Below are 72089 nucleotides of genomic sequence, written 5' to 3'. Positions count from 1 at the left end.
CTATCAGGTTTTCGTCCGTGTCCTGATTCCCTATATAAGCTTCACCCACTCGGCCATCTTCCCTTTCGCTCCCTGCTCGCTCTCAACTGAGGGGCTCCAATAAAGTGTGATCTGAGAAGAATCCTGGTGTGGCGATCGTTCTTCCTCGCTGGTCGAGGCGTGCACGCTGCAAACATCCTGGGGAATACAGAATAGTTGTATACACAGAGAAAAAAAACTAAGCCCTACTTTTTCTGTGCAAGAAAACCAAAGTGATACAGACTTAAAACTTCAGTTAAAAAAATCTAAAACCTTTAGAAGGGGGAACAAAATACACACAGAAAGAGATACAGAGACAAAATGTGGAGCAGAGTCTGAGGGAAAGACCATTCAGAGACTACCCCCCACTTAGTGATCCATCCCATATACAGTCACAAAACCCAGACACTATTATTGATGCCCATAAACACTTGCTGACTGGAGCCAGATATAGCTTTCACCTGGGAGGCTCTACTGGTGCAAGACAAATACAGAAGGGAACACTCTTAGCCAGCCATTGAACTGAGCACAGGGTACCCAGTGGAGGATTTAGAGAAGGGGCCCAAGGAGTGGAAGGGATTTGCAGAGCCATAAGAGGAAAAATGATATGAACCACCCAGTACTCCCAGAGCTCTCAGGGAGAAAATCATCAAGCAGATAGTACACATAATGTTACCCATGGCTCCAGACGCATAGGTAGCAGAGGATGGCCTTGTTGGACATCAAAGGGAGGAGAGGTCGCTGGTCCTGGAAAGGCTTGATAGAGCAGTAAAGGGGAATACCAGGGCATGAAAGAGTGAAGGGGTTGATTGGGGAACAGGGGGAGGGGATATGGCTTATGGGATTTTTTTGGTGGGGGGAATAGGAAAGGGGAGATCATATGAAATATAAGTAAAGAATATATCTAATAAAAATATTTCTAAAAATGGGCAAAATATTTCAAAACATTGATATGGGGAAAGGTCTTTGGATAAGACCTGAAAAATCACAGGTGAAGTTAATCAAATTAGGCAAACTACCCACCACCAACCCCACCTGACCTCTAAACTCCCTGGGGCCTCCAGTCTCTTGAGGGTTAGGTGCATCATCTCAGAATAAACACAGACCTGGAAGTCCTCTGTTGTATGTGACTTGGGGGCCTCATATCAGCTGGTGTATGCTGCTTGTTTGGTGGTCCAGTGTTTGAGAGATCTCAGGGGAAGAGATTAATTGAGACTTCTGATCCTCCTACAGGGGTGCCCTTCTCCTCAGCTTCTTTCAGCCTTCCCTAATTTAACAACTGGGGTCAGCTGCTTCTGTCCATTGGTTGGATGAAAATATCTGCATCTGATGCTTTCAGCTGCTTGTTGGGTCTTCTAGAGTGCTGTCATGCTAGGTCACTTTTTGTGAGTGCTCCATAGACTCAGTAATAGTGTCAGGCCTTGGGACCTCCCCTTGAGGTGGATCCCACTTTAGGCCTGTCACTGGACCTTCTATTACTCAGGCTCCTCTCCATTTCCATCCTTGTACTTCTTTCAGATAAGAACAATTATGGGTCAGAGTTATGACTGTGGGATGCCCCTCTCTCCCTCATTTTAGGCCCTGTCTTCCTGTTGGAGATGGGCTCTATGAATTCCCTCTCCATACTGTCAGAAATTTCATCTAAGGTCCTCAACTTTTAATTCTGGGAGTCTCTCACCTCCCAGGTCTCTGGTAAATTCCAGAGGGTCCCCCTCAACCTTCTACCTCCTGAAGTTGCAAGTTTCAATTTTTTCTGTTGACCTTCCGGTCTTCAGTTCTTTTCACTCACCCAGTAACAAATCAGGTTCCCCTGTCCTCTTCCCTCCCCACCCCTGTGCAATTTCCATCTCAGGTTTCTCTTTCCTCCCCAGTTATGATTGCTTTGTTCACCCTCCTAATGGGGACTGAGATGTACTTACTTGAACAGTTCAGCTTGTTGATCATTTTGAGTTCGGAGGACTAAATCTTGGGTACACTGTACATTTGGGGGGCAGAGCTAACATCCACTTAGTGAGTACTTATGCATGTCCTTTTAGATCTGAGTTACCTCACTCAGGATGATATTTTCTTATTCCATCCATTTGCCAGCAAAGCTCAGGGTGTCCTAGTTTTTTATACCTGAGTAGTATTCTATTGTGTAAATGAACCACATTTTCTGTATAAATACTTCTGTTGTGGGACATCTGGATTGTTTTCAGCTTCTGGCTATCACAAATAAGTCCACTATGAACATAGTAGAACATGTGGTCCTTTGACAAGGTGGAGCATCTTTTGTGTATATTCCCAAGAGTGGTATAGCTGGGTCTTCAGGTAGATCTATTTCCAATTTTGTAAGGAACGTCCAGATTGATTTCCAGAGTAGTTGTACCAGATTGTAATACCACCATCAATGGATGAAGATGCCTACTCTCCCCATATGTATTCAATAGAGTACTCGAAGTGCTAGCTAGAATAATAAGACAACAAAAATAGATCAAGGGGATACAAATAGGCAAAAAAGACATAAAAGTATCACTATTTGCAGATGATATGCTATTATACATAAGCAACCCCCAAAATTCTACCAGAGAACTTCTCAAGCTGAAAAACAATTTCAACAAAGTAGCTGGATATAAAATTAACTCAAAAAACCCAGCAGCCTTCCTTTATACAAATGGTAAACAGGCTGTTAAAGAAATTAGGGAAACAATTCCCTTCACAATAACCAATAATAATATAACCTATCTTGTGGTAACTCTAATCAAACAAGTGAAAAACCTATATGTCAATTATTTTTATTACAATATGGTGATAAAAACTGCATGGTGTTGGTACAGAGACAGCCATATTAATCAATGGAATACAACTGAAGACCCAGAAATAAAACCACACACTTATGGACATTTAATCTTTTACAAAGAAGCTAAAAATATACAATGGGAAAAAGAAAGCCTATCCAATAAAAGGTCCTGGTCTAACTGGCTATCAGTACATAGAAAAATGAAAATATACTCACATTTGTCACTTTGCACAAAGCTCAAGTCGAAGTGGATCTGAGTGGATCAAAGACCTCAACATAAAACCAGATACACTGAATCTAATAGAAGAGAATGTGAGACAGAGTCTTGAACTCATTGGCAAAGGGTGAAATTTTCTAAATAGAACTCCAGTGGCTTAGACTCTAAGATCAAGAATTGACAAATGGGACCTCATGAAACTGGAAAGCTTCTATAAGACAAAGGAAATAGTCAATAAGACAAATTGGCAACCTACAGATTGGGAAGAAAATCTTCACTAAACCCACATCTGATAGAGGACTAATATCCAAAATATATAAAGAACTCAAGAAAAAATCACCAACAAACTAAACAACATCATCAAAAATGGAATATAGAACCAAATGGAAATTTTACAACTGAGGACTCTTGAATGGCTGAGACATACCTAAAGCAATATTCAAAGTCCATAGTTATCATAGAAATGCAAATCAAAACAACCTTGAGATTCCACCTTACACCAATCAGAATGGCTAAAATCAAAACCACAGGTGACAACACATATTAGAGAATGTATTCTAGAGTCACAGAACACATGGGCAGTTTCTATATTGTTAGGGAATTTTTCAATGACTTACAGCCTGTAGTCCAACTCCCCAACAATGGTCAGCAGCAGCTGTGGATGGAAGTCCAAGGATCTAGCAGTTGCTCAGTCCCACAAGGCAAGCAGGCAAAGAAGAATAAGTCTTCTTCCAATGATCTTATATAAGTCTCCAGAAGAGGGTGTGGCCCAGATTAAAGGCTAGAGGTCTCCAACAGAGTGTGTGGTCCAGATTAAAGCTGTGTGCCACCACACCTTTAATCCCAGGTGACCTTGAACTCAGAGAACTTCTTGTCTTAATCTTCTCGAATTCATAGGTGCTATGCTTCAATATCTCCACACCAAGATCTAGGTCAGAAACTTATATCTCTGAGCCTCCGGAATAGGATCATAGGTGAGCCTTCCAATTCTTGATTGTACAGCATTCTATATATAGTCAAATTGACAACCAGGAATAGCCAATACAAACAAGATATGGAGAAGATTATTTTCAAATTAACTGTCTAGGAAAATCTGAGTACAATCCATAAGCTTGAGAGACAGCTAAAATCAATTCAGAAAACATAGATTTTTACTTAAGGGAGCTCATAATTGTTTTAGAAATTCAACAACATTCCAAAGGCAAAAATCTACTATTTAGACTACTTCTAAAACAATTATGAACTCCCGTAAGTAAAATTATACCAATATTATTTATAAAGCAAAAGATACATGATAAACACAGACATAAAAATAAATCCATGTTAAGAAACGTAGAATTTTACAGCAGATTTCTGAAAAAAAAAAAAAAGACATCAAATTGTCAAAGACAGGATAGAGAAGACCTGAATGATATCCTCAATAACAGTCTTGCTGCTACATCTGTGTACTGCCCGTCTTCATGACAGGAACCCATCTCATCTCAGAGGAACTTTAAAATCCCCAGTAGTTCTTAATGAGTTTATGATCAGTTCTAATAAAAGTAGAAATGAATTTTGGTTACAAATAAAAAAAAAACCCCAAAAACCTGAATACTGGCAATGTAAAAATAAAAGCAGTACTTAAACTGAAAATTAAAACAATAATAACCAAAAAGTACAGGTGAAAGATAAAATAAAAATTAAGATCATAGATGTTGGGAATTTTAGTAAAAAGAAAATATATCGAGGCTCTCTTCTTTGCCTCCTTGTCTTGTGGGACTGAGCAACAGCTACTTCCTTTGACTGCCACTCATGGATGCTGCTGACCCTTCTTGGGGAGTTAAACTACATTCTATGCTTATGAGTTGCCAAGTGGGTTCTTGGAAGCACATGGCTCCTTAGCAAGAATGACAAGTGTGCTGCTTACATCTGAGCTCTCTCCCAGCCCTATGGTTCAATGAGGAGCCACTGTGAGGTTCAGCACAGAAGAGAATACTGTAAATCAGAGAGCAGCAAAGTTAGTGAGTTTGTTCAATGAGCAGAAAATCAAGATAACCTGAGAGAGAAGGCTTATGGTAAGGAGTTTGCCTAAGGGCCACAGGAATGTGTGAGGCCCATACCCAGGCCTCGGATGACTATCCTGAAAGCCCTGGATGTCAGCTGCTGGGCAAGAGAAACCAATCAAGAGAACAAGGAGGGGCCTACTCTCTTTTCCTGTCCCTTTTATTTCCTAACTAGCTCTTCTGTTTTAATGTAGTGTCTACTTATGACTTTAGCTTTCAGTAGGCCAAGCTTTCTGTCTTTCATTTGCTCCTATGAGAGTCTCATGAAGCAGGCTAGACTCAACTTTTCTGTATTGCTAAGGCTGACAGAGGATGTCTGTGATGGCTATTCTTGGTTCTCAACTTGATTACATCTCCTTGAATTAACTAAAATTTTAATATGAAGAGCATACCTGAGATCCATTTTTCTGCTTAACTTGAAGTAGGGAGATCAACTTTGATTCTGGATATTTTTTTTTGAAATTTTCATTTTATTTCATGTGCATTGATGTTTTGCCCGTATCAGTGTCTATTGTGAGAGTGTCAGATTTTTCTTGAATTGGAGTTTTAGATGGTTGTGTGCTGCCATGTGGTTGCTGGGAATTGAAGCCAGGTCTTCTGGAATAGCATCCAAGTAATCTTAACTATGGAGTCATTTCTCCTGCACATTTAACCTAGATATTAAGGTAGAAAGACCCACATTTAGTTTGGGCCACACCCTCTGCTGTCAACGTATGTAAATAGGACTTGGAAGAAGGAAACTTGCATTTTGCTCTTGGCTTGTTAGCAAGTATATTCCTTCTCTGACATTAGAGCTTATTTCTTTGTCATTGTAGCTGCTACTGAAGACCATCTAACACAGTGAGCTTCCTGGACTGAGCAACTTTGGATTATTTGACTTTCCATTCATAATCAGACATCACTGGATTTCCTGGAGCACATTCCATAAGTCATTCCAATAAATCCCATTTATGTGAAGTCCCATATATAGATTCAAATGTGTGTGTGTGTGTGTGTGTGTGTGTGTGTGTGTATTTGAGAGAGAGAAAGAGAGAGTGAGAGAGAGAGAGAGAGAGAGAAAGAGAGAGATATTCATATTATAAATTCTGTTACTCTAGAGAAGCCTAATTCATATAATGCCCTTCACCTTGCATTGAATTCCCACAGGAAATTCCTTATATTTGATACTCTGTCCAATTTATTAGGTGCTGATTGGGATCATACAGGGTTTCTTGCATACTAAACAAGTAATTTACCAATGGAGGGAATTACAGAGAAAGCCCTAAATTGAGTAGTGTTTCTAAAAATCTAAAAATGAATATAAACTTTATCTGATATAAATCATACAGTGTAGATACTAAGAAAATTCAATTCTAGGGTCATTGAGATGGCTCTGCATGTACTGGCCTTTGTTGCTAACCTTGATAATCTGGGTTTGATACCCAGGACCTACATGGTGGAAAGTGAGAGCCAGGTCCTACACATTGTTGTCTGACCTCCATCCACATCAGTGTTGGTATATGCCTTTAATCCCAGCATTCCACTCATGATCTCTGTGAGTTCTAATCCAGCCTGGTCTAAAATGTGAGGTCTAGTATAGCCAGGGCTACACAGCGACACCTATATGGAAAAACAAAACAAAAAAAAAAAAAGTACAAGGTCAACAGTAGCTCCACAAAAACAAGTTGAAGTATAACCAGTGTTGCAGAAGACTCTCTCAAAAACAACGTTTGAAAAACTTGTAACAAAAGTGTTTTTTGTGATGTTGGGAATCAGACCAAAGGTGGCACATGTAAGCAAATACTCTATCATTGACCCACATCCCCAGCTGCTACCACCCACCAACCCCCCCACCCCCTACCCCCGTTTTGGACAATATTCCATCAAAACGAGTGAAGATTGTGATACTCACTGTCTAACATTTTAGAAAAGGACAAACTGTGAAACCAGTTAAAAGATCAGTAACTGCAGGAGTTTGAGAATGGTAGGGAGGAAAGACTAAATCAGAAGAAGATCAGGGCTCCTGGAGGATATCAGAGTAAGAGAGCCAACTGGGCATGAAGGAGGACCTATATATAAAACACAATTCTTTATACAAAACAAAAAACATAGCCTGTTTAACACAGAGTGAATTGTGATGTAAATTATGGACTTCAACTAATAACACTACATTGATTTTACTTCCTCAATTGTAGCAAATTAGCACACTAAAGCAAAACAGTAAAAAACAAATGCCTATAAAAAGAGGACATTTCTGTGGTACCCTAATGATTACTCATAAGTGTGTCTGTAAATCCAGGAAACAAAGTGTCTGAGGGAGAAAAAAGACCTTCAGCATATCCTATGGACTGCATGCTTCCCAGAGACACAAATTCCACCTCTGATTAGATTCTGACAAGTACAGGGCATAGCCTATTGATCAGGGGTGGGATTTCCTAAAGGAATTACTTATGGTATGTAGAGATGATTGAATCAATCATCTAGTTGAGATTTAATCAGCCCTTGCATTGAGGCACAAATATGCCAGGTGTTGTTTTAAATATGTAAATATATTCATGGATTTAATCTGTAGTGACCCAGCAAATCCTTTATTCTCTTACAGCCTCTTGGGTATACCTGAGTTACTTCCAACCCAGAAACTCAGTGGTCAGCTTGGTAACTAACACAAGGAATCCTTTGCCACAATGTCCTGAGTGCACTATAAATTTTCCTCTAAACTCACCTACAACATCATCAAGTTTCATGGGCTCCATATCTCCCTCTGTTACTTAAAAAAGCCGATTATGGGGAGAGAAAAGCTAAAAATTGCCAATAGTGATCTGCGGATTATCATTGCAGAGACCAAAGAAGAATATACTGATGATAATGCACTCATTCCTAAATATTCATCTGTGATTGTTAGAAGAATTTCTAGCAGAGATGTTAAGTCTACAAGCAAAAACTATGTTCAATGAAAAACTGAACCAGGGATGGCAGCCAGAAAATCAATGGATGGTCTTGGCTACCAGGAACCAGAGAGATTGAACATATAGCACCAAGTACTCACACATAGCCCAAGGCTAACATTGCTTGGGTCTCAGCCTGCCAGGCTTTTGCCTGCACCCAGGGTCTGGGCAGATCTGTGGGCCATCTGTGTGCCAACCCTAACAGGGGTCATTTGACTTGCAGACTGATAAGCATTTGGAAAAGTTCCCTGCAGCATTTGCCATCTTTACTCCCTGATGGAGTAGACAAGCAGCACCAGGTTCATAGAGACAACCGAAGTATAACATTGCTTGGGGCAAGACTCAGCGGACTCCAAGGGCACCCAAGAGGAGGGCAGCACATTAGCAATCTGTGCCAGAGGAAAGCCAGTCATCCAGCAGTGCAGAAATAGCCTTACAGGCTAACAGGAGGTTCAAGAACTAGCCAGAGACAACAAGATCAGCTAATGCCAAAGATAACCAGATAGCAAAAGGCAAATGTAGAAACATTACTAAAAGATATCAAGGCAATCTGGCAGCATCTGAACCCAATTCTCCAACAACAGCAAGTCCTGGATACCCCAACACACCAAAAATAACACGAGGTTTGGATTTAAAAATCACTGGTCATGATGCTGTTAGACAAAAACAAAAAGGACATAAATAAATCTCTTAAAGAAATACAAGGGAGCATGAATAAGTTAGAAGCCCTTACAATGGAAATGGAAAAATAACTTAAAGAAATTAAGGAGAATATGGATCAACAGATAGAAGCCAATAAAGAAGAGATGCAAAAATTACTTAAAGAAATGCAGGAGAAATTGAGTCAACAGGCAGAAGTCATGAAAGAGGAAACACAAAAATCTTTTAAAGAATTAGAGAAAAACACAAACAAACAAATGAAGGAACTGAGCAAAACCATCCTGGATCTAAAAACAGAAGTAGAAACAACTAAGAAATCACAAAGGGAGGCAACTTTGGAGATAGAAAACCTTGGGAAGAAATCAGGGGCCATAGATGCAAATATCGACAAAAGAATACAAGAGATGGAAGAAAGAATCTCAGATGCTGAAGATACCATAGAAACCATGGTCTCAACAGTTAAAGAAAATGCAAAATGCAAAATGCAAAATGCAAAAAGCTTGTATCCCAGAACACCCAGGAAATCCAGGACACAATGAGAAGACCAAACCTAAGGATTATAGGTATAGATGAGAGTGAAGATTTACAACTGAAAGGGCCAGCAAATATCTTCAACAAAATTATGGAAGGAAACTTCCCTAACCTAAAGAGAGAGATGCCCATGAATATACAAGAAGCCTACAGAAGTCCAAACAGACTGGACCTGAGCAGAAATACCTCCCGTCACATAATAATCAAAACCCCAAATGTACTAAACAAAGAAAGAATATTAAAGGCAGTAAGAGAAAAATACCAAGTAACATATAAAGGCAGACCTATCAGAATCACACCAGACTTCTCACCAGAGACCATGAAAGCTAGAAGATCCTGGGCAGATCTCATGCAGACTCCAAGAAAACACAAATGCCAGTCAAAACTACTATACCCATCAAAACTCTCAATCACCACAGATGGAGAAACTAAGATATTCCATGACAAAACCAAGTTTACCCAATATCTTTCTATAAACCCAGCTTTACAAAGAATAATAGGAGGAAAACTCCAATACAAGGAGGGAAACTACACCCTGGAAAAAGCAAGATAGTAACCTTCTTTCATTAAACCCAAAAGAAGATAACCACTCAAATATAAAAATAACATCGAAATGACAGGAAGTAATAATCACTATTCCTTAATATCTCTTAACATCAATGGACTCAATTCCCCAACAAAAAAAAAAAAAAAAAACAAAACAAAACAAAAAAAAACAAAAAAACAAAGATTAACAGACTGGATATGTAAAGAGGACTCTACATTTTACTGCATACAGGAAACACACCTCAGTGTCAAAGAGAAACACTACCTTAGAGTAAAAGGCTGGAAGACAATTTTACAAGCAAATGGTCTCAGGAAACAAATTGGAGTAACCATTCTAATATCAGATAAAATTGACTTTCAACCTAAAGTCATCAAGAGAGCCGCAGAAGACAATTCTTGCTAGTCAAAAGAAAAATCCAACAAGAAGAACTCTGAATTCTCAAAATCAATGCTCCAAATGCAAGGGTACCCTCATTCCTAAAAGAAACTTTACTTAAGCTCAAAGCACACATTGCACCTAACAGAATAATTGTGGGTCCCTTCAACACTCCACTCTCCTCAATGGACTGATCAGGAAAACATAAACTAAACAGGAACACAGTGAAACTAATTGAACAATTGGATTTAACACACACACACACACACACACACACACACACACACACACACACACACACATATATATATATATATATTACATTTCATCCTAAAGCAAAAGAATATGCCTTTTTTCTTGGCACCTCATGTTACCTTCTCCAAAATTGACCATATAATTGGCCACAAGACAGACCTCAACAAATACAAGAAGATAGAACTAATCCCATGCCTCCAATCAGATCACTATGGAGTAAGAGTGGTCTTCAATAGAAACACAAACAACAGAAAGCCCACAAACATATGGAGGATGAACAATACTCTACTCAATGAAACCTTGGCCAAAGAAGAAATAAAGAAAGAAATCAAAGACTTCTTAGAAGTTAATGAAAATGAAGGCACAACATACCCAAATCTATGGGACACAATGAAAGTAGTGGTAAGAGGAAAACTCATAGCCCTGAGTGCCTCCAAAAAGAAACTGGAGAGAGCATACACTAGCAGCTTAATGGCACACCTGAAAGCTCTGGAACAAAAAGAAGCTAATTCACTTAAGAAGAGTTGAAGACAGAAATTCTTCAAAATTAGGGCTGAAGTCAATCAAGTGGAAACAAAGAGAACCATGTAAAGAATCAACAATACCAGGAGCTGGTTCTTTGAGAAAATCAACAAGATAGAAAAACCCTTAGCCAGATTAACCAAAGGGCACAGAGACAGTATCCAAATTAACAAAATTAGAAAAGAAAAGGGAGATATAACAACAGGAACTGAGGAAATGCAGAAAATCATCAGATCATACTACAAAAGCCTGTACTCAACACAACTACAGAATCTGGAGGAAATAGACATTTTCCTAGGCAGATACTAAATACCAAAATTAAATCAGGATCAAATAGATCATCTAAACAGTCCAATAATCCCTAAAGAAGTAGAAGGGGTCATAGAAACTCTTCCAACCCCCCCCCAAAAAATGCACAGGAGCAGATGGATTTTGTGCAGAATTCAGAATTCAAAGAAGACCTAACACCAATACTCTTCAAACTATTCCACAAAAAAAGAAACAGAAGGTAAACTACCCAACTCATTCTATGAAGCTGCAATTACCATGATACCAAAGCCACACAAAGATCCAACAAAGAAAGAGAGAACTTCATACCAATTTCCCTAATGAATATCGATGCAAATATACTCAATAAAATTCTTGCCAACTGAATCCAAGAACACATCAAAACGATCATCCACCATGATCAAGTAGGCTTTATCCCAGGGATGCAGGTTGCTTCAATATACGGAAATCCATCAATACAATCCACTACATAAACAAACTCAAAGAAAAAAACCACATGGTCATTTCATTAGGTGCTGAAGAAGCATTTGACAAAAATCCAGCCTCCTTTCATGCTAAAAGTCTTAGAAAGAAAAGGAATTCAAGGCCCATACCTAAACATAGTAAAACAATATACAGCAAACTGGTAGCCAACATCAAACTAAATGGAGAGTAATTTGAAGCAATCCCACTAAAATCAGGGACTGGAAAAGGCTGCCCCCTTTCTCTGTATCTTTTCAATATTGTACTTGTGGTACTAGATAGAGCAATTAGACAACATAAGGAGGTCAAAGGGATATAAATTGGAAAGGAAGAAGTCAACCTATCACTATTTGCAGAGGATATAATAATATACTTAAGTGACCTAAAAAACTCCACCATAGAACTCCTACAGCTGATAAGCAACTTCAGCAAAGTGATTGGTTATAAAATCAACTCATGAAAATCAGTTGCCATCCTATACTCCAAGGATAAGCAGGTCAAAAAAAGAAAATATGGAAATGACACCATTCATAATAGCCACAAATAATATAAATTATCTTGGTGTGACTCTAACCAAATAAGTAAAAGATCTGTATGACAAGAATTTCAGGTCTCTAAAGAAGGAAATTGAAGAAGACCTCAGAAAATGGAAAAACTTTCCATACTCATGGAATGGCAGTATTCATATAGTTAAAATGGCCATCTTGCCAAAAGCAATATACAGATTCAGTGCAATCCCCATCAAAATCACAATTCACTTCTTCATAGACATAGAAAGAGCAATTCTCAAATGCATCTGGAATAACAAAAAACCCAGGATAGATAAAATGACTCGCAACAGTTAAAGAAATTCTGGAAAATCAGTATCCCGGACCACAAGCAATACTACAGAGTCATAGTTTTAAAAACTGCATGGTATTGGTACAGAGACAGGCACGTGGATCACTGGAATAAGATTGAAGACCCAGAAATGAACCCACACTCCTATGGTCACTTGATCTTTGAAAAAGGAGTAGAAAACATTCAGTAGGGGAAAAAAAGCCTTTTCAACAAATGGTACTGGTTCAACTGGAGGTCAGAATGCAGAAGAATGTGAATTGATCCATGATTATCTCCTTGTACTGAGCTCAACTCCAAGTGGATCAAGGACTTCCACATAAAGCCAAACACACGGAACTAATAGAAAAGTGACTGGGGACATGGGCAAGAGGGGGAAGTTCCTGAACAAAACACCAATAGCATATGCTCTAATAACCCAATTACCAGACTCTGGTCTTTTCATCTGCTCCATTAAAAAGAAAGGCTGGTTCAGGTCTGGGTCGACCAGGTTGGGAACATTCCAACAAGTTTGGGTACCTCATTTCTCCACCACAGCAAATTAGAAGAGGAGAAAGAAGCTTTTACAGACGTATAAACCGAAGGAAACACCACAGTGAAAGATCACAGAGGACTCAAGGCCCATCACTACCAGCAAGCCCAGGCTTTTTGCCTGTTCCACCAGCCCCTTTGTACCTGACTCCTCCACATTCACTACCTCTTCCTCCAGGTGTACCTCATTAAGTTCTAAAAAGTCTTTGATTTCATTCCTTATTTCTTCCTTGACCAAGGTATCATTGAGTAGAGAATTGTTAAGCTTCCATGTGTATGTGGGCTTTTTGTTGTTTTTGTTGCTATTGAAGATGACCCTTATTCCATAGTGATCTGATAGGAGGCATGGAAATTTTTTGATCTTCTGATATCTGTTGAGGTCTGTTTTGTGACCAGTTATATAGCCAATACTGGAGGAGGTACCAAGCAGTGCCTAGAAGAAGGTATATCCTTTCGATTTAGGATGAAATGTTCTATGGATATCTATTAATTCCATTTGGTCCAAAACTTCTGTTAGTTTCACTGTGACTCTCTTTAGTTTGAGTTTCCCTAATCTGTCCATTGGAGAGAGTGGGGTGGTTTAGTCCCCCATAATTATTGTATGGGGTGCAATGTATGCTTTAAGCTTTAGTAAGGTTTATGAAGGCAGGTGCCCTTGTATTTGGGGCATAGATGTTAAAAATTGAGAGTTCTTCCTGGTAGATTTTTTTGATGAGCATAAAGTGGACTTCTGTATCTTTTTTGATGACTTTTGATTGAAAGTCTATTTTATCTGATATTAGAATGGCTAGTTCAGCATGTTTCCTGGCAACATATGCTTGGAGAACTGTTTTCCAGCCTTTTACTCTTAGGTACTGTTTGTCCTTGACACTGAGATGCGTTTCCTGTATGCAGCAAAATGTTGGGTCTTGTTTATGGATCCAGTGTGTTAGTCTATGTCTTTTTATTGGGGAATTGAGTCCATTGATGTTAAGAGATTTTAAGGAATAGTGGTTGTTGTATCCTGCTGTTTTTGATGTAATTTTTATGTTTCTGTGGTTAACTTCTTTTGGGTTTGGTGAAAGGAGGTTACTTTCTGCATTTTCTTGAGTGTAGTTTCCCTCCCTTTGTTGGTGTTTTCCATTCATTATCCTTTGAAGGGCTGGGTTTGTTGAAAGATACTGTGTAAATTTGTTTTTGTTAGGAAAAACCTTTGCTTCTCTATTAAGGGTGATTGAAATATTTGCCGGATATAGCAGTTTGGTTTGGTATTTGCGTTCCCTTAGGGTCTGCATGTCATCTGCCCCGTCTCTTCTGAATTTCATTGTCTCTGGTGAGAAATTCGGGGTAATTCTGATAGGTTTCCCTTTAAATGTTATATGGAACTGGCTATCCAAAAAGACTATGAAAACACTTACCTCCAACCACACCCCCAATATCACCACCAAGGCCACTCTTTCAACAGAACCTGCAGCATAGGATGAGGTCTCCCATATCAGGACAGCAGGATCCTCTGATTTCAGTGACATCTTTCTCAGCTCACCCAACACCCTCCATATCTTGATTAACTTCAAATCCATCTTCCTTGGCTCCTTCTGTGCCTGGAAATACATCTTCTGCCCCGGCTTCAGTACCTGATATAACTGCAACAGTATCAACATCAGTCCATTCAGAAAAGTTCGATGACCCCTTCTGGATTCTGATAGTAAATTATTACTGGTTCCCGCACTTACATCAGAACATTCAAAAGGTGCCTCTTCAACTGCTATTGTGGAAGAAAAGCTTTGCCAGGTGCCAATCCTTTCATCTGGTCCATTAAGAAGAAAGGATGGTTCAGGTGTTGGTCAACCAGGTTGGGGACATTCCAACAAGCTTAGGTAACTAGTTTCTCCACCATAGCAAATTAGAAGAGGAGAAAGAAACTTTTACAGACACATAAACTGAAGGAAACACCACAGTGAAAGATCACAGAGGACTCAAGGCCCATCACTACCAGCAACCCCAGGCTTTTTGCTTATTCCACCAGCTCCTTTGTACCTGCCTCCTCCACAGACACTACCTCTTCCTCCAGGTGTACCTCATCCAAAGTTTTCTCTTCAGTTTCCTGCTGGTCAGCCTCCACATACAGGATATAGTGTGCCTCCTCCAGGGTTTCACCCAGCTCCTGACAACACAACAGGAGTGCAGACACCCCCATTCAAATATGGTACCTACAAAACAGGCACCTTCTTTGTCCAGACAAGAATTCTAGAGAGTTCAAGGAGTACTAAGTGAAAAGTCTAAATATCCCTACAGTGGGTCGTCGTCATATTTAAGAAGTTTACACCTGTATGTGATGTCAAGGTCTGGCTCAACAGGCTCAACTTCTTGCTCTAAGTCCTTCAGATTCTCACATTCAAGCTCTTATTCAAGATTACCCACATACCAAAGGAGGGGGAGAGAAGAGAGCATCAATTACTGTTCACGGTCCAGAACTCATGGATACCACAGATCTAGGTCAAGGTCACCTCTATATAGTCCATACTACCCAGAGTCTAGATCTCCTCAAAGATTTAGGAGACTGTCTCCCACTAAAAACAAATTACCTCAAGGAGAATAGGGGGTGATTGTTTTCCTATACATAAGGACGTTACATCCCCTTATGACATCAAAGAATAATGTGGGCAGAGTGTCAGCTTTACAGACTCATTTGAGAAAGAACACTACCAGGAATGGGAGAGGATATTCTTCGAGTGGTATGACAAGTACCAAATGGTATGCAATGGATGTGCAGCTTAGACCCTCTGCAAACTGAGAAGTCTTTTCTCTAGAGAGACTTTTAACTTCCTCAATATCAGAAATTCACCCTTCATAAGAAAGCACAGAGAAGACTATGCTATTCAAAAGTCATGGAAAGAGACATTTAGGCGGCAACTATCCAGAAAGCTTTCAAGAAGGGACAATCACAATCCAAAAGATAATCCAAAATCAAGAGAGAAGGGCTGTGAGAATGTTCATGGAAACAGTAAAGGGAACAATCGTATGCTGATCATCAGTGGGAGGAGAGGCTCTCAGGCATGAGAGTGTTCCATTTTCCAGTGTAAGGGAATGCCAGGGTGGGAGAATGGGAATGGGTGGGTGGGGGTGCACCTCCTAAAGTCAAGGGCAGTGGGGATGGGATGGGGGAGACCTGGAATGGGGAAAACATTTGAAAGATAAAGAAAATATCCAAAAAAAAATCTTTAGGCCTGCCATTCAATATCGATTATATTTCTGAAATATCAATTGTGAATTCAAGTCCAATTATGATAAAAACAGATCATCTATGCTAGTTTATTTGTGCCTCAATACCAGGATCCTGCACTTCTTGACTTTAATGTATAGATTCATTTCCAACTATCTACTCAAACATAAAATCTCAGACTCTTAGGTTTTCAATAGTCCTCTGGAAATTGGTTTGAGAAATAAATTTCATTTCCCTATATATGCATATATTATATGTATATTCAATTATATTTAAAGCCACATTTGTTGAAAAGAAAAATGAAGAGAAATATTTCATCTCAATGACATTTATAAAAATGTCTTGAACTTTATTTTAACTTATGAAAGCACTGCAATTATATATATACATATATATTTAAATAATTATATATATAATTATTTGTATATATAAGTACACTTAGACACATACATATATATGACAGTTTTAATGGCCTAATGACACGATTCCAAACTATTTTCTCAGGTAAGCAATTCTTCCCTTTTCAGCTCTACCAGACCCTTTCAAACTGAAGATAATTGCCCTTTTAGTGTATTCTTATATGTCCAATAAAGAGATAATGTATTTAACCAACAATTGTTTGAAAATGTGTTTGCTGTTTTTATTTTTATTCTAAATACATTTGTCCACGGAGCCATTTTCCTGACAGTAGTAATGAAGTTGATTATTTTAATGATTTCCTTAAGATCTGAAATTCAGGAAAAGGTCTTTACCAACCCTACATCTGACAGAGTGCTAATATTCAATATATACAAAGAACTCAAGAAGTTGGTCTCCAGAGAACAGGATAAACCTGTTTAAAAATGGGGCATAGAGCTAAACAAAGAATTTTCACCTGAGGAATATCAAATGCCTGAGAAGCACCTAAAGAAATGTTCATAATCCTTAGTCATCAGGGAAATGAAAATCAAAACAACCCTGAGATCTCACCTAAAAAACTCAGGAGATGGCAGGTTCTTCACAGGTGGTGGAGAAAGAGGAACACTCCTCCACTGCTGATGAGATTGCAAGTGGCTTAAGAAAATAAAATCCAACCACTCTGGAAATCAGTCTGGTGGTTCCTCAGAAAACAAGTCATAATACTCCTATAGGACCCGGCTATACAACTCCTGGGCATATAACCAGAGGATTATCCTGCATGTTATGAGGATACATGCTCCACTATTTTCATAGCAGCTGTATTTATAATAGCCAGAAGCTGGAAAGAACCCAGATGTCCCTCAGTGGAGGAATAAATACAGGAATTGTGATATATATATATATATATATATACATATATATATATATATATATATATATATATGTATATATATATATATATATACACACACACACGATGGAGTACTATTCAGCCATTAAAAATAATGACTTCATGAAATTCTTAAACAAATAAATAGAACTGGAGACTATCATCCTGAGTGAGCTAACCCAATCACAAAAGAACACTCATGGTATTGACTCACTGATAAGTGGATATTAGCCTAGAACGTTTGCATACCCAAGACACAATTGACACATCAAATGATGCCCAAGAAGGAAGAAATGGCAGGCAGGTAGATCAATGGAATAGAATTGAAGACCCAGAAATGAACCCACACACCCATGGTCACTTGATCTTCGACAAAGGAGCTAAAATCATCCAGTGGAAAAATGATAGATAGCATTTTCAACAAATGGTGCTGGTTCAACTGGAGATGAGCATGCAGAAGAATGCAAATGGATCCATTCTTATCTCCTTGTACTAAGCTCAACTCCAAGTGGATCAAGACCCTCCATATAAAACCAGATCCACTGAAACTAATAGAAAAGAAAGTTGGGAAGACCCTTGAGGACAAGGGCACAAGGGGAAAGTTCTGGAACAGAACACCAATAGCTTATGCTCTAAGATGAAGAATTGACAAATGGGACCTCATGAATTTACAAAGTTTTTATAAGGCAAAGGACACTGTCAATCAGACAAAATGTCAACCAACAAATTGGGAAAAGACCTTTACCAACCCTACAAACAATAGAGAGCTAATATCCAATATATACAAAGAACTCAAGAAACTAGACTCCAGAGAGACAAGTATCCCTATAAAAAATGGGGGTACAAAGCTAAACAAAAATTTTTCACATGAAGAATTTCAAATGGCTGAGAAGCACCTTAAGATATGTTCAACATCCTTAGTCATGAGGGAAATGCAAATCAAAACAACCCTGAGATTTCACCTCACACCAGTCAGAATGGCTAAGATTCAAAACTCAGGAGACAGCAGGAGTTGGTGAGGAAGTAGAGAATGAGGAACACTCCTCCACTGCTGGTGGGATTGCAACCTGGTACAACCACTCTGGAAATCAGTCTGGTGGTTCCTCAAAAAACTGGGCATGACACTTCTGGAGGACCCGGCTATCCCACTGCCGGTCATAAATTGAGAGGATTCCCCCAGATTGCAATAAGGATACATGCTCCACTATGTTCATAACAGCCTTGTTTATAATAGCCAGAAGCTGGAAAGAAAGCAGGTGTTCCTCAATGGAGGAATGAATACAGAAAATGTGGTATATTTACACAATGGAATACTACTCAGCAATTAAAAACAATGAATTCATGAAATTTTTAGGCAAATGTTTGGAACTAGAAGATATCATCCTAAGAGAGGTAACCTAATCACAAAAGAACATACATGGAAAGCAGTCACTGATATGTGGATATTAGCCCAGAAGGTCAAATACCCAAGACACAATTAACATATAAAATGATTCCCAAGAAGAAGGAAGGAAAGGACCCATGTCCTGGAAAGGCTTGATGCAACAATTTGGGGGAATAATTACCAGGACAGAGAAGTGGGAGGGGGCTGATTGGGAATAGGCAGAGAGAAGAGGGCTTATGGGATTTATGGGGAGGGGGGAACCTGGAAAGTGGAAATCATTTGGAATGTAAACAAAGGATGTAGAGAAAGAGAAAAAAAGGATTGAAATACCAGTCAACACTTTTGCATTTACATGGTTAGGATGTAAATTAATTTATCCACTAAAGAGAACATTTTTGGGATTTCCTAGTAAACAACAACAAAATCAAAACAAACAAAAAATAAGAAATAAACAACAAAAACAAAAACACAGAAATGACCTTGGTCCTTTTGGAAACCTATGCATAAGAAAATGTAGCAGTAGGCAGGTGGTAATATCAAAGGCCTTTAATCCCAGCACTTGGGAGGCAGAGGCAGGCATATTTCTGAGTTTGAGGCCAGCCTGTCCTACAAAATGAGTTCCAGGAAAGCCAGGGCTATACAGAGAAATCTGTCTCCAAACACAAACAGACAAACAAACAAACAAACAAACAAATTACAGTATGTCCTAATAGCAACATTACAAGGATTATTGTATCGTTTTTTTCTTTTTTTAATAATAAATAAATTTATTTATTTGCACTCCTTACTTTATTTTCCACACAGTTCATCCTCTGGCTATTCCACATTCTATACCTCCTCCAAAGCCCCCTCTCCAGGTGGATATCCCTACCCCCTTTACCCCCTCTCCACCTGTCCTCTAAACACCATGGGGCCTCCAGTCTCTGGAGGGTTAGGTAAATCATCTCTGAATAAACACCAACTGGGCAGTCCTCTACTGCATGTGAGTTGAGGGTCTCATATCAGCTGGTGTATGCAGCCTGTTTGGTGGGCCACTGTTTGAGAACACTTAGAGATCTAGATTGAGGGTGCCGGTCCTCCTACAGGATTGCCATTCTCTTCAGTTTATTTCAGCCTTCTCTAATTCAACAACAGGGTTCATCAGCTTCTGTCCATTGGTTGGGAGCAAATATCTGCATCTGACTCTTGCAGCAGCTTGTTTGATTTTTTTGGAGGGCAGTCAGGAAAGGTCCCTTTTTGTGACTGCTCCTTATTCTGAGTAATAGGGTTAGACCTTGGGACTTCCTTTTTATTGGGGAATTGAGTCTATAGATGTTAAGAGATATTAAGGAATAGTGATTGTTGCTTCTTGCTGTTTTTGATGTAGTTTTTATGTTTCTGTGGTTAACTTCTTTTAGGTTTGGTGAAAGGAGGTTACTTTCTTGCTTTTTCTTGTGTGTAGGTTCCCTCCCTTATTTGGTGTTTTCCATTTAATATCCTTTGAAGTGCTGGGTTTGTGGAAAGATACTGTGTAAATTTGTTGTTGTCATAAAAAAACCTTGGCTTCTCCATTTATGGTAATTGAAAGATTTGCTGGATATAGCAGTTTGGTTTGGCATTTGTGTTCCCTTAGGGTCTGTATGACATCTGCCCAGGCTCTTCTGACTTTCCTAGTCTCTGGGGAGAAATCTGGTGTAATTCTGATAGGTCACCCTTCACATGTTACTTGACCTTTTTCCCTTACTGCTTTTAATATCCTTTCTTTGTTTAGTACATTTGGTGTTTTAATTATTATATGACAGGATGAATTTCTTTTCAGGTTGAATCTATTTGGAGTTCTGTAGGCTTCTTGTATGTTCATGGGCATCTGTTTCTTTAGGTTGGGGAAGTTTTCTTCTGTAATTTTGTTGAAGACATTTACTGGCCCTTTCAGTTGGAGATCTTCGCTCTCTTCTATGCCTATAATCCTAAGGTTAGGTCTTCTCATTTTGTTCTGGATTTCCTGGATATTTTGGGTCAGGAGCCTTTTGCTTTTTTTACTTTCTTTGACTATTGTATCGATGCTTTCTATGGTATCTTTTACATCTATTCCTCTCTCTTCCATCTCTTGTATTCTGTTGTTGATGTTTGGATCCATGAGTCCTGACTTCATTTCTAGGTTTTCTATACCACGAGTTGTCTCCCTTTTGATTTCATTATTGTTTCTACCTCCTTCTTTAGATCCTGGATGGTTTGTTTAATTCCTGCACTGGTTTTGTTGTGTTTTCCCTTAGTTCTTCAAAGGCTTCTTGCTGTTTACATGTGTTCTCTTGTATTTCCTTAAGGGAGTTATTTATGTCCTTCCTGAAGCCCTCCATGATACCCTTCATCAGCATCATGACCTGTGATTTTAAATCAAAATCTTGCCTTCCTGGTGTGTTGGGGTATCCAGAACTTGCTGTTGTGGTAAAATTGGGTTCAGATGGTGCAATATTGCCTTGATTTCTGTTGGCAATGTTCCCACGTTTGCCTTTTGCCATCAGATTATTTCTGGTGTTAGTTGGGCCTGCCTTTGCTGGCAGGAGCTTGCCACTCCTGTGTGTGTGCCTATAGGCCTACCTCAGCAACCTTGGGTGAGCTGCTTTGTCCTGGCACAAATTGCTGTGGTGCTGCAGAGTTGCTGTGTGTAGGTGGAGTCCTGGTGTGGTGTGTGCCAAGTGATCCTCTACTCTGGTAGAACCTGCCTACTACCAATCTCTTGCACAGTCAAAGAAGCAAAGATGACAGGGGAGACACACTTATTTGTAGTTGGATTTAGGTATATACCTCTGCGGCCCGGATCAGCTCTGCATGCAGGCTGTGCAGGCAGATTCTCCACTCGGCAGGGCTGACTCACCAGGGCAAGCTGCCTCTCCCTAGGTGGCCTCTGGCTGTATAGCTGTCTTCCTGCACTGCTTCAGGCCTTGGATTTCCTAAAGGAATTTACTATGGTGTGTAGATAGAGCATTGAATCAGCCATCTAACTGAGTGAATCTGCTGAGCTTTAATGAATCCCCTGCATTGAGGTGCCAATATGCCAGGTATAGTCTTAAATATGGAAACATGTTCATGGATTTATTCTATAGTGACCCAGCAAATCCTTTATTCTCTTCCAGGCTGTTTGTAGACCTGAGTCCCTTCCAACTCAGAGGAGCATCTTCCAGAATTTGTCAAATTCAGTGGTCAGATTGGTAACTAGTACAAGGAATCCTTTGCCACAATGTCCTGTGTGTACTATAAATTTTCCTCTAAACTCACCTCTGACATCATCAAGTTTGATGGACTCCATGTCTCCCTGTGCTACTTAAAGAAGCAGATTTGGGGAGAGAAAAGCTGAAATCTGCCAATAGCTTTCATCAATCTGCAAATCATCAACCCAGAGAACAAAGAAGAATATACTGATGAAAATGCACTCATTCCTAAATATCCATCTGTAATTGTCAGAAGAATTCCTAGCAGAGGTGTTAAGTCTACAAGCAAGAACTATGTTCAATGGAAAACTGAACCAGGGATGGCAACTAGAAAAGCAATTGATGACTCTTTTGAATCTATTTCTCTGGCCTAGCTTACAAAGACTGCCAATATGGCTGAAGCCAACGCTTCCGAGGAAGACAAAATTAAAGCAATGATGCTGCAATCTGTCCGTGACTATGACCCAGTCAATTACATGAAGAAAACTCTGATAGGTCTGTCACCACCATCTTACATCTGCCTACGCTGTGGTAAACCTGGTCATTATATTAAGAATTGCCCAACAAATAGGGATAAGAACTTGGAATCTGGTCACAGGATCAAAAAGTGCAGGGGAATACCTAGGAGTTTTTTGATGGAAGTGAAAGATCCTAACATGAAAGGCGCAATGCTTACAAAAACTGGGAAATATGTAATACCGAGTATAGATGCAGAGGCTTATCCAATTGGGAAGAAAGAGAAAAGCCCTTCTTACCAGAGGAACCATCATCACCTTCACAACAAGGTGATCCTATCCCAGAGGAGCTCTTGTGCCTCATCTGCAAAGACATCATGACTGATGCAGTGCTCATCCTTTGCTGTGGAAACAGTTACTGTGATGAATGTGTAAGAACAGCACTCCTGGAGTCAGATGAACATACATGTCCAACATGTCAGCAAAAACGATGTTTCTCCTGATGCTTTAGTTGCCAACAAGTTTTTAAGACAGGCTGTTAATAACTTTCAAATTGGAACTGGCTATCCAAAAAGACGACAAAAACACTTACCTCCAATCACACCACCAAGGCCACTCTTTCAACAGGACTTGCAGCCTAGGATGAGGTCTCCCATATCAGGATCCTCTGATTCCAGTGACATCTTCCTCAGCTCAGCCAACTCCCTCCATAACTTCATTAACTTCAAATGCATCTTACTTCTCTCCTTCTGAGCCTGGAAATGCATCTTTTGCCCCGACCCGAGTACCTGCTATAACTGCAACAGTATCAACATCAGTCCATTCAGTAAAATTCGATGGACCCCTTCTCAATTCTGATGGTAAATCATTACAGGCTCCTGCACTTACATCACGGCATTCCAAAGGTGCCTATTCAACTGCTATTGTGGAAGAAAAGCTTTACCAGGTGCCAGTCCTTTCATCTGGAACAGTAAGAAGAAAGGCTGGTTCAGGTCTTGGTCGACCAGGTTGGGAACATTCCCACAAGCTTAGGTACCTAGTTTCTTCACCACAGCAAATTAGAAGAGTAGAAAGAAGCTTTTACAGACAAATAAACCAAAGGAAACATCACATTGAAAGATCACAGAGGACTCAAGGCCCATCACTACCAGCAAGCCCAGGCTTTTTGCCTGTTCCACAAGCTTTTTTGTACCTGCCTCCTCCACAGACACTACCTCTTCCTCCAGGTATACTTCATCCAAAGTTTTCTCTTCAGTTTCCTCCTGTTCAGCACCCACAAGCAGGATGCAGTGTGCCTCCTCCAGCATTTCCCCCAGCTCCTGCCAATACAAGAGTAGTGTAGACTCCCCATTCAAATATGGTCCCTACAAAACAGGCACCTCCTTTGTCCAGAGAAGAATTCTATAGAGTACAAGAACTACTAAATGAAGAGTGTAAATATCTCTACAATTGGTCATCATATTTAAGAAGCTCACACATGTACGTGAAGTCAAGGTCTGGCCCAACAGGCTCAAATTCTTGCTCTAGGTCCTTCAGATTCTCACATTCTAGCTCCTCTTCAAGGTCACCCCAATACCCCAGGAGGGGGATAGAAGAGAGCATCAATTATTGTTCACAGTCCAGAACTCATGGATACTACAGATCTAAGTCAAGGTCACCTCTATATAGTCCATACCACTCAGAGTCTAGATCTCCTCAAACATTTAGGGGACTGTCTCCCACTAAAAGCAAATTACCTCAAGGGGATTAGGGGGTAATTCTTTTCCTAGACATAGGGACATTGCATCCCTTATGACATCAAAGAGTAATGTGGGCAGAGTGTCAGCTTTACAGACTCATTTGAGAAAGAACATTACCAGGAGTGGGAGAGGATATACTTCAAGTGGTATGACAAGTACCAAATGGTATGCAATGGATGTGCAGCTTAGACCCTCTGCAAACTGAGAAGACTTTTCTCTAGAGAGACTTTTACCTACCTCAATATCAGAAATTCACCCTTCATAAGAAGGCACAGAGAAGACTATGCTATTGGAAAAGTCATGGAAAGAGACATCTAGGTGGCAACTATCCAGAAAGCTTTCAAGAAGGGACAATCCAATCCAAAAGATAATCCAAAATCAAGAGAGAAGGGCTGTGAGAATGTTCATGGGAACAGTAAAGGGAACAATTGTATGCTGATCATCAGTGGAAAGAGAGGCTCTCAGGCATGAGAGTGTTCCATTTTCCAGTGTAAGGGAATGCCAGGATGGGAGAATGGGAATGGGTGGGTGGGGGTGCACCTCCTAAAGTCAAGGGCAGTGGGGATGGGATGGGGGAGACCTGGAATCGGGAAACATTTGAAAGATAAATAAAGAAAATATCCAAAAAATATCTTTAGGTCTGACATTCAATATCGATTATATTTCTGAGGTATCAATTGTGAATTTAAGTCCAGTTATGATAAAAACAGATCATCTATTCTAGTTTATTTGTGCCTCAATACCAGGATCCTGCACTTCTTGACTTTAATGTATAGATTCATTTCCAAATATGTACTCACACATAAATCTCAGACCCTTAGGTTTTCAATAGTCCTCAGGAAATTGGTTTGAGAAATAAATTTCATTTTTCATACATATGCATATATTATATGTATATTAAATTATATTTAAATCCACATTTGGTGAAAAGAAAAATGAAGAATAATATTTTGTCTCAATGACATTTATAAAACTGTCTTGACCTCTATTTTTAACTAATGAAAACACTGCAATTATTTATATATATATAAAATAATTATTTATATATAAGTACACTTACACAGATACATATGTATGACAGTTTTAATGGCCTAATGACACCATTCCAAACCATTTTCTCAGGTAAACAATTCGTCCCTTTTCAGCTCTACCAGACCCTTTCCAAACTGAAGATAATTGCCCTTTTATCACCAGTAAAGAGTTAATGTATTTAACTGACAATTGCTTGAAAGTGTGGGTTTGCTGTTCTTATTTTTATCCTAAATACATTTGTCCATGGAGCCTTTTTTACTGACAGTAGTAATCAAGTTGATTATTTCAATAATTTCCTTAAGATCTCAAAATAAGGAAAAGTTCTTTACCAATCCTACATCTGACAAAGGGCTAATATCCATTATATAGAAAGAACTTAAGAAGTTAGGCTCCAGAGAACAGGATAACCCCATTTAAAAATGGGGCATAGAGCTAAACATAAAATTTTCACCTAAGGAATATCAATGCCTGAGAAGCACATAAAGAAATGTTCACCATCCTAAGTCATCAGGGAAATGAAAATCAAAACAACCCTGGGATCTCACCTCAATAATTCAGGAGATGGCAGGTTCTGCACAAATGGTGGAGAAAGAGGAAAACCCCTCCACTACTGATTAGATTGCAAGTGTTTTTAGAAAATAAAATCCAACCACTCAGGAAATCAGTCTGGTGGTTCCTCAGGAAACTAGTCATAATACTACTGGAGGACCCAGGTGTACCACTCCTGGGCATATACCCAGAGGATTAGGATTATCCTTCATGTTATAAGGATACATGCTCCACTATGTTCATAGCAGCCCTATTAATAATAGCCAGAAGCTGGAAATAGGCCTGATGTCCCTAGTGGAGGAATAAATACAGAAAATGTGATATATATATATATATATATATATATATATATATATATATATACACATACATACATACACGATGGAGTACTATTCAGCCATTAAAAATAATGAATTCATGAATTTTTTAAACAAATGAATAGAACTGGAGACTATCATCCTGAGTGAGCTAACCCAATCACAAAAGAACACTCATGGTATTGACTCACTGATAAGTGGATATTAGCCTAGAACGTTTGCATACCCAAGACACAATTGACACATCAAATGATGCCCAAGAAGAAGGAAGTGAGAGGCAGGTACATCAAAGGATTAGAATTGAAGACCCAGAAATGAACCCACACACCCATGGTCACTTGGTCTATGTCAAAGGAACTAAAACCATCCAGAGGAAAAATGATACATAGCATTTTCCAACAAATCGTGCTGGTTCAACTGGAGATGAGCATGCAGATGAATGCAAATGGATCCATTCTTATCTCCTTGTACAAAGCTCAACTCCAAGTGGATCAAGGCCGACATAAAAGCAAACACACTGAAACTAATAGAAAAGAAATTGAGGAAGACCCTTGAGGACCGGGCATAGGGGGAAATTTCCTTAACTGAACACTAATAGCTTATGCTCTAAGATCAAGAATTAACAAATGGGACCTCATAAATTTACAAAGTTTTTATAAGGCAAAGGACACTGTCAATCAGATAAAATGTCAACCAACAAATTGGGAAAAGATCTTCACCCAACCTACAAATGACAGAGGGCTAATATTCAATATATACAAAAGAACTTAAGAAGGTAGACTCTAGAGAGCCAAATAACCCCATTGAAATATGGGATACAGAAAGCTGCCCCTGAGCGATGGAGGCAGCAGCAACAGCAGCAGCGGTTGGTCCAGAGGAAGGGCCATCAGCAGTAGAACCAAGCTGACAGGGTCCAGGCAGACCCTGCGCCCATGACCACTGGCCATCGCTGGCCAGCCGGGCTGCAAGCAGCGGAGGATTTACGGCGCCTTTCACCACACCGTTGCCACATCAGAACTCTGCCTCCCGCCAGTCAATTACAAGGCCTCCATATTGGTTCTCAGACTCCAGAGAGTTCAGACAGACTGAGATACACAAATATAACCCGAGACCAACATCGCGGGGGGTCTAAGCCCGACGGGCGTTGGCCTGCACCCAGGCCCTGGGCTGGTTGGTGGGCCACCAGTGTGCAAACCAGACCAGGAGGTTGTTTGCCCGGGCCAGCACGCGCACCACAGCCATTTTGCCTACAGGAAGCCAGAGAGTCCTAGCAGGCAAAACCAAACCGACCAACAGGCATAGCCCGAAGCTGACATAGCAGGGGTCTAAGAGGGTCAGGCCCTGGACTGCCTCCAGGCCCTGGGCTGCTCGGTGGGCCATCTGTGTGCCGACCCGGCCAGGAGGTTGTTAGCCCAGCAGACTCTCCCAGCACGCTCAGGGAGCACTGAGATGAAATCAAGTTGAGAACCAAGAATAGCCATCACAGACATCCTATGTCTGCCTCAACTATATAGAAAACTTGAGTCGAGCCTGCTTCATGAGACTCTCATACGGCAAAGGAAAGACAGAAAGCTTGCCCTACTGTACACTAAAGTCTTAAGAAGACCCTATATTAAAACAGGAGAGTTAGTTAGGAAATACAAGAGATAGGAAAAGAGAATAGGCACCTCCTTGTTCTCTTGATTGGTTTCTCTTGCCCAGCAGCTGATATCCAGGGTTTCAGGATAGTCATCCAGGCCTGGGTATGGGCCTCACACATTCCTGTGGCCCTTAGGCAAACTCCTTCCCATAAGCCTTCTCTCTCAGGTCATCTTGATTTTCTGCTCATTGAATAAACTCTCTAACTTTGCTGCTCTCTGATTTACAATATTCTCCTCTGTGCTGTACCTCACAGGGGCTCCTCATTGAACCCTTGGACTGAGAGACAGCTCAGCTGTAAGCAGCACACTTGCCGCTCTTGCTAAGGACCCATGTGCTTCTAAGAACACACTTGGCAGGTCATAAATTTAGAATGTAGCTCAACTCCCCAAGAAGGGTCAGCAGCATCCATGAATGGAAGTGAAAGGAACTAGCTGTTGATCAGTCCTACAAGACAATGAGGCAAGGAAGAGAGTCTCAACTTATTTTCTTTTTACTAAAATTCCCATACATCTCTGGTCTTAATTTTTATTTTATCTTTTACCTGTACGTTTTGGGTAGTATTTTTTTAATTTTCAATTTGCAGTACTATTTTCATTTTTACATTGTTGTTGGTGTTTAGTTTTATTTCATTGTGAACAACATTCACTTGTACTTTCATCAGAATTGCTCATGAACTCAATAAGAACTACATGGGATCTTAAAGTCCCTCTGAGATAGGATGGTGTCCTGTTATCAAGAGGGGCAGTGCACCCATGTAGCAGTAAGACTGTTATTGAGGATGTCATTCAGGTCTTCTCTATCCTGTGTTGGACAAGTTGATTTCTTTTGTGCAGAAAGTTGTTTTAAAATTGTGATTTTCTTGACATGGTTTTATCTTTGCCTCTTGGTATATCATGCATTTTTGTGTTATAAATAAAATAGCTATATTTCTTGAAGGGAGCTCCTAGATGTTTTAGAATTAATCTAAATGTAGATCTTTGCCGTAGGAAAGCTGTTGAATTTTTAGGCCTTTCTTTTTGTTTGTACACTTTAATGATTTTCCCTATGGGATAAAGTGCCTCAAGCAGTACAGGCTGGCCTTCAATTTGCTATTTAGCTGAGGATAGTCCTGAACTTCTGATCCTACTGTGTCTGCTTTGATGCTGCTATATGAAAGGACCCTGCTAGCTCATCCACCTGAGTCTGATGTGAAATCAACCTCACATCTATAGTGGTGCCCTCATTTCCATTGTATATATTTGGCCTTCCTTTAAAAATGATTTATCTTTTTCCTGAATTGATTTTTAGCTCTCTTACATAAGTGCACTCAACCATTCCTTGACAATTATTTTTAAAACAGTTTTCTGCACATCCTCTCCAACATGTGCCTTCACCTGGTGTTTTGCTCTTAGCCAATCTGATTGGTGTAAGGTGGAATCTCAAGGTTGTTTTGATTTACATTTCTCTGATCAATTAAGGACTTTGAAAATTTCTTTCTCTGCTGTTCAGCCATTTGAGATGCTCAGTGGTGAAATATCAGTTTAGTTTTATACCCCATTTGTAATTGAGATGTTAGCTGCTTTGGTGATTGGTTTCTTGAGTTCTTTATATACTTTGAATATTAGTCCTCTAATGGATGCGGGTTTACTGAAGATATTTTTCCCAATCTGTATGTTGCTGATATTACCATAAAAAAAAAGTAGTACCGAACATACAGTCCACAGAAGACAAAAGGGTCAATAATTTGACGTGACCAAGTGAGGACACCCCAGTCTCACATGGAAGAAAGAAGACAGGAAACACATTTGGAGTTGGAATAAAGAACCTGGGAGATAAACTGAACTAATGTGGGGGAGGAGGGGTGGAGGGGGAAGGGGAATTGGAGAGTCAGAGAGGGAAGCATGATCTATTAGTGAGTGAATGAAAAGGACTGAAACTCTGAGGGCCAACAGAAGACAATTAAACAGGAAACCTCAAGAAGTACGAGGTTGAGGGGGACCTCCATAATTCAACATAAATTTAGTAGGTGAGAGACTTATAGTAGGGGACTTTAGGTGAAGTGCCCACAGTAGGGAGAGGGAATTTTTAGAGCCCAACTCTAGCAGGAAGATAGGGCATCAAATGAGGGAGAGCTAGGCTATTCCACAGTTAAATCTCTGACCCATAATTGTTTCTGTCTGAAAGAATTACAAGCGTGGAAATGGAGAGGATGCTGAGGAGAAGTTCCAACAATAGGTCCAATGTCGAATCCAGCTTAAGGGGAGATTCAAGGTCTGATACTATTACTCAGAATAAAAAGCATTCACAAAAAGGGACCTTTCCTGACTGTCCTCCAAAAAATCAAACAAGCAGCTCCAAGAGTCAGATGCAGATATTTGCCCCCAAGCAATGGACAGAAGCTGCTGAACCCTGTTGTTGAATTAGAGAAAGCTAAAATAAACTGAAAATGGCAATCCTGTAGGAGGATCAGCACACTCAATCTGGATCTTTAAGTGCAGTAGCCCAGAAAAAAGACTGCATACACTAGTTGATATGAGACCCTCAACTCACATGCAATAGAGAACTGCCCAGTTGGTGTTTATTCAGAGATAATGTACCTAACTCTCCAGAGACTGGAAGCCCCATGGAGTTTAGAGGACAGGTGGAGAGGGATTGGAGGGGGTGGGGCCATCCACATGGAGAGGGGGCTTTGGAGGAGGTATAGAATGTGGAACAGTCAGAGGATGAACTGTGTGGAGAATAAAGTAAGGAGTGTAAAGAAATAAATGTATTAATTAATAAAAAGGAAGGATAAAGATGCAATGATTCTGGTAATGTTGCTATTAGTGCATACTATTATTTGTTTGTTTGTGTTTGGAGACAGGATTTCTCTGTATAGTTCTGGCTTTCCTGGAACTCACTCTCAAGACCACGCTGGCCATCCAACTCACAAATACCCCTGACACTGCCTCCCAAGTGCTAGGATTAAAGGCCTGTGATACCAACACCTGCCTACTGCTACATTTTCTTATGCATATGTTTCCAAAAGGGCCAAGTTCATTTCTATGTTTTTGTTGTTTATTTCTCCTTTTTTGTTTGTTTGTTTTGATTTGTTGTTGTTTCCTAGGAAACTCTAATATGTTCTCTTTACTGTCTAAATTAATTAATATTCTGACAATGTAAATGTAAAAGTGTTGACTGATATTTCAATCCTTTGTTTTCCCTCTCTACATCCTTTGTTTACATTCCAAATGATTTCCCCTTCCTAGGTTCCCCCCTCCCCATTAATCTCAAAAGCCCTCTTCCCTCGGCCTCTTCCCCAATCAGCCTGTTCCCACTTCTCTGTGTTGGTAATCCTTCCCCCAAATTGTTGCATCAAGCCTTTCCAAGACCAGGGTCCTTTCCTTACTTCTGCTTGGGAATCAATTGATATGTTAATTGTGTCTTGGGGATTTGAGCTTCTGGGCTAATATCTACTTATCAGTGATTGCATTAGATGTATGTTCTTTTGTGATGGGGTTACCTCTCTTAGGATGATATCCTCCAGTTCCAAACATTTGCCTAAGATTTTCATGATGCATTGTTTTGAATTGCTGAGTAGTATTCCATTGTGTAAATATACCACATTTTCTGTATTCATTCCTTCACTGAGGGACACCTGCTTTCTTTGCAGCTTCTGGCTATTAAAAATAAGGGTGGCATGAACATAGTGGAGCATGTGTACTTACTGCAATCTGGGGGAATCCTCTGGGTTTATGACCAGGAATGGGATAGCTGGGTCCTCCTGAAGTGTCATGCCCTGTTTTCCAGACTGATTTCTCGAGTGGTTATACCAGCTTGCAATCCCAGCAGATTTGGAGGAATGTTCCTCTTTCTCCACTTCCTCACCAACACCTGCTGTCTCCTGAGTTTTTAACCTTAGCCATTCTGGCTGGTGTGAGGTGAAATCACAGCGTTGTTTTGATTTGCATTTCCCTGATGACTAAGGATGTTGAGTATTTCTTAAGGTGCTTCTCAGCCATTTGAAATTCTTCACATGAAAATTCTTGGTTTAGCTCTGTATCCCATTTTTAATGGGGTTATTTGGCTTTCTAGAGTCTAGCTTCTTAAGTTCTTTGTATATATTGGATACCCTCTGTCAGTTGTAGTTTTGGAGAAGATCTTTTCCCAGTTTGTTGGTTGACATTTTATCTGATTGACAGTGTCCTTTGCCTTATAAAAACTTTGTAAATTTATGAAGTCCCATTTGTTAATTCTTGATCTTAGAGCATAAGCTATTGATGTTCTGTTAAGGAACTTTTCCCCTATGCCCATGTCCTCAAGGGTCTTCTTCTCTTATTTTCTATTAGTTTTAGTGTGTCTGCTTTTATGTGGAAGGCCTTGATCCACTTGGAGTTGAGCTTAGTACAAGGAGATAAGAATGGAACCATTTGCATTCTTCTGCGTGCTCCTCTCCAGTTGAGCCATCATCATTTGTTGGAAAATGCTATCTATCTTTTTTCCTCTGGATGGTTTTAGCTCCTTTGTCATAGATCAAGTGACCATGGGTCTGTGGGTTCATTTCTGGGTCTTCAATTCTATTCCATTGATGTACCTGCCTGTCACTTCCTCATTCTTGGGCATCATTTGAGGTGTGAATTGTGTCTTGTGTATTCAAACCTTTTGGCTAATATCCACTTATCAGTGAGTGAATACCATGAGTGTTCTTTTATGACTGGGTTAGTTCACTCAGGATGATAGTCTCTAGTTCCATCGTTTGTTTAAAAATTTCATAAATTCATTATTTTTTATGGTTGAATAGTACTCCTTCATCTATGTATGTATATATATATATATATATATATATATATATATATATATATATATATACACATATATATATCACAATTTCTGTATTTATTCCTCCACTGAGGGACATCAGGCCTCTTTCCAGCTTCTGGCTATTATTAATAGGGCTGCTATGAACATAATGGAGCATGTGTCCTCAAAAGATGCAGGATAATCCTCTGACTATGTGCCCAGGAGTGGTATAGCTGGGTCCTCCAGTAGTATTATGACTAGTTTTCTGAGGAACCATCAGACTGATTTCCTGAGTGGTTGGATTTTATTTTCTTAAATCACTTGCAATCTCATCAGTAGTGGAGGAGTGCTGCTCTTTCTCCACCATGTCTGTAGAACCTGCCATCTCCTGAATTATTGAGGTGAGATCTCAGGGTTGTTTTGATTTTCATTTCCCTGATGACTAAGGATTTGAGCTTCTGAGCTAATATCCACTTATCAGTTATTGTATTCAATATATGTTCTTGTGTGATTGGATTACCTCTCTTAGGATGATATCCTCCAGTTGCAAACATTTGCCAAAGATTTTCATGAATTCATTGTTTTTTTTATTATGATTTTTATTAGATATATTTTTTATTTACATTTCAAATGATTTCCCCTTTTCTAGACCCCCACTCGCTGAAAGTCACATCAGTCCCCTTCCCTCCCCCTGTATTCCCACCCTCCTCTTCCCACTTCTCTGTTCTGGTTTTGTCCTATACCACTACACTGAGTCTTTCCAGAACAAGGGGCCACTCCTCTGTTCTTTTTGTACCTCAGTTCATGTGCGAATTATGTTTTGGGTATTCCAGTTTTCTAGGTTAATATCCACTTATTAGTGAGTGCATACCATGATTCATCTTTTGAGTCTGCGTTACCTCACGTAGTGTGATGTTCTCCAGCTCCATCCATTTGCCTAAGAATTTCATGAATTCATTGTTTCTAATGGCTGAATAGTACTCCATTGTGTATATATACCACATTTTTTTTGCATCCACTCTTCTGTTGAGGGATATCTGAGTTCTTTCCAGCTTCTGGCAATTATAAATAGGGCTGCTATGAACATAGTGGAACATGTATCCTTATTACATGCTGGGGAATCTTCTGGGTATATGCCCAGGAGTGGTATAGCAGGATCTTCTGGAAGTGAGGTGCCCAGTTTTCGGAGGAACTGCCAGACTGATTTCCAGAGTGGTTGTACCAATTTGCAACCCCACCAGCAGTGGAGGAATGTTCCTCTTTCCCCATATCCTCGCCAACATCTGCTGTCACCTGAATTTTATTCTTAGCCATTCTGACTGGTGTAAGGTGAAATCTCAGGGTTGTTTTGATTTGCATTTCCCTAATGACTAATGAAGTTGAGCATTTTTTAAGATGCTTCTCTGCCATCCAAAGTTCTTCAGGTGAAAATGCTTTGTTTAACTCTGTACTCCATTTTTTAATACGGTTATTTGGTTTTCTGGAGTCTAACTTCTTGACTTATTTATATATAGGGGATATTAGCCCTTTATCTGATGTAGGGTTGGTGAAGACCTTTTCCCAATTTGTTGGTTGCTGGTTTGCCCTTTTGATGGTGTCCTTTGCCTTACAGAAACTTTGTAATTTCATGAGGTCCCATTTGTCAATTCTTGATCTTAGAGCATAAGCTATTGGTGTTCTGTTCAGGAACTTTCCCCCTGTACCGATGTCCTCAAGGGTCTTCCCCAGTTTCTTTTCTGTTAGCTTCAGTGTTTCTGGCTTTATTTGGAGGTCCTTGATCCATTTGGAGTTGAGCTTAGTACAAGGAGACAAGGATGGATCAATTCCCGTTCTTCTGCATGCTGACCTCCAGTTGAACCAGCACTATTTGTTGAAAAGGCTATCTTTTTTCCATTGGATGTTTTCAGCCCCTTTGTCGAGGATCAAGTAGCCATAGGTGTGTGGGTTCATTTCTGGGTCTTCAGTCCTGTTCCATTGATCCGCCTGCCTGTCACTGTACCAATAATATGCAGTTTTTAACACTTTTGCTCTGTAGTATTGCTTGAGGTCAGGGATACTGATACCCCCAGAATTTCTTTTATTGTTGAGAATAGTTTTAGCTATCCTGGGTTTTTTGTTATTCCAGATGAATTTGAGGATTGCTCTTTCTAACTCTGTGAAGAATTGAGTTGGGATTTTGATGGGTATTGCATTGAATCTGTATATTGCTTTTGGCAAAATGGCCATTTTAACTTTATTAATCCTGCCGATCCATGAGCATGGGAGGTTTTTCCATTTTTTTGAGATTTTCTTCCATTTCCTTCTTCATAGTCTTGAAGTTCTTGTCATACAGATCTGTCACATGTTTGGTAAGAGTCACCCTAAGGTACTTTATACTGTTTGTGCTACTGTGAAGGGGGTCATTTCCCTAATTACTTTCTCAGTCTGCTTATCCTTTGAGTATAGGAAGGCCACTGATTTGCTTGAGTTGATTTTATAACCTGTCACTTTGCTGAAGTTGTTTATCAGCTGTAGGAGTTCTCTAGTGGAGTTTTTTTGGTCACTTAGGTAGACTATCATATCATCTGCAAATAATGATAGTTTGACTTCATCCTTTCAAATATGTATCCTTTTGACCTCCTTATGTTGCCTAGTTGCCCGAGCTAGTACCTCAAGTACAATATTGAAAAGATAAAGAGAAAGGGGGCAGCCCTGTCTAGTCCCTGATTTTAGTGGGATTGCTTCAAGTTTCTCTCCATTTAGTTTGATGCTGGCTACCGGTTTGCTGTATATTGCTTTTTCTATGCTTAGGTATGGGCCTTGAATTCCTGTCCTTTCCAAGACTTTAAGCATGAAAGGATGCTGAATTTTGTCAAATGCTTTTTCAGCATCCAATGGAATGACCATGTGGTTTTTTTTTTCTTTGAGTTTGTTTATGTAGTGGAATGCATTGATGGATTTCCGTATATTGAACCAACCCTGCATCCCTGGGATAAATCCTACTTGATCATGTTGTATGATTGTTTTGATGTGATCTTGGATTCGGTTTGCAAGAATTTTATTGAGTATTTTTGCATCGATGTTCATAAAGGAAATTGGTCTGAAGAACTCTTTCTTTATTGGATCTTTGTGTGGTTTTGGTATCAGCATATTGTGGTTTCGTAGAAGGAATTGGGTAGTGTTCCTTCTGTTTCTATTTTGTGGAATAGTTTGAAGAGTATTGGTGTTATGTCTTCTTTGAAGGTCTGATAGAATTCTTCACTGAAACCATCTGGTCCTGTGCTTTTTTTGCTTGGAAGACTTTCTATGACCCCTTCTATTTCTTTAGGGGTTATGGGACTGTTTGGATTATCTATTTGGTGCTGATTTAATTTTGGTATTTGTTATCTGTCAAGGAAATTGTCCATTTCCTTCAGAATCTCCAGCTCTGTTGAGTATATGCTTTTGTAGTAGGATCTGATAATTGTTTGGATTTCCTGTTTCTGTTGTAATATCTCCCTTTTCATTTCTAATTTTATTAATTTGGATGCTTTCTCTGTGCCCTTTGGTCAGTCTGGCTAAGGGTTTATCTATCATGTTGATTTTCTCAAAGAACCAGCTCCTTGAATCATTGATTCTTTGTGTGGTTCTCTTTGTTTCCACTTGATTGATTTCAGCCCTGAGTTTGATGATTTCCTGTCTTCTACTCCTCCTGGGTGAAATAGCTTCTTTTTGTTCCAGGGCTTTCAGCTGTGTCGTTAAGCTGCTAGTGTATGCTCTCTCCATTTTCTTTTTGGAGGCACTCAGGGCTATGAGTTTTCCTCTTAGCACTGCTTTCATTGTGTCCCAAAGATTTGGGTATGTTGTGCCTTCATTTTCATTAAATTCTAAAAAGTCTTTGATTTCTTTCTTTATTTCTTCTTTGGCCAAGGTGTCATTGAGTAGAGTATTTTCAGCCTCCATGTGTATGTGGGCTCTCTGTTGTTTTTGTTGCTATTGAAAACCACTCTTACACCATAGTGATCTGATAGGAGGTATGGGATTAGTTTGATCTTCTTATATTTGTTGAGGTCTGTCTTGTGACCAATTATATGGTCGATTTTGGAGAAGGTACCATGAGGTGCTGAGAAAAAGGTATATTCTTTTGTTTTAGGGTGAAATGTTCTATAAATATCAGTCAAATCCAATTGGTCCAAAGCTTCAATTAGTTTTACTGTGTCCCTGTTTAGTTTCTGTTTTCTGAGCGGTCCATTGAGGAGAGTGGAGTGTTGAAGTCTCCCACAATTATTGTCTTAGATAAAATGTGTGCTTTGATCTTTAGTAAAGTTTCTTAATGAAGGTGCCCTTCCATTTGTCGCATAGATATTCAGAATTTAAAGTTCTTTTTGGTAGATTTTTCCTTTGACCAGCAAGAAGTGTCCCTCAGTGTCTCTTTTGATGACTTTAGGTTGAAAGTCAATTTTATCTGACATTAGAATGGCTACTCCGGCTCGTTTCCCGAGACCATTGGCTTGCAAAATTGTCTTCCAGCCTTTTACTCTAAGGTAGTTTTTGTCTTTGACATTTAGGTTTGTTTCCTGTATGCAGCAAAATGTAGGGTCCTGTTTCCTTACCCAGTTTGTTAGTCTGTGTCTTTTTATTGGGGAATTGAGTCCATTGATGTTAAGAGATATTAAGGAATAGTGAATATTACTTCCTGTCATTTTTGATGTTATTTTTATATTTGAGTGGTTATCTTCTTTTGGTTTTGATGAAGGAAGGTTACTATCTTGCTTTTTCCAGGGTGTAGTTTCCCTCCTTGTATTGGACTTTTCCTCCTATTATTCTTTGCAGAGCTGGGTTTGTGCAAAGATATTGTGTAAATTTGGTTGTCATGGAATGTCTTGGTTTCTCCATCTATTGTGATTGAGAGTTTTGCTGGGTATAGTAGTCTTGGCTAACATTTGTGTTCTCTTAGAGTCTGCATGAGATCTGCCCAGGATCTTCTAACTTTCATGGTCTCTGTTGAGAAGTCTGGTGTGATTCTGATAGGTCTTCCTTTATATGTTACTTGGCCTTTTTCTCTTACTGCCTTTAATATTCTTTCTTTGTTTAGTGCATTTGGGGTTTTAATTATTATGTGGCAAGAACTATTTCTGCTCAGATTCAGTCTGTTTGGAGTTCTGTAGGCTTCTTGTATATTTATAGGCATCTCTTTCTTTAAGTTGGGAAAGTTTTCTTCCATAATTTTGTTGAAGATATTTGCTGGCCCTTTAAGTTGTCAGTCTTCACTCTCATCTATACCTATAATCCTTAGGTTTGGTATTCTCGTTGTATCCTGGATTTCCCGGATGCTCTGGGATACAACCATTTTGCATTTTGCATTTTCTTTGACTGTTGAGTCAATGGTTTCTATGGTATCTTCGGCATCTGAGATTCTTTCTTCCATCTCTTGTATTCTGTTGTTTATATTTGCATCTATGGCCCCTGATTTCTTCTCAAGATTTTCTATCTCCAAAGTTGTCTCCCTTTGTGATTTCTTAGTTGTTTCTGCTTTTGTTTTTAGATCCAGGATGGTTTTGCTCAGTTCCATCATTTGTTTGTTTGTGTTTTCATGTAATTCTTTAAACGATTTTTATGTTTCCTCTTTTATGACTTCTGCCTGTTGACTCAAGTTCTCCTGCATTTCTTTAAAGGTGTGTGTGTGTGTGTGTGTGTGTGTGTGTGTGTGTTTCTTCTTTATTGGCTTCTATCTCTTGAGCCTTATTCTCCTGCATTTCTTTAAGTGATTTTTGTGTTTCCATTATATGGGTTTCTAGCTTATTCATGTTCCCCTGTATTTCTTTATGAGATTCATTTATGTCCTTTTTGTGTTCTTCTAGCAGTATCATGACCAGAGATTTTAAATCCAAATCTTGTTTCTCTGGTGTGTTGGCATAACCAGGACTTGCTGATGTTGGAGAGTTTGATTCAGATGGCCCACTGAGCATCCCAGTTCTTGGGGTCAGTCCAGGGCCTGTTGGGGCCTAGACCCCCCCACTATGTTAGCCTTGGGCTATGCCTGTTAGCCGGCTTTGCCTGCTAGCACCCTCTGGTGTCCTGTAGGCAAAATGGCGGCATGCGTGCTGGCCCAGGGAAAAAACCTGATGGCTGGGTTGGCACCCCAATGCCCCACCCCCCACACCTGCACGAGCAGCCTAGGGTCCGACTTAGACCCCCCCCCCCCCCCCCCCCGCGATGTTGGCCTTGGGTTATGTTTGCACATCTCAGTCTGTCTGATCTCTCTGGTCTTCAAACCAAGATGGAGGCAAGTCTCTCCTGACTGGCGGGAGGCAGAGTTCTGAAGTGGCTTCTGTGCGGTGAAAGGCACCTTAAATCAGCTGCTGCTTGCAGCCTGGCTGGCCAGCAAAGTTCAGTGGTCATGGGCCCAGGGCCTAACTGGACTCTGTGTGACCTTGGTTCTACTGCTGATGGCCCTTCAGCTGGACCAGCCACTGCTGTGCTGCTGCTGCTGGACCTGCACCTTTCTAAAACCCAATGATTGAATTTATTGTTTTTTTAAATATTTTTATTTTCTATATTCTTTGTTTACACTCCAAATGATTTCCCCGTTCCCGGATCCCCCCTCCCCATATGCCCCATAAACCTTCTTCTCTCCATCCATTCTCCAATCACCTCCCTCCTTTTTTTCCTCTGTCTTTATATTCCCCTCCAATGCTAGATCAATTCTTTCCAGGATCAGTACCTTCTCCATACTTCTTCATGGGAGTCATTTGTTATACGATTTGTGCCTTGGGTATTCAGGGCTTCTGGGCTAATTAATATCCACTCATCAGAGATTGCATTCCATGTTTATTCTTTTGTGACTGGGTTACCTCACTTAGGATGATATTTTCATCAAACCATTTGCCTAAAAATTTTGTGAATTCATTGTTTCTAATTGCTGAGTAATATTCCATTGTGTAAATATACCACATTTTCTGTATCCATTCCTCCTTTGAGGGGCATCTGGGTTCTTTCCAGCTTCTGGCTATTATAAATAAGGCTGCTATGAACATAATGGAGCATGTGTCTTTATTGCATGCCGGGAAATCCTTTGGGTAGATGCCCAGGAGAGGTATAGCAGGGTCCTCTGGAAGTATCATGTCTAGTTTACTGAGGAACTTCCAGACTGATTTCCACAGTGGTTGTACCATCTTACAGCTCCACCAGCAGTGGAGGAGTGTTCCTCTTTCTCCACATCCTCGCCAACACCTGCTGTCTCCTGAGGTTTTGACCTTAGCCATTCTGACTGGTGTAAGGTGAAATCTCAGGGTTGTTTTGATTTGCATTTCCCTAATGACTAATGATGTTGAGTACTTCTTAAGGTGCCTCTCGGCCATCAGAATTTCTTCAGGTGAAAATTCTTTGTTTAGATATGTACCCCATTTTTATTAGGGTTATTTTGTTCCCTGGGGTCTAACTTCTTGAGTTCTTTGTATATATTGGATATTAGCCCTCTATCAGATGTAGGGTTGGTGAATATCCTTTCTGATTTTGATGGTTGCCGTTTTGTCCTTTTAACAGTGTCCTTTGCTTTACAGAATCTTTGTAATTTTATGAGTTCCCATTTGTCAATTCTTGATCTTAGAGCATAAGCTGTTTGTGATCTGGTCAGGAACTTTTCACCCCATGACCCTGTCCTCAAGGGTATTTCCCCGTTTGTTTTCTATTACTTTCAGTGTGTCTGGTTTTACATGGAGGTCCTTGATCCACTTGGAGTGAAGTTTAGTACACGGAGATAACAATGGATCAATTCGCATTCTTCTGCATGCTGACCTATTTGATCCTGATTTAGTTTTGGTATTGGATATCTGTCTAGGAAACTGTCCATTTCCTCCAGATTCTCCAGTTGTGTGGAGTATAGGCTTTTGTAGTAGGATCTAATGATTTTTTGAATTTCCTCAGTTTCTGTTGTTATATCTCCCTTTTCATTTCTAACTTTGTTAATCTGGATACTCTCTCTATGCCCTTTGGTTAGTCCAGTAAGGGTTTATCTATCTTGTTGATTTTCTCAAAGAACCAGCTCCTGGTTTTGTTGATTCTTTTTATGGTTCTCTTTGTTTCTACTTGATTGATTTGCGCCCTGAGTTTGATGATTTCCTGCCTTCTACTACTCCTGGGTGAAATAGCTTCTTTTTGTTCCAGGGCTTTCAAGTGTGTCATTAAGCTGTTAGTGTATGCTCTCTCCATTTTCTTTTTGGAGGCACTCAGGGCTATGAGTTTTCCTCTTAGCACTACTTTCATCGTGTCTCATAGATTTGGGTATGTTGTGTCTTCATTTTCATTAAGTTCTAAAAAGTCTTTAATTTCTTTCTTTATTTCTTCCTTGACCAAGTTATCATTGAGTAGAGTATTTTCAGCCTCCATGTGTATGTGGGTTTTCTGTTCTTTTTTGTTGCTATTGAAGACCACTTTTACTACATAGTGATCTGATAGGAGGCATGGGATTAGTTCAATCATCTTATATTTGTTGAGGTCTGTCTTGTAACCAATTATATGGTCGATTTTGGAGAAGGTACCATGAGGTGCTGAGAAAAAGGTATATTCTTTTGCTTTAGCATAGAATGTTCTATATATATATATATATATATATATATATATATATATATATATATATATATATATATATAATCTAATTCTTCCAAAGCTTCAATTAGTTTCATTGTGTCCCTGTTCAGTTTCTGTTTTCCTGACAGGTCCATTGAGGAAAGTGCAGTGTTGAAGTCACCCACAATTATTGTGTTAGGTGCAATGTGTGCTTTGAGTTTTAATAAAGTTTCTTTTATGAAAGAGGGTGCCCTTGCATTTGGAGCATAGATGTTCAGGATTGAGAGTTCTTCTTGTTGTATTTTTCCTTTGACCAGCAAGAAGTGTCCCTCAGAGCCTCTTTTGATGACTTTGGGTTGAAAGTCAATTTTATCTGATATTAAAATGGCTACTCCAGCTTGTTTCCTGAGACCATTTGCTTGTAAAATTGTCTTCCAGCCTTTTACTCTAAGGTAGTGTTTGTCTTTGACCCTAAGGTGTGTTTTCTGTAAGCAGCAAAATGTAGGGTCCTGTTTACGTATCCATTCAGTTAGTCTGTGTCTTTTTATTGGGGCATTAAATCCATTGATGTTAAGAGATAATAAGGAATAGTGATTGTTACTTCCTATCATTTTTGATGTTATTTTTTAAATTTGATTGGTTAACTTCTTTTGGGTTTGATGAGAGAAGGTTTATATCTTGCTTTTTCCAGGGTGAAGTTTCCCTCCTTGTATTGGTGTTTTCCTTCTATTATCCTTTGTAGGGCTGGGTTTGTGGATAGATATTGGGTAAACTTGTTTTTGTCATGGAATATCTTGGTTTCTCCATCTATGGTGATTGAGAATTTTGCTGGGTATAGTAGTTTTGGCTGGCATTTGTGTTCTCTTAGAGTCTGCATGAGATCTGCCCAGGATCTTCTAGCTTTCATAGTCTCAGGTGAAAAGTCTGCTGTGATTCTGATAGGTCTTCCTTTATATGTTACTTGGCCTTTTTCTCTTACTGCCTTTAATATTCTTTCTTCGTTTAGTACATTTGGTGTTTTGATTATTATATGACAGGAGGTATTTCTGTTATGGTCCAGTCTGTTTGGAGTTCTGTAGGCTTCTTGTATTGTCATGGGCATCTCTCTCTTTAGGTTAGGGAAGTTTTCTTCCATAATTTTACTGAAGATATTTGCTGGCCCTTTAAGTTGTAAATCTTCACTCTCATCTATGCCTATAATCCTGAGGTTTGGTCTTCTCATTGTGTCCTTGATTTCCTGGATATTTTGGGTTACAATCTTTTTGCATTTTGCATTTTCTTTAACTGTTGAGTCCATGGTTTCTATGGTATCTTCAGCATCTGAGATTCTTTCTTCTATCTCTTATATTCTGTTGTTGATATTTGCATCTCTGTCCCCTGATTTCTTTCCAAGGTTTTCTGTCTCCAAAGTTATCTCCCTTTGAGTTTTCTTAATTGTTTCTACTTCTGATTTTAGATCCTGGATTGTTTTGCTTAGCTCCTTCACTTGCTTGTTTGTGCTTTCCTGTAATTCTTTAAGAGATTTTTGTGTTTCATCTTTCATGACCTCAGCCTGTTGACCAAAGTTCTGTATTTCTTTAAGTGATTTTTGCGTTTTCTCCTTATTGGCTTTTGTATTCTCCTGAATTTCTTTCAATGATTTTTGTGTTTCCCTTGTAAGGGCTTCTAACTTTTGATCCATTTTCTCCTGAATTTCTTTAAGTATGTCCTTCATGTGTTCCTCTACCAGCATCATTACCAGTGATTTTATATGCAAATCTTGTTTTTCTGGTGTGATGGGGTATCCAGGACATGCTGTTAAAGGAGAATTGAGTTCACATGCTGCCATATTGCCTTGATTTCTGTTAGTGACTTTCCTGCCTTTGTCTTTTGCCATCTAGTTCTCACTGGTGTTAGTTGGTCTTGTCAATGCTGGACTCACCAGTGCAAGCTGCCTCTTCCCAGGTGGCCTCTGGTGCACAGCTGACCTCCTGCCCTGCCTGGAAACAGGGTGCTGTGGTCCAGGCTGTTCAGATCCCGAAGCAGACACCCGAAGCCTCCCGAGGGGCCCACTGGACTCTCCATAGCACACTGACTCCTCCCTGAATGAACTAAAATTCAAAAATGGAGAACATACCGGAGAGTGGTTTTTCTAGTTTATTTAAAGTAGAAAGATAGACTTCTATTCTAGATTTTTTTTTTTGGAAATTTTCATCTTATTTATTTCATGTGCATTGGGTTTTTGCCTCTATCAATGTCTGTAGTGAGAGTGTCAGATTCCTCTGAAATTGGAGTTTTAGTAGTTTTAAAACTACTGAGTGATTTTTCTGCTGTCTTAATCTGATCCTTATGGTAAGAGGTCACACCCTTAGTTTTGGCCACACCCTCTTCTGTCAATTTAAATAGATAGGACATGGAAGGAGGAAACATTTGCCTTCTGCTCTTGACTTGATGGCATCTGGACTTCTTCTCTGACAATAGAGCCTGTTTTGTTGGGATTCCAGTGTCTACTGAAGACCAGCTGAGAAATTGAACCTTGTGGACTGAGCAACTTTGGACACTTGAACATTCTATTCAGAATCATACGTCTCCGGATATAATAAATCCCAAGTATGTAAGTACAATATATAGATTAAAATATGTTTTTGTCTGTATATGAGAGAGAAAGAGAAAGAGAGAGAAAGAGAAAGAGATAAAGAGAAGGAGAATGAGAGAGAGAATCTGTTACTCTAGAGTTTGTTACCTCATACAAAGCTCTTTATCTTGCATTGATTTTCTGCTTTGAATTCCTTATATGTGTTACCATGTTGGATATATGAGGTGTGCAGTGGTATCATAGAGGATTTTTTGCAAACTAAACAAGTAATCTAAGAGTGGAAGGAATTACAAAGAAAGCCCTCACTTGAGTAGTTTTTCTAAAAATCTAAAAATTAAGGTCACCCTTATCTCATTTAAAGCATAAAATATAGATACTAAGGGAATTCAAATCTAGGGCATTGTAATGGCCCTTGTTGCTAACTCTGACAATCAGGGTTTAATACACAGTACATACATGGTGAAAGTGGGAACCAGGTATTACACAATGTTGTCTGATTTCCACATAACTAGAGGCACCAGCCTTTAATCCCCGCACCAGAAAGCAGAGGCAGGCAGATCTCTGTGAGTCTGAGGCCACTAAAGCAAAAGGGTTAAAAACATACGTCTATGAAAAGAGGACATTTCTGGAATAATTTAATGCTTACTCCTCAGTGTGTCAATAAATCCAGGAAACAAAGTCTCTGAGGAAGGAAGAAGAGCTCCAGCACATCCTATTGAATGGCTGTTTCCCCAAGACACAAATTCTTGCTCTGATTAGATTCTGCCAAGAGCAGGACAAGGCCTAAGGATCAGGGCTTGATTTTATTTATTTATTTATTTATTTATTTATTTATTTATTTATTTATTTATTTATCTATTTATTTCTTTGTTTGTTTATCATATTCTTTATTTACATTTCAAAAGATTTTCCATCTCCTCATTCTCCCCTCCCGAAAAGTTCCATAAGCCCCATTCCCTGGCCCTCCTCCCCTATCAATCCCTTCCCACTTCACTGTTCTGGTATTCCCCTACACTGCTGAACTGAGCATTTCCAGGACCAGGGGCCACTCCTTTCTTATTCTTTGCACCATTTCATATGTGCATTGTGTCTTGTGTATTCCAAGCTTCTAGGCTAATATCCATTTATCAGTGAGTGCATACCATGAGTATTCTTTTGAGACTGAGTTATCTCACTTAGGATGATGTTCTCCACTTCCATCCACTTGTCTAAGAACTTCAAGAATTCATTGTTTCTAATGGCTGAATAGTACTGCATTGTGTATATAGACAACATTTTCTGTATCCATTTCTCTGTTGTGGGACATCTGGGTTCTTTCCTGTTTCTTGATATTATAAATGGAGTTGCTATGAACATAGTGGAGCATGTATCCTTATTACATGCTGGGGAATCCTCTGGGTATATGTGCAGGAGTGGTATAGCAGAGTTCACTGGAAGTATAATTCCAAGTTTTCTGAGGAACCACCAGACAGACTTCCAGAATGGTAGTACCAGCTTGCAACCCGACCAACAATAGAGGAGTGTTCTTCTTTCTCCACATCCTCATCAGCATTCGTTTTCTCCTGAATTTTTGATCTTAGCCATTTTTACAGGTGTGTGGTGAAATCTCAGGTTTGTTTTGATTTGCATTTCCCTGATGACTAAGGATACTGAACATTTCTTTAGGTGCTTCTCAGCTATTCAATATTCCTCAGGTAAAAATTCTTTGTTTAGCTCTGTACCCCACATTTGAAGGGGGATATTTGGCACTCTATAGTCTACGTTCTTGAGTTCTATGAATAAATTGTATATAATGCCTCTGTGGGATGTAGTGTTGGTAAAGATAGTTTTCCCAATTTGTTGGTTGCCATTTTGTCCATTTAACAATGTTTTTGCCTTACAGAAACTTTGCAGTGTTATGAGATCCCATTTGCCAATTCTTGATCTTAGAGCATAAGCTATTGGTGTTCTGTTTAGGAAATTTCCCCTGTGCCGGTGTCCTCAAGGTTCTTCCCCAGTTTGTTTTCTTTTAGTTTAATTGTGTCTGGTCTTATGTTGAGTTTCTTGATCCACTTGGACTTGAGATTAGTACAAGGAGATAAGAATGGATCAATTTGCATTCTTTTGCATGCTGACCTCCACTTGAACCAGCACCATTTGTTGAAGAGGCTGTCTTTTTTCCATTGGATCCTTTCTGCTCCTTTATCAAAGATCAAGTGACCATAATTCTGTGGGTTCATTTCCGGATCTTCAATTCTATTCTATTGATTTACTTGCCTGTTACTGTACCAATACCATTTAGTTTTTAACAAAATTGCTCTGTAGTACTGCTTGATGTCGGGGATAGTGATTGCCCCAGAAGTTTTTTTAATGTTGAGAACACTTTTAGCTATCCTGTTTTTTTTTTTTGTTGCAGATGCATTAATTGTTCTAAGTCTATGAAGAATTGAGTTGGGATTTTGATGGGTATTGCACCGAATCTGTAGATTGATTTTGGTAAGATGGCCATTTTTACTATATTAATCCTGCCAATCCAAGAGCAAGGAAAATTTTCCACCTTCTGAGGTCTTCTTCAATTTTTTTCTTCAAAGGCTTGCAGTTCCTGTCATACAGATCTTTCACTTGTTTGGTTAGAGTCACACAAAGATACTTTATATTGTTTCTGGCTATTGTGAAGGGTGTCAACTCCATAATTTCTTTCTCAGCCTGTTTATCCTTTAAATATATGAAGGCTACTGATTTGCTTGAGTTCATTTTATAACCAGCCAATTTGCTGAAGATTTCTATCAGCTGTACGAGTTCTCTGGTGGAGTTTTTTAGGTCACTTAAGTATACTATCATATTATCTGCAAATAGTGATAGTTTGACTACTTACTTTCCAATCTGTATCCCTTTGACCTCCTTGTGTTGTCTAATTGCTCTAGCTAGAACTTCAAGTAACATATTGAATAAATATGGAGAGAGAGAGAGAGAGAGAGAGAGAGACAGACAGACAGACAGAGAGAGAGAGAGAGAGACAGAGAGAGAGAGAGAGAGAGAGAGAGAGAGAGAGTAGTCTTGTCTAGACCCTGATTTTAGTGGGATTTCTTCAAGATTCTCTGCATTTAGTTTGATGTTGGCTACTGGTTTGCTGTATATTGCTTTTATTATGTTTAGTTATGGGCCTTGAATTCCTCTTGTTTCCAAAACCTTTAACAAGAATGGATGCTGAATTTTATCAAATGATTTTTCAGCATCTAATGAAATGACTGACCCTACGTTTTTTTCCTTTGAGTTTCTTTATGTAGTAGATTACCGTATTGATGGATTTCCGTATATTGAACCATCCCTGCATCCCTGGGATGAATCCTACTAGATCATGCTGAGTGACTGTTTTGATGTGTTCTTGGATTCTGTGGCAAGAATTTTGTTGAGGATATTTCCATTGATATTCATAAGGGAAATTGGTCTAAGGTTCTCTTTTTTTGTTGGATCTTTGTGTGGTTGTTGTATCAGCTAAATTGTGGCTTCAGAGAATGAATGAATGGGTAATGTTCCTTCTGTTTTTATTGTGTGGAATAGTTTGAAGAGTATTGGCATTAGGTCTCCTTTGAATGTCTGGTAGAATTTTGCACTAAAATCATTTGGTTCTGTACTTTTCTGGGTTGGGAGAATATCAATGACTACATCTATTTCTTTAGGGGTTATGCGTCCTTTTAGATCGTCTATCTGATACTGACAAAATTTTGGTAATTGGTATCTGTCTAGGAAATTGTCCATTTCATCCAGATTTTCTAGTTTTCTTCAGTATTAGCTTTTCTGGTAGGATATGATAATTTTTTTCAATTTCTTCAGTTTTTGTTGTTATACCACCCTTTTCATTTCTAATTTTGTTCATTTGGGTACTGTCTCTGTTCCCTCTGGGTATTCTGGCTAAAGGTTTTTCTATCTTGTTGATTTTATCAAAATCCAGCTCCTACTTTTGTTGATTCTGTGTATGGTTCTTTTTTTTTCACCTTGGTTGAATTCAGTCCTGAGTTTCATGATTTCCTGCCTTCTACTGCTCTTGGGTGTACTAGCATCTTTTTGTTTTAAAGCTTTCAGGTGATCTGTTCATCTGCAATTCTATCCTTTCCAAAGTTTCTTTTTTGTAGGCATCCAGAGCTATGAGATGTCCTCATAGCACTGCTTTCATTGTATCCCATAAATTTGGGTATGTTGTGCCTTCATTTTCATTAAGTTCTAAAAAGTCTTTGATTTCTTTCCTTATTTCTTCCTTGACCAAGGTATCATTGAGTAGAAAATTGTTAAGCTTCCATATGTATGTGGGATTTTTGTTGTTTTTGTTGCTATTGAAGACAACCCTTATTCCACATTGATCTGATAGGAGGCATGGAAGAAGTTTGATCTTCTGATATCTGTTGAGGTCAGTTTTATGACCAATTATATAGCCAGTAGTGGAGAAGTTACCATGCGGTGCCTAGAAGAAGGTATATCCTTTTGATTTAGGATGAACTGTTCTATACAAATGTATTAAGACCTTTTGGCCCAAAACTCCTGTTTGTTTCACTGTGACTCTGTTTAGTTTGAGTTTCCCTGATTGTCCGTTGGAGAGAATGGGGTGGTTAAGTCCCCCACAATTGTTGTGTAGGGTGCGATGTATGCTTTAAGCTTTAGTAAGGTTTCTATTATGAAAGCAGGTGCCCTTGTATTTGGGGCATAGATATTCAAAATTGAGAGTTCTTCCTGGTAGATTTTTCCTTTGATGAGCATAAAGTGGCATTCTGTATCTTCTTTGATGACTTTTGGTTGAAAGTCTATTTTATCTGATATTAGAATGGCTAGTCCAGCTTGTTTCCTGGGAACATATGTTTGGAGAACTGTTTTCCAGCCTTTTACTCTTAGGTAGTGTTTGTCTTTGACACTCAGATGTGTTTCTTGTATGCAGCAAAATGTTGGGTCTTGTTTACGGATCCAGTGTTTTAGTGTATGTCTTTTTATTGGGGAACTGAGTCCATTGATGTTAAGAGATATTAAGGAATATTGATTGTTGCTTCCTGCTGTTTTTGATGTAATTTTTATGTTTTTGTGGTTAACTTCTTTTGGGTTTGGTGAAAGGTGGTTACTTCCTTCCTTTTTCTTGTGTGTAGTTTCCCTCCCTTTGTTGGTGTTTTCTATTCCTTATCCTTTGAAGGGCTGGGTTTGTGGAAAGATACTGTGTAAATTTGGTTTTGCCATGAAAAACCTTGGCTTCTCCATTTATGGTGATTGAAAGATTTGCTGGATATAGCAGTTTTCTTCGGCATTTGTGTTCCCTTAGGGTCTGCATGACATCTGCCCAGGCTCTTCTGACTTTACTACTCTCAGGTGAGAAATCTGCTGTAATTCTGATAGGTCTCCTTTTATATGTTACATGATATTATTCCCTTATTGCTTTTAATATCCTTTCTTTGTTTAGTTCATTTGGTGTTTTAATTATTATATGACAGGATGAATTTCTTTTATGGTTGAATCTATTTGGAGTTCTGTAGGCTTCTTGTATGTTCATGGGTGTCAGTTTCTTTAGGTTGGAGAAGTTTTCTACTGTAATATTTACTGGCCTTTTCAGTTGGAGTTCTTCACTATCTTCTATGCCTATAATCTTTCGGTTTGGTCTTCTATTTTGTCCTGGTTTTCCTGGATATTTTGGGTCAGGAGTCATTTGCATTTTTCATTTTCTTTGACTGTTGTATCGATGCTTTCTATGGTATCTTCTGTATCTCAGATTCTCTTTTCCATCTCTGGTATTCTGTTGTTGATGCTTGGATCTATGAGTACTGACTTCTTTTCTAGGTTTTCTATGTCTCGAGGAGGTTTTCTGAGTTTTGATTTCTTTACTGCTTCTACCTCCTTCTTTAGACATTGGATGGTTTTGTTTAATTCCGGCACTGGCTTTGTGGTGTTTTCCCTTAGTTCTTCAATGGCTTCTTGCTGTTTACATGTGTTCTCTTGTATTTTTTAAGGGAGTTATTTATGTCCTTTTTGAAGCCCTCCATGATGCCCTTCATCAGCAAGATGACCTGTGATTTTAAATCCAAATCTGACGTTTCCTGTTGTGTTGGGGTATTCAAGACATGCTGTTGTGGGAGAATTGGGTTGAGATGGTGCCATATTGCCTTTATTTCTGTTGAAAACATTCCCACATTTGCCTTTTGCCAACAGGCTGTCTCTGGTGTTATTTGGGCCTGCCTTTGCTGGCAGGAGCTTGCCCCTCCTGTGTGTGAGCCAGTAGACCTATCTCAGCGACTTTAGGTGAGCTGCTTTGTGTTGGCACAAATTGCTGTGGTGCTGCAAAGTTCCTGTGTGTAGTTGGAGTCCTGGTGTGATGTGTTCCAAGTGATCCTCTACTCTGGTAGAACCTGCCTACTACCAATCTCTTGCACAGTCACAGAAGCAAAGATGACGGGAGACCCATTTACTTGTAGTCGGATTTAGGTATATACCTCTGCAGCCCCGATCAGCTCTGGATGCAGGCTGTGCACGCAGATCCTCAACTCTGCAGGACTGACTCAAAGGGCAAGCAACCTCTCCCTTTTTGGCCTCTGGGTGTATAGCTGGCTTCTTGCACTGCTTCAGGCCTTGGATTTCCTAAAGGAATTAACTATGGTGTGTAGAGACAGCATTGAATCAGCGATCTAACTGAGTGAATCTGCTGAGTTTTAATGAGCCCCCTGCATTTAAGCACCAATATGCCAGGTGTGGTCTTAAATTTGGATATACATTCATGGATTTAATCTATAGTGACCCAGAAAATCCTTTATTATCTTCCAGCCTCTTTGGTAGACCTGAATCCCTTCCAATTCAGAAGATTGTCCTTGAGAATTTCTCAAATTCAGTGGTCAGATTGGTAACTAACACAAGGAATCATTTGCCACAATGTCCTGTGTGTACTATAAATATTCCTCTAAACTTACCTCCGACATAATCAAGTTTGATGGGCTCCATATCTCCCTGTGTAAATTAAAGAAGCAGATTATGGGGAGAGAAAAGCTGAAAGCTGCCAATAGCGATCAATAACCCAGACACCAATGAAGAATACACTGATGATAATGCGCTCATTCCTCAATATTCAACTGTGATTTACAGAAGAATTCCTAGCAGAGGTGTTAAATCTACAAGCAAACCCTATGTTCAATGGAGAACTGAACCAGGGATGGCAAGTAGAAATGCAATTGATGACTCTTCTGCATCTATTTCTCTGGTGCAGCTTACAAAGACTGTCAATCTGGCTGAAGCCAATGCTTCTGAGGAAGACAAAATTAAAGCAATGATGCTGCAATCTGTCGGTGACTATGACCCAGTCAATTACATGAAGAAAACTCCAGTAGTTCTGCCACCTCAATCTTACACATCTGACTTTTCTGTGGTAAACCTGGTCACTCTATTAAGAATTGCCCAACAAATAGGGATAAAAACTTGGAATCTGGTCACAGGATCAAAAAGTGCAGTGGAATTCCTAGGAGTTTTTTTGATGGAAGTGACAGATCCTAATATGAAAGGCACAATGCTTACAAACACTGGGAAATATGTAATATCGAGTACCGATGCAGAGACTTATGCAATTGGGAAGAAAGAGAAACCACCCTTCTTACCAGAGGAACCATCATCACCTTCAGAACAAGGTGATCCTATCCCAGAGGAGCTCTTGTGCCTCATCTGAAAGACATCATGACTGATGCAGTGCTCATCCCTTGCTGTGGAAACAGTTACTGTGATGAATGTGTAAGAACAGCACTCCTGGAGTCAGATGAACACACATGTCCAACGTGTTAGCAAAACGATGTTTCTCCTGATGCTTTAGTTGCCAACAAGTTTTTAAGACAGGCTGTTAATAACTTTCAAAATGGAACTGGCTATCCCAAAAGACTATGAAAACACTTACCTCCAACCACACCCCCAATACCACCACCAAGGGCACTCTTTCAACAGAACCTGCAGCCTAGGATGAGGTCTCCCATATTAGGACAGCAGGATCCTCTGATTCCAGTGACATCTTCCTCAGCTCACCCAACTAGCTCCATATCTTGATTAACTTCAAATCCATCTTCCTTGGCTCCTTCTGTGCCTGAAAATACATCTTCTCCCCTGGCTCCAGTACCTGAGGTAACTGCAACAGTATCAACATCAGTCCATTCAGAAAAATTCGATGGACCCCTTCTGGATTCTGATAGTAAATCATTACAGGCTCCTGCACTTTCATCGGGGCATTCCAAAGGTGCCTCTTCAACTGCTATTGTGGAAGAAAAGCTTTGCCAGGTGCCAGTCCTTTCATCTGGTACAGTAAGAAGAAAGGCTGGTTCAGGTCTTCATCGACCAGGTTGGGAACATTCCAACAAGCTTAGGTACCTAGTTTCTCCCCCATAGCAAATTAGAAGAGTAGAAAGCAGCTTTTACAGGCAAATAAATCAAAGGAAACATAACAGTGAAAGATCACAGAGGACTCAAGGCCCATCACTACCAGCAACTCCAGGCTTTTGGACTGTTCCACAAGATCCTTTGTACCTGCCTCCTCCACAGACACTACCTCTTCCTCCAGGTGTACCTCACCCAAAGTTTTCTCTTCAGTTTCCTCCTGGTCAGCCTCCACGAGCAGGATACAGTGTGCCTCGTCCAGCGTTTCCCCCAGCTCCTGCCAATACAAAAGGAGTGCAGACTCCCCATTCAAATATGGTCCCTACAAAACAGGCACCTCCTTTGTCCAGAGAAGAATTCTATAGAGTGCAAGGACTACTAAAGGAAGAGTCTAAATATCACTATAAAGGGTCATCATATTTAAGAAGTTCACACATGTACACGAAGTCAAGGTCTGCCTCAACAGGCTCAACTTCTTGCTCTAGGTCCTTCAGATTCTCACATTCTGGCTCCTCTTCAAGGTCACCCCAATACCCCAGGAGGAGGAAAGAAGAGAGCATCAATTACTGTTCACCGTCCAGAACTCATGGATACCAAAGATCTAGGTCAAGGTCACCTCTATGTAGTCCATACCACTCAGAGTCTAGATCGCCTCAAACATTTAGGGGACTGTCTCCCACTAAAAGCAAATTACCTCAAGGTGAAAAAGGAGGTGATTGTTTTTCTAGATATAGGGACGTTACATCCCCTTATGAATGACATCAAAGAGTAATGTGGGCAGAGTGTCAGCTTTACAGACTCATTTGAGAAAGAACACTACCAGGAATGGGAGAGGATATTCCTTGAGTGGTATGACAAGTACCAAATGGTATGCAATGGATGTGCAGCTTAGACCCTCTACAAACTGAGAATTCTTTTCTCTGGAGAGATGTTTACCTACCTAAATATCAGAAATTCACCCTTCACAAGAAGGCTCAGAGAAGACTATTCTATTGCAAAAAGTCAAGGAAAGAGACATCTAGGTGGCAACTATCCAGACAGCTTTCAAGAAGATACAATCACAATCCAAAAGATAATCCAAAATCAAGAGACAAGGGCTGTGAGAATGTTCATGGGAACAGTAAAGGGAACAATTGTATGCTGATCATCAGTGGGAGGAGAGGCTCTCAGGCATGAGAGTGTTCCATTTTCTAGTGTAAGGGAATGCCAGGGTGGGAGAATGGGAATGGATGGGTTGGGGTGCACTTCCTAAAGTCAAGGGCAGTGGGGATGGTATGGGGGAGACCTGGAACGGGGAAAACATTTGAAAATTAAATAAAGAAAATATCCAAAAAAATAGCATTAGGCCTGCCCTTCAATATTGATTACGTTTCTGTGATATCAATTGTGAGTTCAAGTCCAAGTATGATAAAATCAGATCATCCATGCTAGTTTATTTGTTCCTCAATAAAGGATCTTGCACTTCTTTACTTTAATATATAAATTCATTTCCAAATATGTACTCAAACATAAATCTTAGACTCTTAGGTTTTCAATAGTCCTCAGGAAATTGGTTTGTGAAATAAATTTCATTTTCATATATATGCATATATTATATGTATATTCAATTATATTTAAAACCACATTTGGTGAAATGAAAAATGAAGAAAAATATTTCATCTCAATGACATTTATAAAACTGTCTTGACCTTTATTTTAACTTAGGAAATCACTGCAATTATTTATATATATTAAATAATTATTTATATATAAGTACTCTTACACAGATGCATATAAATTACAGATTTAATGACCTAATGACACCATTCCAAACCATTTTCTCATGTAAATAATTCTTCCCTCTTCATCTCTGCCAGAGCATTTCCAAACTGAAGATAATTGCCCCTTTATCCCCTGTAAAGAATTAATGTATTTAACTGACAATTGTTTGAAAATGTGTTTGCTGTTCTTAGTTTCATCCTAAATACATTTGTGCATGGAGCCTTTTTCCTGGCAGTAGTATTGAAGTTGGTTATTTTAATGATTTCCTTAAGATCTGAAAATAAGGAAAAGTTCTTTACCAGTCCTACATCTGACAGAGGGCTAATATCCATTATATACAAAGAACTTAAGAAGTTAGGCTCCAGAGAACAGGATAACCCCATTTAAAAATGGGGCATAGAGTTAAACATAAAATTGTCACCTGAGGAATATCAAATGCCTGAGAAGCACCTAAAGAAATGTTCACCATCCTTAGTCATCAGGGAAATGAAAATCAAAACAACCCTGGGACCTCACCTCAATAATTCAGGAGATGGTAGGTTCTACACAGATGGTGGAGAAAGAGGAAAACTCCTCCAATACTGATGAGATTGCAAGTGGTTTAAGAAAATAAAATCCAACCACTCCGGAAATCAGTCTGGTGTTTCCTCATAAAACTAGTCATAATATTAATGGAGGACCCAGCTGTAACACTCCTGGGCATATACCAAGAGGATTAGGATTATCATGAATGTCATGAGGACACATGCTCCACTATGTTCATAGCAGCCCTATTAATAATAGTCAGAAGCTGGCAAGAGGCCTGATGTCCCTCTGTGGAGGAATACATACAGAAAATGTGGTTGTGGTATATATCTATCTATCTATACATACATACGTATATGATGGAGTACTATTCAGCCATTAAAAATAATGAATTCATGAAATTCTTAAACAAATAATGGAACTGGAGACTATCATCCTGAGTGAGCTAACCCAGTCACAAAAGAATACTCATGGTATTCACTCACTGGTTAGTGGATATTAGCCAAGAATTTTGCATACCCAAGACACAATTCACACATCAAATGATTCCCAAGAAGGAGGAATTGACAGGCAGGTACATCAATGGTATAGAATTGAAAACCCAGAAATGGACCCATACACCCATGGTCACTTGAACTATGAAAAAGGAGCTAGAACCACCCAGAGGGAAATTGATAGCATTTTCTGACAAATGGTGCTGGTTCAACTGGAGATGAGCATGCAGAAGAATGAAAATGGATCCATTCTTATCTCCTTGTACTAAGCTCAACTCCAAGTGGATCAAGGCCCTCCACATAAAAGCAGACACACTGAAACTAATAGAAAAGAAAGTGAGGAAGACCCTTGAGGACCGGGCATAGAGGTAAATTTCTTAACAGAACACCAATAGATTATGAACTAAGATCAAGAATTAACAAATGGGACCTCATAAATTTACAAAGTTTTTATAAGGCAAAGGACACTGTCAATCAAATAAAATGTCACCCAAAAAATTGGGAAAAGATCTTCACCAAACCTACAAACGACAGAGGGCTAATATCCAATATATACAAGGAACTTAAGAAAGTAGACTGTAGGGAGCCAAATAACCGCATTAAAAAATGATATACAGAGGTAAACAAAAAATTTTCACGTGAAGAATTTAGAATGGCTGAGAAGCACCTTAAGAAATATTCAACATCCTAAGTTATCAGGGAAATGCAAATCAAAACAACCCTGAGATTTCACCTCACACCAGCCAGAATGGCTAAGATTAAAAACTCAGGTGACAGCAGGTGTTGGTGAGGAATTGGAGAAAGAGGAACACTCCTCCACTTCTGCTGGGATTGCAAGCTGGTACAACCACTCTGGAAATCAGTCTTGCAGTTCCTCAGAAAACAGGGCATGACACTTCAGGAGGACCTGACTATCCCACTCCTGGTCATAAACCCAGAGAATTCCCCCAGATTGCAGTAAGTACACATGCTCCACTATGTTCATGGCAGCCTTATTTATAATAGCCAGAAGCTGGAAAGAAAGCAGGTTTCCATCAATGCAGGAATGAATTCAGAAAATGTGGTATATTTACACAATGGAATACTACTCAACAATTAAAACAATCAATTCAGCACGGAGCTTAGGTTCCAGTCCCGAGGCCTCTGGCAGGAGCCTTCAAATCTCCCCTTCGGGATCCAGAATAGCCTGGGCTGCAATGCCACATCTCTGGGTCCTGCAAGAGGCAAGAGGAGCATCTGGGAGGCCAGCTGGGAGGAGTTAGTGTGCTCTGGTGAGTCGAACAGGCCCCTGAAGGGGCCTTCAGGTGTCTGGTTCAGGATCTGGGCAGCCTGGGCCACAGCACACGGTCTCCAGGAAGTGCAGGAGGCCTGGTGTGTGCCTGGTGACAGACTGGGAGCACAAAGCTTGCTCCAGCATGGAGCTATTGTTCCAGTCCTGGGGCCTCTGTTGGGAGCCTTCAGATCTCTGCTTCAGGATCCAGAACAGCCTGGGCTTCAACGCACATTTCCAGGTCCTGCAGAAGGCAAGGGGTGCATCCAGGAGGACGACTGGGAGGAGTCAGTGTGCTCTGGTGAGTCCAGCGGGCCCCTGCGGGAGCCTTTGGTTATCTGCTTCGGGATCTGAACAGCCTGGACCACAGCACCCTGTTTCCAGGCAGGGCAGGAGGTCAGCTGTGCACCAGAGGCCACCTGGGAAGAGGCAGCTTGCACTGGTGAGTCCAGCATTGACAAGACCAACTAACACCAGTGAGAACTAGATGGCAAAAGGCAAATGCAGGAAAGTCACTAACAGAAATCAAGGCAATATGGCAACATCTGAACCCAATTCTCCTTTACCAGCATGTCCTGGATACCCCATCACACCAGTAAAACAAGATTTGGATTTAAAATCACTGGTCATGATGCTGGTAGAGGAAAACATGAAGGACATACTTAAAGAAATTCAGGAGAAAATGGATCAAAAGTTAGAAGCCCTTACAAGGGAAACACAAAAATCATTGAAAGAAATTCAGGAGAATACAAAAGCCAATAAGGAGGAAACGCAAAAATCATTTAAAGAAATACAGGAGAACTTTGGTCAACAGGCCAAGGTCATGAAAGATGAAACACAAAAATCTCTTGAAGAGTTACAGGAAAGCACAAACAAGCAAGGGAATGAACTAAGCAAAACCATCCAGGATCTAAAATCAGAAGTAGAAACAGCTAAGAAAACTCAAAGGGAGACAACTTTGGAGATAGAAAACCTTGGGAAGAAATCAGGGGACAGAGATGCAAATATCAACAACAGAATACAAGAGATAGAAGAAAGAATCTCAGATGCTGAAGATACCATAGAAACCATGGACTCAACAGTTAAAGAAAATGCAAAATGCAAAAAAGCTTGTAACCCAAAATATCCAGGAAATCCAGGACACAATGAGAAGACCAAACATAAGGATTATAGGCATAGATGAGAGTGAAGATTTACAACTTAAGGGGCCAGCAAATATCTTCAATAAAATTATGGAAGAAAATTTCCCTAATCAAAAGAGAGAGATGCCCATGACTATACAAGAAGCCCACAGAACTCCAAACAGACTGGACCAGAAGAGAAATACCTCCTGTCACATAAAATTCAAAACACCAAATGTACTAAACAAAGAAAGAATATTAAAGGCAGTGAGAGAAAAGGGCCAAGTAACATATAAAGAAAGACCTATCAGAAGCACAGCAGACTTTTCACCTGAGACTATGAAAGCTAGATCCTGGGCAGATTTCATGCTGACTCTAAGAGAAAACAAATGCCAGCCAAAACTACTATACCCAGCAAAACTCTCAATCACCATAGATGGAGAAACTAAGATATTCCATGACAAAACCAAGTTTACCCAATATCTATCCACAAACCCAGCCCTACAAAGGATAATAGGAGGAAAACACCAATACAAGGAGGGAAACTTCACCCTGGAAAAAGCAAGATATTAACCTTCTCTTATCAAACCCAAAAGAAGTTAACCAATCAAATTTAAAAAATAACAGCAAAAATGACAGAAAGAAACAATCCCTATTCCTTAATATCTGTTAACATCAATGGACTCAATGCCCCAATAAAAAGACATAGACTAACTGACTGGATAAGTAAACAGGACCCTACATTTTGCTGCATACAGGAAATACACCTCAGGGTCAAAGACAAAGACTACCTTAGAGTAAAAGGCTGGAAGACAATTTTACAAGCAAATGGTCTCAGAAAACAAGCTGGAGTAGCCATTCTAATATCAGATAAAATTGACTTTCAGCCGGGCAGTGGTGGCATACGCCTGTAATCCCAGCACTCTGGGAGGCAGAGGCAGGCGAATTTCTGAGTTCAAGGCCAGCCTGGTCTACAAGAGTGAGTTCCAGGACAGCCTGGGCTATACAGAGAAACCCTGTCTCGGGGAAAAAAAAAACAAATAAAAAAAATTGACTTTCAACCCAAAGTCATCAAAAGAGACTCTGAGGGACACGTCTTGCTGGTCAAAGGAAAAATACAACAAGAAGAACTCTCAATCCTGAACATCTATGCTCCAAATGCAAGGGAACCCTCATTCATAAAAGAAACTTTATTAAAGCTCAAAGCACACATTGCACCTAACACAATAATTGTGGGTGACTTCAACACTGCACTTTCCTCAATGGACCAAATAGGAAAACAGAAACTGAATAGGGACACAATGAAACTAATTGAAGCTTTGGACGAATTAGTTTAAAGAGATATATATAGAACATTCTATGCTAAAGCAAAAGAATATACCTTTTTCTCAGCACCTCATGGTACCTTCTCCAAAATCGACCATATAATTGGTCACAAGACAGACCTCAACAAATATAAGAAGATCGAACTAATCCCATGCCTCTTATCAGATCACTATGGAGTAAAAGTGGTCTTCAATAGCAACAAAAACAACAGAAACCCGACATACACGTGGAAACTGAACAATATTCTACTCAATGATTCCTTGGCCAAGGAAGAAATAAAGAATGAAATTAAAGACTTTTTAGAACTTAATGAAAATGAAGACACAACATACCCAAATCTATGGGACACAATGAAAGCAGTGCTAAGAGGAAAACTCATAGCCCTGAGTGCCTCCAAAAAGGAAATGGAGAGAGCATACACTAACAGCTTAATGACACACCTAAAAGCCCTGGAACAAAAAGAAGCTATTTCACCCATGAGGAGTAGAAGTCAGGAAATCATCAAACATAGGGCTGAAATCAATCAAGTAGAAACAAAGAGAACCACACAAAGAATCATCAAAATCAGGAGCTTGTTCTTTGAGAAAATCAACAAGATAGATAAACCCTTAGCCAGACTAACGAAACTGCACAGAGACAGTATCCAGATTAACAAAGTTAGAAATGAAAAGGGAGATATAACAACAGAAACTGAGGAAATTCAAAAAATCGTTAGAACCTACTACAAAAGCCTATACTCAACACAAGTGGAGAATCTGGTGGAAATGGACATTTTCCTAGACAGATATCTGACAACAAAACTAAATCAGAATCAAATAAATCAACTAAACAGTCCCAAAACACCTGAAGAAATAAAAACGGTCATAGAAAGTCTCCAAACCAAAAAAAGCATGGGATCAGATATCTTCAGTGCAGAATTCTATCAAACCTTCATAGAAGACCTAACACCAATACTGAAGGAACTCTCCCCAACTCATTCTATGAAGCCACAATTATGCTGATACCAAAACCACACAAAGATCCAACAAAGAAAGAGAACTTCAGGCCAATTTCTTTTATGAATATTGATGCAAAAATACTTAATAAAATTCTTGCCAACTGAATCCAAGAACACATCAAAACAATCATCCACCATGATCAAGTAGGCTTCATCCCAGGGATGCAGGGATGGTTCAATATAAAGAAATCCATCAATGCTATCCACTACATAAACAAACTCAAAGAAAAAAATCGTATGATCATCTCATTAGATGCAGAAAAAGCATTTGACAAAATTCATCATCCTTACATGCTAAATGTCTTGGAAAGAACAGGAAATCAAGGCCCATACCTAAACATCTACAGATTCAATGCAATCTCCATCAAAATCCCAACTCAGTTCTTCACAGAGTTAGAAAAAGCAATTCTCATATTCATCTGGAATAAAAAAAAAACCCAGGATAGCTAAAACTATTTTCAACAACAAAAGAAATTCTGGGGGAATCAGTATCCCTGAATTCAAGCTATACTACAGAGCAATAGTGTTATAAACTGCATGGTATTGGCACAGTGACAGACAAGTGGACCAATGGAATAGAATTGAAGATCCAGAAATGAACCCACACACCTATGGTCACTTGATCTTTGACAAAGGAGACAAAAACATCCAGTGGAAAAAAGATAGCCTTTTCAACAAATGGTGCTGGTCCAATGGAGGTCAGCATACAGAAGAATGTGAATTGATCCATTGTTATCTCCATGTACTAAACTTCACTCCAAGTGGATCAAGGACCTCCATGTAAAATGAGACACACTGAAACTAATAGAAAAGAAACTGGGGAAGACCCTAGAGGACATGGGCACGGGGAAAAAGTTCCTAAACAGATCACCAATAGCGTATGGTCTAAGATCAAGAATTGACAAATGGGACCTCATAAAATTACAAAGTTTCTGTAAGGCAAAGGACACTGTTAAAAGGACAAAACGGCAACCATCAAATTGGGAAAGGATATTCACCAACCCTACATCTGATAGAGGGCTAATATCCAATATATACAAGGAACTCAAGAAGTTAGACCCCAGGGAACCAAATAACCCTAATAAAAATGGGGTACAGATCTAAACAAAGAATTTTCACCTGAAGAAATTCTGATGGCCGAGAGGCACCTTAAGAAGTGCTCAACATCATTAGTCATTAGGGAAATGCACATCAAAACAACGCTGAGATTTCACCTTACACCAGTCAGAATGGCTAAGGTCAAAACTCAGGAGACAGCAGGTGTTGGCAAGGTTGTGAAGAAAGAGGAACACTCCTCCACTGCTGGTGGGCCTGTAAGATGGTACAACCACTTTGCAAATCAATCTGGCGGTTCCTCAGAAAACTGCACATGACATTTCCAGAGGACCCTGCTATACATCTCCTGGGCATATACCCAAAGGATTCCCCGGCATGCAATAAAGACACATGCTCCATTATGTTCATAGCAGGCTTATTTATAATAGCCAGAAGCTGGAAAGAACCCAGATGCCCCTCAAAGGAGGAATGGATACAGAAAATGTGGTATATTTACACAATGGAATACTACTCAGCAATTAGAAACAACGAATTCACAAAATTTTTAGGCAAATGGTTTGATCAGGAAAATATCATCCTAAGTGAGGCAACACAGTCACAAAAGAATACACATGGAATGCAATCTCTGATAAGTGGATATTAATTAGCCCAGAATCCCTGAATATCCAAAGCATAAATCATATAACAAATGACTCCCATGAAGAAGTATGGAGAAGGTCCTGATCCTGGAAAGGATTGATCTAGCATTGGAGGGGAATATATGGACAGAGAAAAAAAGGAGGGAGGTGATTGGAGAAGGGATGGAGAGAAGAAGGTTTATGGGGCATATGGGGAGGGGGGATCCGGGAAAGGGGAAATCATTTGGAATGTAAACAAAGAATATAGAAAATAAAAATATTAAAAAAAACAGTGAATTCTATTATCGGGTTATAGAAAGGTGCAGGTTGAGCACCAGCAGCACAGCAGTGGCTGGTCGAGCTGAAGGGCCATCAGCAGTGGTACCAAGGTGACACAGGGTCCAGTTAGGCCCTGCCCCCACGACCACTGACCTTCGCTGGTCAGCCAGGCTGCAAGCAGCAGCTGATTTATGGTGCCTTTCACCACACAGAAGCCACTTCAGAACTCTGCCTCCCGCCAGTCACAAAAGACTCATCTCCATCTTGGTTTGCGGACTTCAGAGAGATTAGACAGACTGAGGCATGCAAACATAACCCAAGGCCAACATCGCAGGAGTCTAAGCCCAACAAACATTGGCCTGCACCCAGGCCCTGGGCTTCTGGGGGGTAGGAGGGAGGGCATCGGGGTGCCGACCCAGCTGTCAGATTTTTTTGCCCGGGCCAGCATGTGTACCACCATTTTGCCTACAGGAAGCCAGAGAGTGCTAGCAGGCAAAGCTGGCTAACAGGCATAGCCCAAGGCTAACATAGTGGGAGGTCTAGGCCCCAACAGGCCCTGGACTGACCCCAAAAACTGGGATGCTCCGTGGGCCATTTGTTTGTCAACCTGCCCAGGAGGTTGTTACCTCAGCAGACTCTCCTGGCACTTTCAGGGAGCATGCACACAAGCCTGCCATCATGGCCATCTGACAGAACCAATTAACAGTCATAGCCCGAGGGGAACTTTGCTCAGACCTTGGCCTGCCAGGCTTTTGCCTAGGCTCAGGGCCTGAGAAGGTAGGCTAGCCTTGTGTGCAGCAACCCGGTTGGGAGATCGGCTGCCCAGCAGAGTGATCAGCACAAGGAAAAGATCCTGGCAGCATACAGCCTTCAGCACTCCCTGAAGGAGCAAATGGGCAGCATCTTGTTCACAGACACAATCTGGGGCAAAGCACACTAGGGTTACAAGGGCACCCAAGAGGAGGACAGCACATCAGCAATCTGCTACAGGGGAAACCCAGCCATCTAGTGTTGCAGAAATAGCCCCAGAGCCTCCCCCCCCCCCAGAAGGCTCAAACACCAGCCAGAGACAGGACTAACTAACTCCAGAGAACAAGATGGCAAAGGGAAAATGCAGAAACGCTATTAACAGAAATCTAGGCAATATGGCAGCATCTGAACCAAACTCTCCAACATCAGCAAGTCTTGGTTATGCCAACACACCAGAGAAACAAGATTTGGATTTAAAATCACTGGTCATGATGCTGCTAGAAGAACACAAAAAGGACATAAATGAATTTCTTAAAGAAACACAGGGGAACATGAATAAGCTAGAAACCTGTATAATGGAAACACAAAAATCACTTAAAGAAATACAGGAGAATAAGGCTCAAGAGATAGAAGCCAATAAAGAAGAAATGCAAAAAAAGAAAAAAAAACTTAAAGAAATGCAGGAGAACATGGATAAGCAGGCAAAAGTCATGAAAGAGGAAACACAAAAATCTCTTAAAGAATTACAGGAAAACACAAACAAACAAATGATGGAGCTGAGAAAAACCATCCTGGATCTAAAAACAGAAGTAGAAAAAACTAAGAAATCACAAAGGGAGACAACTTTGGAGATAGAAAACCTTGAGTAGAAATCAGGGGCCATAGATGCAAATATAAACAATAGAATACAAGAGATGGAAGAAAGAATCTCAGATGCCGAAGATACCATAGAAACCATTGACTCAACAATCAAAGAAAATGCAAAATGCAAAAAGCTTGTATCACAGAGCATTCAGGAAATCCAGGATACAATGAGAAGACCAAACCTAAGGATTATAGGTATAGATGAGAGTGAAGATTTACAACTGAAAAGGCCAGCAAATATCTTCAACAAAATTATGGAAGAAAATTTTCCCAACTTAAAGAAAGAGATACTTATGAATATTCAAGAAGCCTACAGACCTCCAAACAGACTGAATCTGAGCAGAAATACCTCTTGCCACATAATAATTAAAACCCCAAATGCACTAAACAAAAAAAGAATATTAAAGGCAGTAAGAGAAAAAGGCCAAGTAACATATAAAGGAAGACCTATCAGAATCACACCAGACTTCTCACCAGAGACCATGAAAGTTAGAAGATCCTGGGCAAATCTCATGCAGACTCTAAGAGAACACAAATGCCAGCCAAAACTACTATACCCAGCAAAACTCTCAATCACAATAGATGGAGAAACCAAGACATTCCACGACAAAACCAAATTTACACAACCTCTTTCCACAAACCCAGCTCTGCAAAGAATAATAGGAGGAAAACTCCAATACAAGGAGGGAAACTACACCCTGGAAAAAGCAAGATAGTAACCTTCCTTCATCAAAACCAAAAGAAGATAACCACTCAAATATAAAAATAACATCAAAAATGACAGGAAGTCACAGTCACTATTCCTTAATATCTCTTAACACCAATGGACTCAATTCCCCAATAAAAAGACATAGACTACCAGACTGGATAAGGAAACAGGACCCTACATTTTGCTGCATACAGGAAACACACCTAAATGTCAAAGACAAAAACTACCTTAGAGTAAAAGGCTGGAAGACAATTTTACAAGCAAATGGTCTTGGGAAATGAGCCGGAGTAGCCATTCTAATATCAGATAAAATTGACTTTCAATCTAAAGTCATCAAAAGAGACACTGAGGGACACTTCTTGTTGGCCAAAGGAAAAATCCACCAAGAAGAACTTTCAATTCTGAACATATATTCGCCAAATGCAAGGGCATCCCCCATTCGTAAAAGAAACTTTACTTAAGCTCAAAGCACACATTTCACATAAAACAATAATTGTGGGCGACTTCAACACTCCACTCTCCTCAATGGATCAATCAGGAAAACAGAAACTAAACAGGGACACAGTAAAACTAATTGAAGCTTTGGACCAATTGGATTTGACTGATATTTATAGAATATTTCACCCTAAAGCAAAAGAATATACCTTTTTCTCAGCACCTCATGGTACCTTCTCCAAAATCGACCATATAATTGGTCACAAGACAAACCTCAACAAATACAAGATTATTGAACTAATCCCATGCCTCCTATCAGATCACTATGGTATAACAGTGGTTTTCAATAGCATCAAAAACAATAGATAGCCCACATATACATGGAGGCTGAACAATACTCTACTCAATGGCACCTTGGCCAAAGAAGAAATAAAGAAAGAAATCAGAGACTCATTTATAAAACTGTGCCTCCAAAAAGAAAATGGAGAGAGCATACACTAGCAACTTAACGATACACCTAAAAGCCCTGGAACAAAAAGAAGCTATTTCACCCAGGAGGAGTAGAAGACAGGAAATCATCAAACTCAGGGCTGAAATCAATCAAGTGGAAACAAAGAGAACCATACAAAGAATCAATGATTCCAGGAGCTGGTTCTTTGAGAAAATCAACAAGATAGATAAACCCTTAGCTAGACTGACCAAAGGGCACAGAGAAAGTATCCAAATTAACAAAATTAGAAATGAAAAGGGAGATATTACAACAGAAACTGAGGAAATCCAAAAAATCATCAGATCCTACTACAAAAGCCTATACTCAGCACAACTGGAGAATCTGGAGGAAACTGACAATTTCTTTGACAGATACCAAATACCAAAATTAAATCAAGACCAAATAGATCATCTAAACAGTCCCATAACCCCTAAAGAAATAGAAAGGGTCATAGAAAGTCTTCCAACCAAAATAAGCACAGGACCAGATGGTTTCTGTGCAGAATTCTATCAGACCTTCAAAGAAGACCTAACACCAATACTCTTCAAACTATTCCACAAAATAGAAACAGAAGGAACACTACCCAATTCCTTCTACGAAGCGACAATTACGCTGATACTAAAACCACACAACGATCCAACAAAGAAAGATAACTTCAGTCTAATTTCACTTATGAACATCGATGCAGATATACTCAATAAAATTCTTGCCAGTAGAATCCAAGAACACATCAAAATGATCATCCACCATGATCAAGTAGGCTTTATCCCAGGGATTCAGGGTTGGTTCAATATAGAGAAATCCATCAATGCAATCCACTACATAAACAAACTCAAAGAAAAAAACCACATGGTCATTTCATTGGATGCTGAAAAAACATTTGACAAAATTCAGCATCCTTTCATGCTTAAAGTCTTGGAAAGAACAGGAATTCAAGGCCCATACCTAAGCATAGTAAAAGCAATATACAGCAAACCGGTAGCCAGCATAAAACTAAATGGAGAGAAACTTGAAGCAATCCCACTAAAATCAGGGACTAGACAGGGCTGCCCCCTTTCTCCTTATCTTTTCAATATTGCACTTGATGTACTAGCTAGGCAACTAGACAACATAAGGAGGTCAAAGGGATACAAATTGGAAAGGAAGAAGTCAAACTATCATTATTTGCAGATGATATGATAGTCTACCCAAGGGACCCAAAAAACTCCATTAGAGAACTCCTACAGCTGATAAACAACTTCAGCAAAGTGGCAGGTTATAAAATCAACCCAAGCAAATCAGTAGCTTTCCTATACTCAAAGGATAAGCAGGATAAGAAAGAAGTTAGGGAAATGACCCCCTTCACAATAGCACAAACCGTATGAAGTACATTGGGGTGACTCTTACCAAACATGTGAAAGATCTGTATGACAAGAACTTCAAGACTATGAAGAAGGAAAAGGAAGAAGACCTCAAAAAATGGAAAAACCTCCCATGCTCATGGATCGGCAGGATTAACATAGTTAAAATGATCATTTTGCCAAAAGCAATATACAGATTCAATGCAATACCCATCAAAATCCCAACTCAATTCTTCACAGAGTTAGAAAGAGCAATCCTCAAATTCATCTGGAATAACAAAAAACCCAGGATAGCTAAAACTATTCTCAATAATAAAAGAAATTCTGGGGGTATCAGTATCCCTGACCTCAAGCAATACTACAGAGCAATAGTGTTAAAACCTGCATGTTATTGGTACAGTGACAGGCAGGCGGATCAATGGAACAGGATTGAAGATCCAGAAATGAACCCACACACCTATGGGCACTTGATCCTCGACAAAGGGGCTGAAAACATCCAATGGAAAAAAGATAGCCTTTTCAACAAATGGTGGTGGTTCAACTGGAGGTCAGCATGTAGAAGAATGGGAATTATTCCATCCTTGTCTCCTTGTACTAAGCTCAACTCCAAATGGATCAAGGACCTTCACATAAAGCCAGACACTCTGAAGCTAATAGAAAAGAAACTGGGGAAGACCCTTGAGGACATCAGTATAGGGGAAAAGTTCCTGAACAGAACACCATTAGCTTATGCTCTAATATCAAGAATTGACAAATGGGACCTCATAAAAGTACAAAGTTTCTGTAAGGCAAAGGACACCATCAAAGGGCAAATCGGCAATCAAATTGGGAAAAGATCTTCACCACCCCTACATCAGATAGAGGGTTAATATCCAATATATATAAAGAACTCAAGATGTTAGACTCCAGAAAACCAAATAACCCGATTCAAAAATGGAGTACAGAGTTAAACAAAGCATTTTCACCTGAAGAACTTCGGATGGCGGAGAAGCATCTTAAAAGATGCACAACTTCATTAGTCATTAGGGAAATGCAAATCAAAACAACCCTGAGATTTCACCTTACACCAGTCAGAATGACTATGTTTAAAAATTCAGGAGACCGCAGATGTTGGCAAGGATGTGGAGAAAGAGTAACACTCCTCCACTGCTGGTGGGGTTGAAAATTGGAACAACCACTCTGTATATCAGTCTGGCGGTTCCTCTGTAAAATGGGCACCTCACTTCCAGAAGCTCCTGCTATACCACTCCTGGGCATATACCCAAAAGATTCCCCAGCACGTAATAAGGATACATGTTCCACTATGTTCATAGCAGCCCTATTTATAATTGCCAGAACCTGGAAAGAACCCAGATATCCCTCAACAGAAGAGTGGATGCAAAAAATGTGGTATATATACACAATGGAGTACTAATCAGCCATTAGAAACAATGAGTTCATGAAATTTTGAGGCAAATGGATGGAGCTGGAGAAAATCATACTAAGTGAGGTAACCCAAAATCAAAAGATGAATCATGGTATGCACTCACTAATAAGTGGGTGTTATCCTAGAAAACTGGAATACCCAAACATAATCCACACATCAAATGAGGTACAAGAAAAACGGAGGAGTGGCCCCTTGTTCTGGAAGGACTCAGTGAAGCAGTATAGGACAAAACAAGAACATGAAAGTGGGAAGGGTTGGGTGGGAAAACAGGGGAAGGAATGGGGCTGATGGGACTTTCAGGGAGTGGGGGTCTAGGAAAGGGGAAATCATTTGAAATGTAAATAAAAATATATCAAATAAAAATCATAATAAAAAAACCCAACAAAACAATGAATTCATGAAAATCTTAGGCAAATGTTTGGAACTGGAGGATATCATCCTAAGAGAGGTAACCCAATCACAAAAGAACATACATCGAATGCAATCACTGATAAGTGGATATTAGCCCAGAAGCTCAAATCCCCAAGACACAACATATCAATTGATTCCCAAGCAGAAGGAAGGAAAGGACCCTGGTCTTGGAAAGGTTTGATGCAACAATTTGGGGGAAGGATTACCAAAACCGAGAAGTGGGAGAGGGCTGATTGGGGAATAGGCAGAGGGAAGAGGGCTTATGGGATTTATGGGGAGGAGAGAACCTAGGAAAGGGAAATCATTTGGAATGTAAACAAAGGATGTAGAGAGGGAAAAAAAGGATTGAAATATCAGTCAACACGTTTACATTTACATTGTCAGAATGTCAATTACTTTAGCAAGTAAAGAGAACATATTGGAGATTCCTAGGAAACAACAACAAATCAAAACAAACAAATAAAAAAGAAGAAATAAACAACAACAACAAAAACATAGAAATGACCTTGGTCCTTTTGGAAACATATGCATAAGAAAATGTAGCAGTAGGAAGGTGTTGGTGTCACAGGCCTTTAATCCTAGAACTTGGGAAGCTGAGTCAGGGGTATTTGTGAGTTGGATGGCCAGCGCGGTCTTCAGAGTGATTTCCAGGAAAGCCAGATCTATACAGAGAAATCCTGTCTCCAAACACAAACAAACAAATAATAGTATGCACTAATAGCAACATTACCAGATTCATTGCATTTTTTTCCTTTTTATTAATTAATACATGTATTTCTTTACACTCTTACTTTATTCTCCTTACAGTTCATCCTCTGACTCTTCCACATTCTATACCTCCTCCAAAGCCCCCCCTCCACCCCCTCCACACCTGTCCTCTAAACTCTACAGGGCTTCCAGTCTATGTAGGGTTAGGTACATTATCTCTAAATAAACACCAACTGGGCAGTTCTCTACTGCATGTGAGTTGAGGGTCTCATGTCAACTAGTGTATGCAGCCTGTTTTCTGGGCCACTGCACTTAAAGATCCAGATTGAGTGTGCTGGTCCTCCTACAGGATTGCCATTCTCTTCAGTTTATTTCAGCCTTCTCTAATTCAACAACATGGTTCAGCAGCTTCTGTCCATTGGTTGGGGGCAAATATCTGAATCTGACATTTGTAGCTGCTTGTTTGATTTTTTGGAGGGCAGACAGGAAAGGTCCCTTTTTGTGACTGCTCCTTATTCTGAGTAATAGTGTCAGGCCTTGGAACCTCCCTTAACCTGGATTTGACATTGGACCTGTTGTTGGAACTTCTTCTCCTCAGAATCCTCTCCATTTCCATGCCTGTAATTCTTTATGACAGAAACACTTATGGGTCAGAGATTTAACTGCAGTATAGCCCAGCTCTCTCTCATTTGATGCCATATCTTCCTGATGGAGTTGTGCTCTAAAAATTCCCTCTTCCTAATGTGGGCCTTTCACCTAAGGGCCCCTATTATATGTCTCTAACCTCCTAAGTTTCTGTTGAATTATGGAGGTCCCCATCATTCTCCTACTTCCTGAGGTTTCCTGTTTCATTGTTTTCTGTTGGCCCTCAGAGTTGAAGTCCTTTTCATTCACTCACTAATAGATCATGCTCCCCTCTCTGTCTCTCCCATTCCCCTTCCCCCTCCACCCATCCTCAGCCACATTAGTTCATTTTATCTCCCAGGTTCTTTTATTCCAACCCCAAATGTGATTCCTGTCTTCTTTCTTCCATGTGGGACTGAGGTGTTCTCACTTGTGCACTTCAAATTATTCACCCTTTTGTCTTCTGTGGACTGTATGTTTGGTACTACTTTTTTTTTTATGGTAACAGCAGCAATACACAGATTGGGAAAAATATCTTCAGTAAACTCACATCCATTAGAAAACTAATATTCAATGTATGTAAAGAACTCAAGAAACCAATCACCAAAGCATTTAACATCTCAGTTACAAATAGGGTACAAAACTAAACCCAGATTTCACCACTGAGGAATCTCAAATAGTTGAAAAGCAGAGAAAGAAATGTTCAAAGTCCTTAATTGATCAGAGAAATGCAAATCAAAACAACCTTGAGATTCAACCTTACACCAATCAGATTGGCTAAGAGCAAAACAACAGGTGAAGGCACCTGTTGGAGAGGATGTGCAGAAAACTCTTTTCAAAGTAATTGTCAAGGAAGGTTTGAGTGCATTTATGTATGAGAGCTAAAATCAATTCAGGAAAAAGATAAATCATTTTTAAAGGAAGGCCAAATGTATACAATGGAAATGAGGGCAACACTATAGATGTGAGGTTGATTTCACATCAGACTCAGGCTGGACTAGCTACCAGGGTGATTTCATATAGCTGCATGAGAGCAGACACAGAAGGATCAGAAATTCAGGACTATCCTCAGCTAAATAGCAAATTGAAGACCAGCCTATACTGCTTGAGGCACTTTATCCCATAGGGAAAATCATTAAAGTGTACAAACAAAAAGCAAGGCCTAAGAAATTCAACAACTTTCCTATGGCAAAGATCTTCATTTAGATTAATTCTAAAACAATTAGGAGCTCCCTTCAAGAAATATAGATATTTAATTTATTTCTAACACACAAAATGCATGATATACCAATAGGCAAAGATAAAACCATGTCAAGAAAATCACAATTTTAAAACAGCTTTCTGCAAAAAAGAAATCAGCTGGTCAAACACAAGATAGAGAAGACCTGAATGACATACTCAATAACAGTCTTACTGCTACATAGGTGCACTGCCACACTTGATAACAGGATACCATCCTATCTCAGAGGCACTTTAAGATCCCATGTAGGTCTTAATGAGTTTATGAGCAATTCTGATAAAAGTACACATGAATGTTGTTCACAATAAAATAAAACTAAACACCAACAACAATGTAAAAATGAAAATAATACTTCAAATTGAAAATTAAAAAAATACTAACCAAAAAGTGTAGCTGAAAGATAAAATAAGAATTAAGACCATAGATGTATGGGAATTTTAATCAAAAGAAAGTAAGTTGAGACCCTCTTCTTTGCCTCCTTGTCTTGTGGGACTGAACAACATCTAGTTCCTTTCACTTCCATTCATGGAGGCTGCTGACCCTTCTTGGGGATTTGAATTACATTCTACATTTATGAGCTGCCAAGTGGGTTCTTGGAAGCACATGAGACTCTAGGAAGAGGGGCAAGCATGCTGCTTACAGCTGAGCTGTATCCCAGTCCCAGGGTTCAAGGAGGTCCAGCACAGAGTAGAATACTGTAAATCAGAGAGCAGCAAAGTTAGAGAGTTTATTCAATGAGCAGGAAATCAAGATGACCTGAGAGAGAAGGCTTATAGGAAGGAGTTTGTCTAAGGGCCACAGGAATGTGTGAGGGCCATACCCAGGCCTGGATGACTATCCTGAAACCCTGGATATCAGCTGCTGGGCAAGAGAAACAAATCAAGAGAACAAGGAGGAGCCTATTCTCTTTTCCTGTCCCTTGTATTTCCTAACTAACTCTCCTGTTTTAATGTAGGGTCTACTTAAGACTTTAGCTTTCAGTAGGCCAAGCTTTCTATCTTTCCTTTGCTCCTATGAGAGTCTCATGAAGCAGGCTAGACTCAACTTCTCTATATAGTTCAGGCAGACATAGGATGTCTGTAATGGCTATTCTTGGTTATCAACTTGATTACATCTCCACTGAATGAACTAAAATTCAAAAATGGAGAGCATACCGGAGAGTGGTTTTTCTACCTAATTTAAAGGAGGAAGATATACTTCTATTCTAGATTTTTTTTGGAAATTTTCATCTTATTTATTTCATTTGCATTGGGTTTTTGCCTGTATCAATGTCTGTAGTGAGAGTGTCAGATTCCTCTGAAATTGGAGTTATAGGTCGTTGAGAGCTGCCATGTGGTTGCTGGGAATTGAAGCCAGGTCTTCTGTAAGAGCATCCAAGTGATCCTAACTACTGAGTGATATTTCTGCCCTCTTAATCTGAACCTTACGGTAAGAGGTCACACCCTTTGTTTTGGTCACAACCTCTTCTGTCAATTTAAATAGATAGGACATGGAAGGAGGAAACATTTGCCCTCTGCTCTTGACTTGATGGCATCTGGACTTCTTCTCTGACAATAGAGCCTGTTTTGTTGGGATTCCAGTGTCTACTGAAGACCAGCTGAGACACTGAACCTTCTGGACTGAGCAACTTTGGACACTTGAACATTCTATTCAGA

The 72089-nt window shown here is 39.7% G+C and overlaps 3 pseudogenes; all 3 read left to right on the top strand.

Moving 5' to 3' along the window:
• Window positions 1-14339: 14339 nt before the first annotated feature.
• Window positions 14340-16027, top strand: LOC127690247 (E3 ubiquitin-protein ligase RBBP6-like; annotated as a pseudogene).
• Window positions 16028-22079: 6052 nt separating this feature from the next.
• Window positions 22080-23258, top strand: LOC127690138 (E3 ubiquitin-protein ligase RBBP6-like; annotated as a pseudogene).
• A 27534-nt stretch (window positions 23259-50792) lies between these two features.
• LOC127690034 (E3 ubiquitin-protein ligase RBBP6-like) lies at window positions 50793-53167 on the top strand (annotated as a pseudogene).
• The last annotated feature ends 18922 nt before the right edge of the window (window positions 53168-72089 follow it).

The sequence above is a fragment of the Apodemus sylvaticus genome, chromosome 1 (assembly GCF_947179515.1).
Source record: "Apodemus sylvaticus chromosome 1, mApoSyl1.1, whole genome shotgun sequence".
Classification (NCBI taxonomy): domain Eukaryota; kingdom Metazoa; phylum Chordata; class Mammalia; order Rodentia; family Muridae; genus Apodemus; species Apodemus sylvaticus.
The sequence above is the reverse complement of the archived record's forward strand: the minus strand, read 5'-3'. Positions and strand labels throughout refer to the sequence as shown.